The following is a 72,089-nucleotide window of genomic DNA, read 5'->3' as shown; positions in this document are numbered from 1 at the left end:
AGCTCGGGTACGAGCATTGTTTTGCAGAACACTAATACGGTCCGAAACACTCTGCAAGTTATACCAGTTCTGTCGTGCCCAATCCATACCTGATAAAGAGGGTCGAGCACCATGTTTTTCTAAAAGATCAAATAATACATCTTCACTTTTCATGGTGGCAATGCTGTCGCTCATTTTTTCAATACAATGAGAGACCTACACTAAGGGAGGAGGAGGTGCAGGTATTCAAAAGCTCAAGTGACTCCTTATCTCCCCAGGGAAACAGACACTTTTCAAATGCTAATGCTCAAAGCACTCTTCCCTTTCTCTGAGGGGAGCACACAAAAGCCCGTTAGTCCAAACCAGATAAGGAGTCTAATTTTAGAGCTGGAGATAGTGTAACACTGTTACTAGTTGATACTTGCTATTTCATTGCATTCCAGGATTGTGTACTAAGCAAAAGAACTGCCTCATAGAAGAGAATGACTTATGAATTAGAATGCAGTAGTGATCTTGTTCTTGGTGTTATTATTGCATATATATACCTGCCTTTGCATTGTTAGTTCTAGAAGATACTGTCTACAGGTATTGCTGACAATTTTCTTCCCCATCACTCTGTATCTCTCATTGTCTTTTTCATAGTTTCCATTGTGTGTTTCCCTTTTCTTGTTCTTCGTTTCTTTTTTCTTTCTTTCTTTCTTTTTTTTTTTTAAATTTTTGTTTGTCTATCTGTATTGCTGTTGCTTAAGTTTTTGTTTGTTTGTTTGTTTGTTTGTTTGTTTGTTGTTGGGGGTAGGGAGGACAGGGGGGCTTGGGAGGGCTGAGTTGGTTGTTTTAGCTTGGTTGTTCTGTTTGTGTGTCTGCTTCCAAGTGACTTCAGTATATGTCCATCTCAGAAATCTGTTTGTATTATGATCTTTAATGCAAATATGAAAAATATTTACTACAGACACCTTTTCACTGATATTCTGATACTTCACTCAACTAAGGAAACCTCATTATTCTTCAACAGTTCATCTACAAACTGATTAGTAGAGCAGAAGCCACTAGCAGTAACAAACAATTAAGAGGCCATGGCCACCTGATGGAAACCTCATGGTGTTTTGTTTTGGCCAAGGAAAACCAGTTGATTATTTTCAGAACTTGCATAAATAAACAAATAAATAAATAAAAATGATACAAATAAATAGTAATAATAAGTAAAGAAAAGTAAGAGAAGACCATTCAAGCTGCATGAAAATAAAATCAAGGATTCTCACTACCACTGTTGCTGTATTTGTTTATAAAGCCAAGATCATGGCCTCAACCTACTGTGTAAAATTGCATCACTTGACATGCTGTCTTCCTCTACAGAGGGATTAAAAACAGAAATGAAATCTTAGAATCCATTTGAAAATCAATTTTGCTTTATTTCCCTTAACTTCAATAATATAATGAAACCCAATCTTCAGATAAAAGGATGAGTAACATGAGCAAACGTGGATTAATAACTGGTATAACTAAGTGATATTATTCTATAGACTTCAAAGGTGTCTGCCTTCTGAATATCACCAGATTTTACAAAGATCATTCAGATCAACGCTTTAAACGTATGCTATCAAAATAAGCTCAACCAGCTTACAAAAATGACTAGGCATTTTCACTTTCAATAGACACGATTTAAAATGATACCTTTAAAGTAGTGACCAAGCTCGGTGTGGCTTCCATCATTTCTAGCCTCGCTATATTAACTACATCTCAAGAATAAGGATTGCGCTCTTATGGAAAAATTAGGTAGTGAATGTCAGTCTTACTGAGAAGACTAACGGTCATCACTTTATCTAAAAATAGTAAAACATGGATCACACAAATATACGTTTTCTTGTCTGGAAAAAAGCAAGAATTTTCAGAAGGAGCATGAAATCACAAGCAGCATGGATGTTCAGATTTTGTATATTCACAGGCAAAAAAAGAATTCTCATAGAAAATATCCATAGAAAATATGTAATCCTTTATCGCCTTTGGAGAAACTGCATGCATGCAAGAGCAGTTGGTGAATCAGATGCTAGGGGAGTACTGCTTTGTCTTATCCACAAGTCCGTTCTTTCCACTTAAACACAACAACTTCTAAACAGAATTAGGTCATGTTGGAGGAAGATCAAAGAACTGGATTGAGTACCAAAAAACATTCAATGCTGCCAAACTCTTTTAAAACAGCTAAAAGGAAAATATTTGATTTTACTGTACATCAGAAATACTTGAAGGAAAGATATCTTGATACTCTAGGTCATCAAAAGCCCAAAAGGTAAAGCTAAGTTCCAGTGCTACTGATGATACAAAAAATGAAAAATTGTCTTTTGATGCAAATATAAATTACATTACATAAATTACCAAGAAAGATACTGAGCAGGCTCCCCCTAGCATCTGCACTGTAAGCTACACAGTAAAAAGCCAATCAACATCTTCTTGCCACTGTCTGGTAAGAAGAATAACCTCCAAAACAACTTCATTGAAAATCTTTTAACTTTCACTAGATAAACCTTTTATTAAACTGTTTTGAGAGAAAGTGTGTGTGCTCATCCACTAGAAAAAGTGGCTTTTTGCATAAGGGGCTTCTCAAATAAAGCTTATGTACAGTTCAATGAGTGCTTTGAAAATTTAGGCTGTTTAAAATGATTCTGATTTTGTAAGAATCAATTATTATAGAGTCTACACCTCCTGAACAATCGAACTAACATTGTACTCCTAATAAACATCAATGTAATTTGAATCAATACACGTGTTGTACGTTTACACAATCCCAACTCAGCTTTCTGAAACCTTCTTTTGACCTTTCAGATCACAAGAGTATTGCCCTGAGTGCAGGTGTCCAGTTTGTGGAAAGGCCTGCCATAATGCTGATGTGTGGTATGAAACTGGGGTGCTAGACACAACTAGTTCCAGTCCACTGCTACTCACTCCTACTGCCCCACAGGACCCATTAGCCAATGAGCAGGCAGCTCAGAGGGAGTGGAGCTCAGAAGAAAGATCCCACAAAAGAGTGGGAACACCTTGTAAGAAGGTCATGGAGAAGGTGCTACGTGCCCCCAGCAACGCTCACCCTGCAGCTCCTGAAGAGCGTATGCTGGATCGGGGAGAGGTGTGAGGAGGAAGGGAAAGCGCAGAGGAGCTACTCTGCAACAGATGAAGGAGTCAGAAACAGAGGGGTGAGGAAGACCTGCTGAGCAGGGAATGGGAAGAATAAATGAAATTTATCTTCCCTAAGTGAAATATGTTTTACTTCTGAGGTAATATTCCCATGGGCTTTCCCCTCTCTCTCTGGCTTTCTGTGGAGGGGGAGTGAGAGAGAGGCTGAGTGAGTGTCTGGTGGCCATAAAATCAACACACCAAATGCACTGTGGCAAAAGCAATATAAAATCAATATACACTGATTAAGTTGACAAGGCACAGTCTCAGCACCTCGATTACTAGGAAGTCAGGTAGATCTTGGTGCATTATACAATAGATGTTCTTACTGATGGTGTCGATCGCCTAAGCAAATTATGCCTTTGAAGAGAAAGTTGTACAGCTGATTCAACGTGTATGTATGAGGTGTGCTTCAACAGTAACGTCTCCTATTTGATTATATTCGTCCACAATATCAGAGGCCGATGCTGGTGGTGTGACAATAGAGGATGTACCTTCTCAACAGTGTTCCACTACAGGTATATTACATACCTGTATATATACATACGTATATACAGGTGTGTTAGTGGTTTAGTGTACTTAGCTAACATTTTGACAGTTACCTGCTTTTTTTTCCTTTCCCCCCCCCAAAACTATTGTTATGATTTTCCAGGATCAAAGAACATCTATCACAATTAATTTTCCATAGATCATTTCTTCTTTTTTTCATCATTTTGCGTTCCCTTACTTTCGGGCTCTGAACCTTGCTTCTACAATGCAAAGGGATTCCAGCCACCACATGCATACAGCCAAGACATTTTAGTGTGAACTAGATACTCAGGCATACACAACCTGTAACGCACATGCTACGTGTATCCCAACTCAACTTGCACCCCCTACAGCTGTATCTATCATGGCAGCAGCTCTACCCTGATGAGTGGCCAGGCCTAGCCCAGAGTCACAGCAAGGTTTGCAGAGCAGCACTGAAAAATAAAGCAACAGAACTGAGAAAAGCCTGTCACCGGAAGAAAATATTTTCAACAAAGTCACATGGCAAAAGAAGGTAATGACAGTGCTTTCTAACGGGAGATAAGCGCCATAGCAGGTAACCATACAAGGCCATATGACCATACCTAACAGGTAACCATACATAACCTACAAGAACCATAGCAGCAGGTAACAAAGAAAAATTAGCTCACCCCTTCCAGAAACTAGTAACAACTCAAAAGAAGAGCAAACTCAGAGAGATACTGCTCCCTCTGCTGCTAACACTTAAATAAAAGCACCTTTTCCAATCATTGCTTGCACCTGAGCTCCCTGGGAGAGCCTTGACCTCTCCACTAATGTTCAATCATTGGTTCAGGCTGTGAAGGGATGGAGTGCAGCAGAGTTGCCAGGTCACCGCCTGAACCAAAGAGTGAGTAGGTCAGGGCTCAACTCCTGCTGTTTTGGAAACATGAAGTACAACGTGCATCGCGATGCAGGTACAGTACCTATCAATGATGTGATTGACAGGTGATTGTTGCAAGGTGATTGTTGACAGTCTTCTTATGGTTCTGTTGGAACAGTACTTGATGTTCCTTCTGGAGGCTTCTCTTCTTCAGTTTGGGTTTGGGTTCCCTGGTTCCCAGAATTTCAGCACTCCACCACCTGGTGTCATGACATACCCTCGTAGACACTGAAGCACGCTGAAGTGTTGATGCTCCTACCAGTGGTCCTGTGGACTTCACAGCCTCAAGGGGAGTAGTACAGATGTTTAAAAGGTATGAGGAGTGGTGGGTCTGCCTTCTGCTTTCACCTGTGCTCCCATGGCTGACTTATTGCTTGCCTCAGGTGGTCAATAAGAGGTCCAGGCTGTGATCAACAGTTCCCATACAACCATCACATTACTTGAGAGAGAAAACTCTCAGCTTCAAAATACTATTTTTTAACATAGACACCACCACTAGCTATGCATTTTTGATGTGATTTAGCAATGAACATGAGCCTGCATGCTGCATTTGTAAAAATCTGCACCAGCAGAGGTAAACTACTGCTGTTGTCACCACTGCTGAAGTCCAACATCTACCAGCTCCCTGAGCTCATGTCCATTGTCTGGACTCCATCCAGCAAGTGTCGGTGAATGTTGGTGGGTGCAATTTTTTCCATACGGACTTTACCAATGCAGAGCAGAGGGGCAGGATCATCTACCTTGACCTGCTGACAACACTTTTCGGGAAGAGAGGATAAAGTTAAGGAAGGAAGCAAGTCATTAATCTGAGCAAAAGTGGAAAAAAAAAAAAAAAAAAAATCAGGGGAGCAGAAAAATGAATAGATAGGGCAGGCACAAATCAATAGCAGGACTGTCATTGAACTCAACAGGAGGCAAGTTTTGTTCCCTAAAGAAGGACAATTTTTGCAATGACCCTCATTGTCCACTTTGCATCATATCTCTTTGAAATTCTAGGCCCCTTTCTTCCATCTTGAATGCAGGATTGCATATCTGCAATACTGTGAAACAAGAACATTCTGCCTCTAAAACAGTTTTGCTCACACTTCCGCCTGCTCACCCTGCCACATCATCTGCCTCCTGGAGCAGCCCAGCCTGGCCAAGGGATGGATGAGACTGATCAATTTCCTCAAATTATGAGCCACACTGATATTACTGATAAATACAGACGTTCAGATAATAGATGCAAAATATATTATATTGCATAAACATCATCTTTAAATGACATAAAAAATTAGTCTCACCATCTTGTTTGTCTGATAAATTGACAAATAATTTAGAAGGACATGGAAGAAGATGAATGGGCGAAACACATCCATCTGTTCCAATAACAAGTAAAGTGCTGTAAGTTTCCCTTGAATTTGTCGAATGACCTGCACAGATCTTCAAAAAACATTGTGAATTCTAACCAAAATGTATCTGTTACAGAGGGATTAAACCATTATAAGTATATATAGTATAAAGTACATACAGTACTAAACATTTTGAAAAAGGCAATGAAAAATGAAAATTGGTATAGAATTAAAATTGAGATTTTGAAGTAGTGAGTGAATGGTAATCAAAGAAATAAAGTGAAAATTTAGATTTTGTTGAATCCCAGGGAGTATACTCATGCAGGCAGTCCAGTTCGCTAATGTAGCTGTCTTTTCATATGGTCCTAAACTTCTACATTAGATTCAGTTGTTGCTTGCCTGCTTGTAGTCGTAACTCCAGAGAGATTTCCCTTTGGAATATTAAAAATTGAGTTCTCCTGAATCAGCTTCCACAAAACAAATGTTCCTCACACAAACTTCCTCACGCAGGGCTACTTTGTAAGAAGAAAAAGATTAAATACAAGGCAAAATATCTCCTGGCTCACTTAAATACTGTCCTTGCCCTGTACGTTTTAGCAAGTCACTTAAATTACTGGTTGTAACACAATGAAAAGCACGACAGTGATAGCAGAGTAGCAAGACCAAAGAATTTGCTCCAAAGCAAGACCAAAAATTTTCTTCCGGTGACAGGCTTTTCTCAGTTCTGTTGCTTTATTTTTCAGTGCTGCTCTGCAAACCTTGCTGTGACTCTGGGCTAGGCCTGGCCACTCATCAAGGTAGAGCTGCTGCCATGATAGATACAGCTGTAGGGGGTGCAAGTTGAGTTGGGATACACGTAGCATGTGCGTTACAGGTTGTGTATGCCTGAGTATCTAGTTCACACTAAAATGTCTTGGCTGTATGCATGTGGTGGCTGGAATCCCTTTGCATTGTAGAAGCAAAGTTCAGAGCCTGAAAGTAAGGGAACGCAAAATGATGAAAAAAAGAAGAAATGATCTATGGAAAATTAATTGTGACAGATGTTCTTTGATCCTGGAAAATCATAACAATAGTTTTGGGGGGGGGGGAAGGAAAAAAAAGCAGGTAACTGTCAAAATGTTAGCTAAGTACACTAACCACTAATACACTTGTATATACGTATGCATATATACAGGTATGTTATGTACCTTCTCAACAGTGTTCCACTACAAGTATATCATCTGTTGTCACACCACCAGCATCGCCTCTGATATTGTGGACGAATATAATCAAATAGGAGATGTTACTGTTGAAGCACACCTCATACATACACATTGAATCAGCTGTACAACTTTCTCTTCAAAGGCCTAATTTGCTTAGGCAATCGACACCATCAGTAAGAACATCTATTGTATAATGCACCAAGATTTACCTGACTTCCTAGTAATCAAGGTGCTGAGACTGTGCCTTGTCAACTTAATCAGTGTATATTGATTTTATATTGCTTTTGCCACAGTGCATTTGGTGTGTTGATTTTATAATTGTAATAATTGTAATAATTGACTCAAGACAAAAACGCAGCCTGTATCCTCCCACTGAAGGCAGACCCACCACTCCTCATACCTTTTAAACATCTGTACTACTCCCCTTGAGGCTGTGAAGTCCACAGGACCACTGGTAGGAGCATCAACACTTCAGCGTGCTTCAGTGTCTCCGAGGGTATGTCATGACACCAGGTGGTGGAGTGCTGAAATTCTGGGAACCAGGGAACCCAAACCCAAACTGAAGAAGAGAAGCCTCCAGAAGGAACATCAAGTACTGTTCCAACAGAACCATAAGAAGACTGTCAACAATCACCTTGCAACAATCACCTGTCAATCACATCATTGATAGGTACTGTACCTGCATCGCGATGCACGTTGTACTTCATGTTTCCAAAACAGCAGGAGTTGAGCCCTGACCTACTCACTCTTTGGTTCAGGCAGTGACCTGGCAACTCTGCTGCACTCCATCCCTTCACAGCCTGAACCAATGATTGAACATTAGTGGAGAGGTCAAGGCTCTCCCAGGGAGCTCAGGTGCAAGCAATGATTGGAAAAGGTGCTTTTATTTAAGTGTTAGCAGCAGAGGGAGCAGTATCTCTCTGAGTTTGCTCTTCTTTTGAGTTGTTACTAGTTTCTGGAAGGGGTGAGCTAATTTTTCTTTGTTACCTGCTGCTATGGTTCTTGTAGGTTATGTATGGTTACCTGTTAGGTATGGTCATATGGCCTTGTATGGTTACCTGCTATGGCGCTTATCTCCCGTTAGAAAGCACTGTCATTACCTTCTTTTGCCATGTGACTTTGTTGAAAATATTTTCTTCCGGTGACAGGCTTTTCTCAGTTCTGTTGCTTTATTTTTCAGTGCTGCTCTGCAAACCTTGCTGTGACTCTGGGCTAGGCCTGGCCACTCATCAGGGTAGAGCTGCTGCCATGATAGATACAGCTGTAGGGGGTGCAAGTTGAGTTGGGATACACGTAGCATGTGCGTTACAGGTTGTGTATGCCTGAGTATCTAGTTCACACTAAAATGTCTTGGCTGTATGCATGTGGTGGCTGGAATCCCTTTGCATTGTAGAAGCAAGGTTCAGAGCCCGAAAGTAAGGGAACGCAAAATGATGAAAAAAAGAAGAAATGATCTATGGAAAATTAATTGTGATAGATGTTCTTTGATCCTGGAAAATCATAACAATAGTTTTGGGGGGGGGAAAGGAAAAAAAAGCAGGTAACTGTCAAAATGTTAGCTAAGTACACTAAACACTAACACACCTGTATATACGTATGTATATATACAGGTATGTAATATACCTGTAGTGGAACACTGTTGAGAAGGTACATCCTCTATTGTCACACCACCAGCATCGGCCTCTGATATTGTGGACGAATATAATCAAATAGGAGACGTTACTGTTGAAGCACACCTCATACATACACGTTGAATCAGCTGTACAACTTTCTCTTCAAAGGCATAATTTGCTTAGGCGATCGACACCATCAGTAAGAACATCTATTGTATAATGCACCAAGATCTACCTGACTTCCTAGTAATCGAGGTGCTGAGACTGTGCCTTGTCAACTTAATCAGTGTATATTGATTTTATATTGCTTTTGCCACAGTGCATTTGGTGTGTTGATTTTATGGCCACCAGACACTCACTCAGCCTCTCTCTCACTCCCCCTCCACAGAAAGCCAGAGAGAGAGGGGAAAGCCCATGGGAATATTACCTCAGAAGTAAAACATATTTCACTTAGGGAAGATAAATTTCATTTATTCTTCCCATTCCCTGCTCAGCAGGTCTTCCTCACCCCTCCGTTTCTGACTCCTTCATCTGTTGCAGAGTAGCTCCTCTGCGCTTTCCCTTCCTCCTCACACCTCTCCCCGATCCAGCATACGCTCTTCAGGAGCTGCAGGGTGAGCGTTGCTGGGGGCACGTAGCACCTTCTCCATGACCTTCTTACAAGGTGTTCCCACTCTTTTGTGGGATCTTTCTTCTGAGCTCCACTCCCTCTGAGCTGCCTGCTCATTGGCTAATGGGTCCTGTGGGGCAGTAGGAGTGAGTAGCAGTGGACTGGAACTAGTTGTGTCTAGCACCCCAGTTTCATACCACACATCAGCATTATGGCAGGCCTTTCCACAACTGGACACCTGCACTCAGGGCAATACTCTTGTGATCTGAAAGGTCAAAAGAAGGTTTCAGAAAGCTGAGTTGGGATTGTGTAAACGTACAACACGTGTATTGATTCAAATTACATTGATGTTTATTAGGAGTACAATGTTAGTTCGATTGTTCAGGAGGTGTAGACTCTATAATAATTGATTCTTACAAAATCAGAATCATTTTAAACAGCCTAAATTTTCAAAGCACTCATTGAACTGTACATAAGCTTTATTTGAGAAGCCCCTTATGCAAAAAGCCACTTTTTCTAGTGGATGAGCACACACACTTTCTCTCAAAACAGTTTAATAAAAGGTTTATCTTAGTGAAAGTTAAAAGATTTTCAATGAAGTTGTTTTGGAGGTTATTCTTCTTACCAGACAGTGGCATGAAGATGTTGATTGGCTTTTTACTGTGTAGCTTACAGTGCAGATGCTAGGTGGGAGCCTGCTCAGTATCTTTCTTGGTAATTTATGTAATGTAATTTATATTTGCATCAAAAGACAATTTTTCATTTTTTGTATCATCAGTAGCACTGGAACTTAGCTTTACCTTTTGGGCTTTTGATGACCTAGAGTATCAAGATATCTTTCCTTCAAGTATTTCTGATGTACAGTAAAATCAAATATTTTCCTTTTAGCTGTTTTAAAAGAGTTTGGCAGCATTGAATGTTTTTTGGTACTCAATCCAGTTCTTTGATCTTCCTCCAACATGACCTAATTCTGTTTAGAAGTTGTTGTGTTTAAGTGGAAAGAACGGACTTGTGGATAAGACAAAGCAGTACTCCCCTAGCATCTGATTCACCAACTGCTCTTGCATGCATGCAGTTTCTCCAAAGGCGATAAAGGATTACATATTTTCTATGGATATTTTCTATGAGAATTCTTTTTTTGCCTGTGAATATACAAAATCTGAACATCCATGCTGCTTGTGATTTCATGCTCCTTCTGAAAATTCTTGCTTTTTTCCAGACAAGAAAACGTATATTTGTGTGATCCATGTTTTACTATTTTTAGATAAAGTGATGACCGTTAGTCTTCTCAGTAAGACTGACATTCACTACCTAATTTTTCCATAAGAGCGCAATCCTTATTCTTGAGATGTAGTTAATATAGCGAGGCTAGAAATGATGGAAGCCACACCGAGCTTGGTCACTACTTTAAAGGTATCATTTTAAATCGTGTCTATTGAAAGTGAAAATGCCTAGTCATTTTTGTAAGCTGGTTGAGCTTATTTTGATAGCATACGTTTAAAGCGTTGATCTGAATGATCTTTTGTAAAATCTGGTGATATTCAGAAGGCAGACACCTTTGAAGTCTATAGAATAATATCACTTAGTTATACCAGTTATTAATCCACGTTTGCTCATGTTACTCATCCTTTTATCTGAAGATTGGGTTTCATTATATTATTGAAGTTAAGGGAAATAAAGCAAAATTGATTTTCAAATGGATTCTAAGATTTCATTTCTGTTTTTAATCCCTCTGTAGAGGAAGACAGCATGTCAAGTGATGCAATTTTACACAGTAGGTTGAGGCCATGATCTTGGCTTTATAAACAAATACAGCAACAGTGGTAGTGAGAATCCTTGATTTTATTTTCATGCAGCTTGAATGGTCTTCTCTTACTTTTCTTTACTTATTATTACTATTTATTTGTATCATTTTTATTTATTTATTTGTTTATTTATGCAAGTTCTGAAAATAATCAACTGGTTTTCCTTGGCCAAAACAAAACACCATGAGGTTTCCATCAGGTGGCCATGGCCTCTTAATTGTTTGTTACTGCTAGTGGCTTCTGCTCTACTAATCAGTTTGTAGATGAACTGTTGAAGAATAATGAGGTTTCCTTAGTTGAGTGAAGTATCAGAATATCAGTGAAAAGGTGTCTGTAGTAAATATTTTTCATATTTGCATTAAAGATCATAATACAAACAGATTTCTGAGATGGACATATACTGAAGTCACTTGGAAGCAGACACACAAACAGAACAACCAAGCTAAAACAACCAACTCAGCCCTCCCAAGCCCCCCTGTCCTCCCTACCCCCAACAACAAACAAACAAACAAACAAACAAACAAACAAAAACTTAAGCAACAGCAATACAGATAGACAAACAAAAATTAAAAAAAAAAAAAAGAAAGAAAGAAAAAAGAAACGAAGAACAAGAAAAGGGAAACACACAATGGAAACTATGAAAAAGACAATGAGAGATACAGAGTGATGGGGAAGAAAATTGTCAGCAATACCTGTAGACAGTATCTTCTAGAACTAACAATGCAAAGGCAGGTATACATATGCAATAATAACACCAAGAACAAGATCACTACTGCATTCTAATTCATAAGTCATTCTCTTCTATGAGGCAGTTCTTTTGCTTAGTACACAATCCTGGAATGCAATGAAATAGCAAGTATCAACTAGTAACAGTGTTACACTATCTCCAGCTCTAAAATTAGACTCCTTATCTGGTTTGGACTAAGGGTGGCCTAGTGCAGAATGAGCAAATGTGAGAATTAGCAATATGCGCTTAGCTAGCAACAGTTCATCTTTAGCCAGTATCTGATTGTTCTGATGGCTGTAACACCTTTCCCACTATGTAATCTGCCAGTTAGTGGTGGTTTTTAGAGGTAGTAGCTCAGATACGATCAGTAAGGAGCTTCATTTTTGGATTGGCAGACTTTTTAGGAGCTCCTATCTCCTTAGTTCACTTGACAACTGGTGTCTTTAAAGACCTGGAAACGGCACTTATGTACTATCCTGTTGCAGGGACTTCAGAAGCTTGCTTCCTGTGACAAACCTAACTGCAGCTTTTCCATATTTGATTATGCATTGGGCATCTTTGCCAAGCCTTGTAGGGGTATGAAAGAACAACAAAGGAATTCCATGAATTGTTATGGGCTGTGGATATATCCAGTTCTGCTTACTAATTAAAAAATAAATAAATAAATAAATAAATAAAATTCTCTGCTTTGTGGAAAGCAGCCTCTTCTCTTGAAATCTTATCTGTCTTAGGAAAAAACACCCTTGTTTCTCAGCTGTGGTGCTGTCTTGTTCTTGATATGCTTTGTGAATTAACATGACAGTTTTCCAAAGACAGCTCTCTCCCACGATCGCTGCAGTGAATATCTCCTGCATGCAACACAGGAATCTTCCTGAATTTCATTTCTGTCTGTGCGCATTTCCAGAAGAGTGCAATGGAATGTATTTATTTTGTTGATCCATATTCCAAAAATATTATGGAGTAAATAAATATGAAGCTTGAATTTTGCTGAGTTTTGAACTTTGAATGGACTTTGTCCTGTTTAAAGAAAGAATGTTCCTGAGCCTTCTCAGCATCACCAATCATCCGGCTTGCCTGGGTGGCATGAGCTGAAGAGTCATTGTCTTGGGCTGAAGATAATATGTCCTCAGTCAGTATATATGAGTAACAAAGCTTCTTTGTAATGTATGACTAAAACATAAAATGAGAAAGCATAACACTAGTGGGAATGTGGACCTTGCTTTTGTGAAACGAATGCATCAGTGTCTGATTCAAGAGAAGCACTTGCAATTGTGAAGGAGTTCGCCAGGTGTCTGTGATGCATCTTTGAAAACAGGTTGCTCACATATGTACCTACTGCCAAAAAGGTAATGAGGCTAACTAGGTAAGCCCTGTCTCATCTTCACCTTGAGCAACTATATTTCTTTTTTGACTCCATAAATGATTTGATTTCATTTGGCAAATCATAACATCTTCTTCGCATTTTATCCCAACTTAGCAACTCCTCTGCCTGCTGGAGGCCCACTATTGCAATTGCAAATAAAATCTGCTTGATCAGAGCTACCGTCCCAGAAAATTATTTGGATATTTCCAACGCTTACCAAGATACCATTACAATTACCTGAGTATTTGAAGTTACAATGCAAGGAAATTTTGACAACGCATTTCAATATCTAGTGCTGCTGATCCCAGTTGAAGAGCCGGCAACTCGGAGAAAAGCTGCCGGCGACAGTCGCCCTTCTCGGCGACGGAGGAACACGACACCGCGGCTGGAGGCTGAAAGCGGCATTCGCCGATAAGCGCGACTTCTCGGGCAGCAACGGCAAACGCTCCGGAGCGCTTCAGCGCGAGTGCCACTTCCGAGCCGGCAGAGCGAAGTCGTGCCGTTCTGAAGCCGAGAACGTCCGAATTCAGCCTGCTGCCGTTCCTCCGGAGGGGGTTATTTTCTGCGCAGTGCAGAAAGGATCTCTCCCGACTTCTTCGAATGTGCTCCCTGGGAGCACAGCATCTGTCGCTCCTCGAATCTCCAGCTGCCTCTTTAAGAGAGGCTTTTCACTTCTACCCTTGTGTCACAGAACACAGAAGTGGACCAAAGGGAACCACACTGCAAAGAGTTGTGGCTTGAAATGAAGGTGCGGACTCAACATTCAGAGCCAGGCGTAGTGCATTCTGCGTATATGTACACTCGGCGACGTCCAAAGCGCTCCTTTCCGATGTGCGGAGAAGAGCCGGCAACTCGGAGAAAAGCTGCCGGCGACAGTCGCCCTTCTCGGCGACGGAGGAACACGACACCGCGGCTGGAGGTTGAAAGCGGCATTCGCCGATAAGCGCGACTTCTCGGGCAGCAACGGCAAACGCTCCGGAGCGCTTCAGCGCGAGTGCCACTTCCGAGCCGGCAGAGCGAAGTCGTGCCGTTCTGAAGCCGAGAACGTCCGAATTCAGCCTGCTGCCGTTCCTCCGGAGGGGGTTATTTTCTGCGCAGTGCAGAAAGGATCTCTCCCGACTTCTTCGAATGTGCTCCCTGGGAGCACAGCATCTGTCGCTCCTCGAATCTCCAGCTGCCTCTTTAAGAGAGGCTTTTCACTTCTACCCTTGTGTCACAGAACACAGAAGTGGAGCCACAGAGAACCACACTGCAAAGAGTTGTGGCTTGAAATGAAGGTGCGGACTCAACAATCAGAGCCAGGCGTAGTGCATTCTGCGTATATGTACACTTGGCGACGTCCAAAGCGCTCCTTTCCGATGTGCGGAGAAGAGCCGGCAACTCGGAGAAAAGCTGCCGGCGACAGTCGCCCTTCTCGGCGACGGAGGAACACGACACCGCGGCTGGAGGCTGAAAGCGGCATTCGCCGATAAGCGCGACTTCTCGGGCAGCAACGGCAAACGCTCCGGAGCGCTTCAGCGCGAGTGCCACTTCCGAGCCGGCAGAGCGAAGTCGTGCCGTTCTGAAGCCGAGAACGTCCGAATTCAGCCTGCTGCCGTTCCTCCGGAGGGGGTTATTTTCTGCGCTGTGCAGAAAGGATCTCTCCCGACTTCTTCGAATGTGCTCCCTGGGAGCACAGCATCTGTCGCTCCTCGAATCTCCAGCTGCCTCTTTAAGAGAGGCTTTTCACTTCTACCCTTGTGTCACAGAACACAGAAGTGGAGCCACAGAGAACCACACTGCAAAGAATTGTGGCTTGAAATGAAGGTGCGGACTCAACATTCAGAGCCAGGCGTAGTGCATTCTGCGTATATGTACACTCGGCGACGTCCAAAGCGCTCCTTTCCGATGTGCGGAGAAGAGCCGGCAACTCGGAGAAAAGCTGCCGGCGACAGTCGCCCTTCTCGGCGACGGAGAAACACGACACCGCGGCTGGAGGCTGAAAGCGGCATTCGCCGATAAGCGCGACTTCTCGGGCAGCAACGGCAAACGCTCCGGAGCGCTTCAGCGCGAGTGCCACTTCCGAGCCGGCAGAGCGAAGTCGTGCCGTTCTGAGGCCGAGAACGTCCGAATTCAGCCTGCTGCCGTTCCTCCGGAGGGGGTTATTTTCTGCGCTGTGCAGAAAGGATCTCTCCCGACTTCTTCGAATGTGCTCCCTGGGAGCACAGCATCTGTCGCTCCTCGAATCTCCAGCTGCCTCTTTAAGAGAGGCTTTTCACTTCTACCCTTGTGTCACAGAACACAGAAGTGGACCAAAGGGAACCACACTGCAAAGAATTGTGGCTCGAAATTCCATAGTTATTCGGTGTGGAGAGGTTGCTCTCACACCAGCAAAAAAACCAAACCAAACAAACAGAAAACCAAACCAAACACCTCTCAGGTGTATGTTGGCACATTGGAAGGATGTTGCAGGAGGGCCATCAAATAAGAAAAGGCCACTAAATGAGAAACTAGGAACAGAAATGGAATAAAGGGACCAGTTTTCTAATTGAGTACCCTAATCAGGAGAGACCAAGTGCTGGGTGTTTGTGGAAGTTGAAGACTTGCGCGGTTTGATCTGTGGATTTTGAAAGGAAGGAGAGAAACTGTTTTGGTGGTCTAAGAAAGGTAATTGTTACAAGGTATACAGAAGTAGAATGGAGGGTATGTGGAAGTGTAACTGAGGGTACGACAAAGGAAGAAGGGTTAAAGAGAAAGTGAGTTAATCTGTGCTGGTGTGAGAGCAACCCTCCACACCGTTTCCCCGCTAGCAGAACTTGGTGTGAGAGAGTGAGCTGCAGACGGAGACTTCTGCTGTAAACAACATTACTTGCAAAGGGGGAGGTGAGAGGACAGGGCACTGGAAGTGAGACTAGGCTCTGCAGAGAGAATCCCAGTGTTGGTACTGGGAGCCTCTGGAGAAGAGGAGGTAACCTGGGAATAACAGCGGCTGTTAGTGTCACGGCACTGGAGTAGGGCCGTAGGACACAGGGATCCACTCAGAGAGGCATGGGGAGTGGGGGGGTGGGGGGGGAGGAAGGGGGTGGGGGGAGGTGTGGAAGAGCCCAGAGAGGGCTCCGCCCCATCGGAATGAAAGTAATCTTAAATTACTGAGAAAGAGGGAGCAATTTCTGGTTGCATAGATGAAGGATGGGAATTTGGGAAGTCTACCCTAGCAGTTCTTTTGGTTAAATTACAGCTAGGGGAGCAGGATAAAGAAGTCTACCTTTCCTGGGTACGGGTGCCTCTTCCTGCCCGTAGATGATTTTGTAACAACAGAAGCAGCTAATCCCAATAAAAAAACTAACTAACTAACAAATACACAAACAAACAAATAAATGAATGGCTTACTTTTTGGGATTAATTGAATATGGCCTGAGAAAACAAGAAGGAATAAATACATGCTTGCACTTACCAGGTGACTCTGGCAAGAAATTAAATAGAACTGAAATTAAGGATCAAACAATATTAACTGAAGGAGAATTGTAAATCTGCCTTTAACACAAACAGGGAAAACCAAGTTTATAACCCCCAGAGACAGAAAGAGCAATATTTCATCAAAAACCTCTGGCAAACACCTGGAGAACACCTATACAATTGCAAGTGCTTCTCTTGAATCAGACACTGATGCATTGTTTCACAAAAGCAAGGTCCACATTCCCACTAGTGTTCTGCTTTCTCATTTTATGTTTTAGTCATACATTACAAAGAAGCTTTGTTACTCATATATACTGACTGAGGACATATTATCTTCAGCCCAAGACAATGACTCTTCAGCTCATGCCACCCAGGCAAGCCAGATGATTGGTGATGCTGAGAAGGATCAGGAACATTCTTTCTTTAAACAGGACAAAGTCCATTCAAACTTTGGCAAAATTCAAGCTTCGTATTTATTTACACAATGATATTTTTGGAATATGGATCAACGAAATAAATAAGTCCCATTCTTGCAAAACCTGTTGCTGGTTCCATTGCACTCTTCTGGAAATGCGCACAGACAGAAATGAAATTCAGGAAGATTCCTGTGTTGCATGCAGGAGATGTTCACTGCAGTGATCGTGGGAGAGAGCTGTCTTTGGAAAACTGTCATGTTAATTCACAAAGCATATCAAGAACAAGACAGCACCACAGCTGAGAAACAAGGGTGTTTTTTCCTAAGACAGATAAGATTTCAAGAGAAGAGGCTGCTTTCCACAAAGCAGAGAATTTTATTTATTTATTTATTTATTTATTTATTTATTTATTTATTTATTTATTTATTAACTAGTAAATAGAACTGGATATATCCACAGCCCATAACAATTCATGGAATTCCTTTGTTGTTCTTTCATACCCCTACAAGGCTTGGCAAAGATGCCCAATGCATAATCAAATATGGAAAAGCTGCAGTTAGGTTTGTCACAGGAAGCAAGCTTCTGAAGTCCCTGCAACAGGATAGTACATAAGTGCCGTTTCCAGTAATGAAGGGAATCCCAACAAGAGTTGTTAGTACCAATAAATGACAATAGATGGCACCAGAGACCATGAAATACTCATCTTGCTGCTTCTCACTGCAGAAACGGCATTTCATTCGCACGTAAGTCCGATACTTTGAGAGAACTGCTTAAAGAGACGATCGGCCTGTTGGATTCAGAATATGAGAATATAACTCCCCGAGCCTGGCCCTGTCTGCACTCCCATAGATATGGGCACTCTTCATGCATATTTATGATGAGCCAGAACTCACCTTCTCTTCACTCCTGCACTGCTGAGCTAATTGTAATCTTCATTGAGTGACGTATGTTGCAAAACACTAGGCAAATGTAACCTACCAAGCACCAGAAGAGAGCTAGACGAGTTTCTGTCCCCTTCAAAACTCCTTCGGCATGAACATATTGTCATAACATAGAACATATGTTATAACATATATGTTATGGAATATTGCTTTGGCCGGTTTCATTAGGATTACACGCTGCACTGAATTTGTGATTTCCACTCTCTTACACTGGTATCTCCAGAGCCCTTCTCTTGTGGTGTCTTTTTAATTTTCTCCAAGAATCACTGTTTGTGTATATACGCTCTAGTGAACTAGGGCTTCAACTGGGATCAGCAGCACTAGATATTGAAATGCGTTGTCAAAATTTCCTTGCATTGTAACTTCAAATACTCAGGTAATTGTAATGGTGTCTTGGTAAGCGTTGGAAATATCCAAATAATTTTCTGGGACGGTAGCTCTGATCAAGCAGATTTTATTTGCAATTGCAATAGTGGGCCTCCAGCAGGCAGAGGAGTTGCTAAGTTGGGATAAAATGCGAAGAAGATGTTATGATTTGCCAAATGAAATCAAATCATTTATGGAGTCAAAAAAGAAATATAGTTGCTCAAGGTGAAGATGAGACAGGGCTTACCTAGTTAGCCTCATTACCTTTTTGGCAGTAGGTACATATGTGAGCAACCTGTTTTCAAAGATGCATCACAGACACCTGGAGAACTCCTTCACAATTGCAAGTGCTTCTCTTGAATCAGACACTGATGCATTCGTTTCACAAAAGCAAGGTCCACATTCCCACTAGTGTTATGCTTTCTCATTTTATGTTTTAGTCATACATTACAAAGAAGCTTTGTTACTCATATATACTGACTGAGGACATATTATCTTCAGCCCAAGACAATGACTCTTCAGCTCATGCCACCCAGGCAAGCCGGATGATTGGTGATGCTGAGAAGGCTCAGGAACATTCTTTCTTTAAACAGGACAAAGTCCATTCAAAGTTCAAAACTCAGCAAAATTCAAGCTTCATATTTATTTACTCCATAATATTTTTGGAATATGGATCAACAAAATAAATACATTCCATTGCACTCTTCTGGAAATGCGCACAGACAGAAATGAAATTCAGGAAGATTCCTGTGTTGCATGCAGGAGATATTCACTGCAGCGATCGTGGGAGAGAGCTGTCTTTAGAAAACTGTCATGTTAATTCACAAAGCATATCAAGAACAAGACAGCACCACAGCTGAGAAACAAGGGTGTTTTTTCCTAAGACAGATAAGATTTCAAGAGAAGAGGCTGCTTTCCACAAAGCAGAGAATTTTATTTATTTATTTATTTATTTATTTTTTAATTAGTAAGCAGAACTGGATATATCCACAGCCCATAACAATTCATGGAATTCCTTTGTTGTTCTTTCATACCCCTACAAGGCTTGGCAAAGATGCCCAATGCATAATCAAATATGGAAAAGCTGCAGTTAGGTTTGTCACAGGAAGCAAGCTTCTGAAGTCCCTGCAACAGGATAGTACATAAGTGCCGTTTCCAGGTCTTTAAAGACACCAGTTGTCAAGTGAACTAAGGAGATAGGAGCTCCTAAAAAGTCTGCCAATCCAAAAATGAAGCTCCTTACTGATCGTATCTGAGCTACTACCTCTAAAAACCACCACTAACTGGCAGATTACATAGTGGGAAAGGTGTTACAGCCATCAGAACAATCAGATACTGGCTAAAGATGAACTGTTGCTAGCTAAGCGCATATTGCTAATTCTCACATTTGCTCATTCTGCACTAGGCCATTATTCCTGGACCCCTGCTGTCCTGGGATAGAGGTAAGTTGGATGAAAAAATGTAGGGGAGCATCACTTGCATTCCTCCTAATCCAAAAGAGGGACAGTTTGACCTCCTGTCAGAGGCCCCTTAAGTTGTTCTTTTGCTGAGGGCCTCTTGGCAAAACAAAATAGTCTATAATACAAAAGTTACCATTTTGGTACTTCTTAAGGATTTCATCTTATCTACTAAGTGTGCATAAATGTGGAATAAGAAGCCACTTTCTTCCAGAGAGGCTGTGCATGCCCCGTCCCTGGAGGTGTTCAAGGCCAGGTTGGATGGGGCCCTGCGCAGCCTGCTCTGGGATTAAATGTGGTGGTTAGTGGTGCTCTGGTATTAAATGTGGTTAGATTTGCATGTGGCAGGGGGTTTGGAGATTCATGAAGCTTGAGGTCCCTTCCAACCCTGGCCATTCTGTGATTCTGTGATTCCTCCGGCTGCTATTACTGGTGAGGAGAGCAGCTCTGTTTCCTGGGCTGATGGATGTGGTCCTGGCCCCAGAGGCATGCATTATATAGAGCGCAAGGTTCTGTTCTGTTCTATTTTGGGCCCAAACTTTTGTTACTTGCATTGTCTGTAAGTGTTGACATGGTGACAGTGTCAAGCTCTTTACCAATCTATTGGCCTTTCTGGTTTGAGCAAGAAATTGCACTTCAAGTTTGTGCACTTGTTTTTGTTTGTGTGATAATTCCCACTCCTAGAGTATCATATCCTTTTGATATTTTACAGTTGAACAACTAGAGAAATAAGGAGAGAGAGTTTTGCCAAATGCAGAAGCAATCAAAGCACAGAAAGCAAAGCTTTGTAAGTGTTCCACAGTTTGTATCATATCTGATCATAAATTGATAATCATAAATCAAATAAAATATCTCCATGGCTTTACCTTCTCCAATCAAAATGGAAAGGACTCATAGCCCCTTACAGTGAGGATTATCCAGTTAGGTTTTGTACACAAAGTGCTCTGGAAAACTGTAGCAATTAAAAACAGTACAAAAAAGAAATTTGAGATAATTATAGCTGGCTAATACATTGTAGCGAGGTAAAGAATGGAGGAGAGGCAGAATTCAGAAAGTTTTCAGAAATAGTTCAAAGACATTAAAAAAGGTTTCTTGCTAGGCTTCAACCCTTGACAGAGCTACAGACAATTTCTATGTATGTTTGGTGATTTCTGGCAGGTCGTTTTCTCACTTACACTCATAGAATCACTCAGGTTGGAAAAGACCTGAAAAATCATCGAATCCAACCATGACCTAACCATACTACTTTTGCTCTAACAACCCTCTGCTAAATCATGTTCCTGAGCACCGCATCCAAACGGATTTTAAAACATCCAGGGATGGTGACTCAACCACCTCCCTGGGGAGCCCAGTCCAGTGCTTCTCTCACTTCAGCTCTGAGAAAAGGACAAAAATTCATCTGGGATTCTTACTAAATTTACTACTGTAAATCTCTGAATTCTGTATGGATGGGGCCTTATAAATATTTCTATAATTAGTCAAAGCACAGTAAAGCATATACATTTTTTCCTACAGGTTAAATACTGCTGATTAGCTGCTTACTTTTTAGAAAGTTCTCTGTGCTTAGTATTCACACAAGTCTTTTTTTGACCTGCTGTAAGCCCGTTAGTCCAAACCAGATAAGGAGTCTAATTTTAGAGCTGGAGATAGTGTAACACTGTTACTAGTTGATACTTGCTATTTCATTGCATTCCAGGATTGTGTACTAAGCAAAAGAACTGCCTCATAGAAGAGAATGACTTATGAATTAGAATGCAGTAGTGATCTTGTTCTTGGTGTTATTATTGCATATGTATACCTGCCTTTGCATTGTTAGTTCTAGAAGATACTGTCTACAGGTATTGCTGACAATTTTCTTCCCCATCACTCTGTATCTCTCATTGTCTTTTTCATAGTTTCCATTGTGTGTTTCCCTTTTCTTGTTCTTCGTTTCTTTTTTCTTTCTTTCTTTCTTTTTTTTTTTTTTTAATTTTTGTTTGTCTATCTGTATTGCTGTTGCTTAAGTTTTTGTTTGTTTGTTTGTTTGTTTGTTTGTTGTTGGGGGTAGGGAGGACAGGGGGGCTTGGGAGGGCTGAGTTGGTTGTTTTAGCTTGGTTGTTCTGTTTGTGTGTCTGCTTCCAAGTGACTTCAGTATATGTCCATCTCAGAAATCTGTTTGTATTATGATCTTTAATGCAAATATGAAAAATATTTACTACAGACACCTTTTCACTGATATTCTGATACTTCACTCAACTAAGGAAACCTCATTATTCTTCAACAGTTCATCTACAAACTGATTAGTAGAGCAGAAGCCACTAGCAGTAACAAACAATTAAGAGGCCATGGCCACCTGATGGAAACCTCATGGTGTTTTGTTTTGGCCAAGGAAAACCAGTTGATTATTTTCAGAACTTGCATAAATAAACAAATAAATAAATAAAAATGATACAAATAAATAGTAATAATAAGTAAAGAAAAGTAAGAGAAGACCATTCAAGCTGCATGAAAATAAAATCAAGGATTCTCACTACCACTGTTGCTGTATTTGTTTATAAAGCCAAGATCATGGCCTCAACCTACTGTGTAAAATTGCATCACTTGACATGCTGTCTTCCTCTACAGAGGGATTAAAAACAGAAATGAAATCTTAGAATCCATTTGAAAATCAATTTTGCTTTATTTCCCTTAACTTCAATAATATAATGAAACCCAATCTTCAGATAAAAGGATGAGTAACATGAGCAAACGTGGATTAATAACTGGTATAACTAAGTGATATTATTCTATAGACTTCAAAGGTGTCTGCCTTCTGAATATCACCAGATTTTACAAAAGATCATTCAGATCAACGCTTTAAACGTATGCTATCAAAATAAGCTCAACCAGCTTACAAAAATGACTAGGCATTTTCACTTTCAATAGACACGATTTAAAATGATACCTTTAAAGTAGTGACCAAGCTCGGTGTGGCTTCCATCATTTCTAGCCTCGCTATATTAACTACATCTCAAGAATAAGGATTGCGCTCTTATGGAAAAATTAGGTAGTGAATGTCAGTCTTACTGAGAAGACTAACGGTCATCACTTTATCTAAAAATAGTAAAACATGGATCACACAAATATACGTTTTCTTGTCTGGAAAAAAGCAAGAATTTTCAGAAGGAGCATGAAATCACAAGCAGCATGGATGTTCAGATTTTGTATATTCACAGGCAAAAAAAGAATTCTCATAGAAAATATCCATAGAAAATATGTAATCCTTTATCGCCTTTGGAGAAACTGCATGCATGCAAGAGCAGTTGGTGAATCAGATGCTAGAGGAGTACTGCTTTGTCTTATCCACAAGTCCGTTCTTTCCACTTAAACACAACAACTTCTAAACAGAATTAGGTCATGTTGGAGGAAGATCAAAGAACTGGATTGAGTACCAAAAAACATTCAATGCTGCCAAACTCTTTTAAAACAGCTAAAAGGAAAATATTTGATTTTACTGTACATCAGAAATACTTGAAGGAAAGATATCTTGATACTCTAGGTCATCAAAAGCCCAAAAGGTAAAGCTAAGTTCCAGTGCTACTGATGATACAAAAAATGAAAAATTGTCTTTTGATGCAAATATAAATTACATTACATAAATTACCAAGAAAGATACTGAGCAGGCTCCCACCTAGCATCTGCACTGTAAGCTACACAGTAAAAAGCCAATCAACATCTTCATGCCACTGTCTGGTAAGAAGAATAACCTCCAAAACAACTTCATTGAAAATCTTTTAACTTTCACTAAGATAAACCTTTTATTAAACTGTTTTGAGAGAAAGTGTGTGTGCTCATCCACTAGAAAAAGTGGCTTTTTGCATAAGGGGCTTCTCAAATAAAGCTTATGTACAGTTCAATGAGTGCTTTGAAAATTTAGGCTGTTTAAAATGATTCTGATTTTGTAAGAATCAATTATTATAGAGTCTACACCTCCTGAACAATCGAACTAACATTGTACTCCTAATAAACATCAATGTAATTTGAATCAATACACGTGTTGTACGTTTACACAATCCCAACTCAGCTTTCTGAAACCTTCTTTTGACCTTTCAGATCACAAGAGTATTGCCCTGAGTGCAGGTGTCCAGTTGTGGAAAGGCCTGCCATAATGCTGATGTGTGGTATGAAACTGGGGTGCTAGACACAACTAGTTCCAGTCCACTGCTACTCACTCCTACTGCCCCACAGGACCCATTAGCCAATGAGCAGGCAGCTCAGAGGGAGTGGAGCTCAGAAGAAAGATCCCACAAAAGAGTGGGAACACCTTGTAAGAAGGTCATGGAGAAGGTGCTACGTGCCCCCAGCAACGCTCACCCTGCAGCTCCTGAAGAGCGTATGCTGGATCGGGGAGAGGTGTGAGGAGGAAGGGAAAGCGCAGAGGAGCTACTCTGCAACAGATGAAGGAGTCAGAAACAGAGGGGTGAGGAAGACCTGCTGAGCAGGGAATGGGAAGAATAAATGAAATTTATCTTCCCTAAGTGAAATATGTTTTACTTCTGAGGTAATATTCCCATGGGCTTTCCCCTCTCTCTCTGGCTTTCTGTGGAGGGGGAGTGAGAGAGAGGCTGAGTGAGTGTCTGGTGGCCATAAAATCAACACACCAAATGCACTGTGGCAAAAGCAATATAAAATCAATATACACTGATTAAGTTGACAAGGCACAGTCTCAGCACCTCGATTACTAGGAAGTCAGGTAGATCTTGGTGCATTATACAATAGATGTTCTTACTGATGGTGTCGATCGCCTAAGCAAATTATGCCTTTGAAGAGAAAGTTGTACAGCTGATTCAACGTGTATGTATGAGGTGTGCTTCAACAGTAACGTCTCCTATTTGATTATATTCGTCCACAATATCAGAGGCCGATGCTGGTGGTGTGACAATAGAGGATGTACCTTCTCAACAGTGTTCCACTACAGGTATATTACATACCTGTATATATACATACGTATATACAGGTGTGTTAGTGTTTAGTGTACTTAGCTAACATTTTGACAGTTACCTGCTTTTTTTTCCTTTCCCCCCCCCAAAACTATTGTTATGATTTTCCAGGATCAAAGAACATCTATCACAATTAATTTTCCATAGATCATTTCTTCTTTTTTTCATCATTTTGCGTTCCCTTACTTTCGGGCTCTGAACCTTGCTTCTACAATGCAAAGGGATTCCAGCCACCACATGCATACAGCCAAGACATTTTAGTGTGAACTAGATACTCAGGCATACACAACCTGTAACGCACATGCTACGTGTATCCCAACTCAACTTGCACCCCCTACAGCTGTATCTATCATGGCAGCAGCTCTACCCTGATGAGTGGCCAGGCCTAGCCCAGAGTCACAGCAAGGTTTGCAGAGCAGCACTGAAAAATAAAGCAACAGAACTGAGAAAAGCCTGTCACCGGAAGAAAATATTTTCAACAAAGTCACATGGCAAAAGAAGGTAATGACAGTGCTTTCTAACGGGAGATAAGCGCCATAGCAGGTAACCATACAAGGCCATATGACCATACCTAACAGGTAACCATACATAACCTACAAGAACCATAGCAGCAGGTAACAAAGAAAAATTAGCTCACCCCTTCCAGAAACTAGTAACAACTCAAAAGAAGAGCAAACTCAGAGAGATACTGCTCCCTCTGCTGCTAACACTTAAATAAAAGCACCTTTTCCAATCATTGCTTGCACCTGAGCTCCCTGGGAGAGCCTTGACCTCTCCACTAATGTTCAATCATTGGTTCAGGCTGTGAAGGGATGGAGTGCAGCAGAGTTGCCAGGTCACTGCCTGAACCAAAGAGTGAGTAGGTCAGGGCTCAACTCCTGCTGTTTTGGAAACATGAAGTACAACGTGCATCGCGATGCAGGTACAGTACCTATCAATGATGTGATTGACAGGTGATTGTTGCAAGGTGACTGTTGACAGTCTTCTTATGGTTCTGTTGGAACAGTACTTGATGTTCCTTCTGGAGGCTTCTCTTCTTCAGTTTGGGTTTGGGTTCCCTGGTTCCCAGAATTTCAGCACTCCACCACCTGGTGTCATGACATACCCTCGTAGACACTGAAGCACGCTGAAGTGTTGATGCTCCTACCAGTGGTCCTGTGGACTTCACAGCCTCAAGGGGAGTAGTACAGATGTTTAAAAGGTATGAGGAGTGGTGGGTCTGCCTTCAGTGGGAGGATACAGGCTGCGTTTTTGTCTTGAGTCAAACACCTCCACTTATGCTGGGGCATGTCCTGGCCTTTGGTACAACATCCTTTGTCCTGTATTTACCTTTGAAGGTCAATATTAATTATTCTGCCATACGTCCCCCATTTTGGAACTGCAAGCAGCTTTCGTGTCTTCTCTATGTGAGAAGTTAGTCCAGAACAAGGTTTTAACTCACCCTACAAATCCTGCCATGGGGCTGTTCTGCCAGTCGTACAAAGAAAATTGTCTTTCTGCTCTGCAGAGTACAATGAACTTTTCATCTTCTCACTTAACAGCTGTATCTTTTAAAGAATAAAAGTAAATATAAAATTAGCGAGGATTCAGTAACAGTAGGTCAGCTATAAATACTTGCAAATGGGAAACATACAGCGAGCATCTTTGGAATTATGACATTACAGCATTCTGATTTTAGGAAAGTTACAATTAAGCTCCGTTTCAATACAACCAACTCTATATTACAAACTCAACAAAAACGTACGGAGGAGCAGAAGTCCTGCTCAGTGCACTTAGTGCCTTTTACACGGTTATTCAGATACAGCATGGTCACAGCTCTGGCCCGGTTCGACCTGGATCCTTGACTAAATGGCACAGGGGGACCCATGGACCCACCCCCTGTGATGGTTCTGAACACAAAACAGCGGCAACGAGCTAAGGGAGAAAATTAATTTACTAGATATTATAGCACAGTGTGAGAGAATGCAATATAGCACAATACAATTGGAATTGTAGCCTAGCCTAGCCATGTTTGCCTAAAGATGAACTGTTGCTAGCTAAGCGCATATTGCTAATTCTCACATTTGCTCATTCTGCACTAGGCCATTATTCCTGGACCCCTGCTGTCCTGGGATAGAGGTAAGTTGGAAGAAAAAATGTAGGGGAGCATCACTTGCATTCCTCCTAATCCAAAAGAGGGACAGTTTGACCTCCTGTCAGAGGCCCCTTAAGTTGTTCTTTTGCTGAGGGCCTCTTGGCAGAACAGAATAGTCTATAATACAAAAGTTACCATTTTGGTACTTCTTGAGGATTTCATCTTATCTACTAAGTGTGCATAAATGTGGAATAAGAAGCCACTTTCTTCCCATGGGCTTTCCCCTCTCTCTCTGGTACGGCACAAATAAACGACTTTCCTTTTCCAGCTCGGGTACGAGCATTGTTTTGCAGAACACTAATACGGTCCGAAACACTCTGCAAGTTATACCAGTTCTGTCGTGCCCAATCCATACCTGATAAAGAGGGTCGAGCACCATGTTTTTCTAAAAGATCAAATAATACATCTTCACTTTTCATGGTGGCAATGCTGTCGCTCATTTTTTCAATACAATGAGAGACCTACACTAAGGGAGGAGGAGGTGCAGGTATTCAAAAGCTCAAGTGACTCCTTATCTCCCCAGGGAAACAGACACTTTTCAAATGCTAATGCTCAAAGCACTCTTCCCTTTCTCTGAGGGGAGCACACAAAAGCCCGTTAGTCCAAACCAGATAAGGAGTCTAATTTTAGAGCTGGAGATAGTGTAACACTGTTACTAGTTGATACTTGCTATTTCATTGCATTCCAGGATTGTGTACTAAGCAAAAGAACTGCCTCATAGAAGAGAATGACTTATGAATTAGAATGCAGTAGTGATCTTGTTCTTGGTGTTATTATTGCATATATATACCTGCCTTTGCATTGTTAGTTCTAGAAGATACTGTCTACAGGTATTGCTGACAATTTTCTTCCCCATCACTCTGTATCTCTCATTGTCTTTTTCATAGTTTCCATTGTGTGTTTCCCTTTTCTTGTTCTTCGTTTCTTTTTTCTTTCTTTCTTTCTTTTTTTTTTTTTTAATTTTTGTTTGTCTATCTGTATTGCTGTTGCTTAAGTTTTTGTTTGTTTGTTTGTTTGTTTGTTTGTTTGTTGTTGGGGGTAGGGAGGACAGGGGGGCTTGGGAGGGCTGAGTTGGTTGTTTTAGCTTGGTTGTTCTGTTTGTGTGTCTGCTTCCAAGTGACTTCAGTATATGTCCATCTCAGAAATCTGTTTGTATTATGATCTTTAATGCAAATATGAAAAATATTTACTACAGACACCTTTTCACTGATATTCTGATACTTCACTCAACTAAGGAAACCTCATTATTCTTCAACAGTTCATCTACAAACTGATTAGTAGAGCAGAAGCCACTAGCAGTAACAAACAATTAAGAGGCCATGGCCACCTGATGGAAACCTCATGGTGTTTTGTTTTGGCCAAGGAAAACCAGTTGATTATTTTCAGAACTTGCATAAATAAACAAATAAATAAATAAAAATGATACAAATAAATAGTAATAATAAGTAAAGAAAAGTAAGAGAAGACCATTCAAGCTGCATGAAAATAAAATCAAGGATTCTCACTACCACTGTTGCTGTATTTGTTTATAAAGCCAAGATCATGGCCTCAACCTACTGTGTAAAATTGCATCACTTGACATGCTGTCTTCCTCTACAGAGGGATTAAAAACAGAAATGAAATCTTAGAATCCATTTGAAAATCAATTTTGCTTTATTTCCCTTAACTTCAATAATATAATGAAACCCAATCTTCAGATAAAAGGATGAGTAACATGAGCAAACGTGGATTAATAACTGGTATAACTAAGTGATATTATTCTATAGACTTCAAAGGTGTCTGCCTTCTGAATATCACCAGATTTTACAAAAGATCATTCAGATCAACGCTTTAAACGTATGCTATCAAAATAAGCTCAACCAGCTTACAAAAATGACTAGGCATTTTCACTTTCAATAGACACGATTTAAAATGATACCTTTAAAGTAGTGACCAAGCTCGGTGTGGCTTCCATCATTTCTAGCCTCGCTATATTAACTACATCTCAAGAATAAGGATTGCGCTCTTATGGAAAAATTAGGTAGTGAATGTCAGTCTTACTGAGAAGACTAACGGTCATCACTTTATCTAAAAATAGTAAAACATGGATCACACAAATATACGTTTTCTTGTCTGGAAAAAAGCAAGAATTTTCAGAAGGAGCATGAAATCACAAGCAGCATGGATGTTCAGATTTTGTATATTCACAGGCAAAAAAAGAATTCTCATAGAAAATATCCATAGAAAATATGTAATCCTTTATCGCCTTTGGAGAAACTGCATGCATGCAAGAGCAGTTGGTGAATCAGATGCTAGGGGAGTACTGCTTTGTCTTATCCACAAGTCCGTTCTTTCCACTTAAACACAACAACTTCTAAACAGAATTAGGTCATGTTGGAGGAAGATCAAAGAACTGGATTGAGTACCAAAAAACATTCAATGCTGCCAAACTCTTTTAAAACAGCTAAAAGGAAAATATTTGATTTTACTGTACATCAGAAATACTTGAAGGAAAGATATCTTGATACTCTAGGTCATCAAAAGCCCAAAAGGTAAAGCTAAGTTCCAGTGCTACTGATGATACAAAAAATGAAAAATTGTCTTTTGATGCAAATATAAATTACATTACATAAATTACCAAGAAAGATACTGAGCAGGCTCCCACCTAGCATCTGCACTGTAAGCTACACAGTAAAAAGCCAATCAACATCTTCATGCCACTGTCTGGTAAGAAGAATAACCTCCAAAACAACTTCATTGAAAATCTTTTAACTTTCACTAAGATAAACCTTTTATTAAACTGTTTTGAGAGAAAGTGTGTGTGCTCATCCACTAGAAAAAGTGGCTTTTTGCATAAGGGGCTTCTCAAATAAAGCTTATGTACAGTTCAATGAGTGCTTTGAAAATTTAGGCTGTTTAAAATGATTCTGATTTTGTAAGAATCAATTATTATAGAGTCTACACCTCCTGAACAATCGAACTAACATTGTACTCCTAATAAACATCAATGTAATTTGAATCAATACACGTGTTGTACGTTTACACAATCCCAACTCAGCTTTCTGAAACCTTCTTTTGACCTTTCAGATCACAAGAGTATTGCCCTGAGTGCAGGTGTCCAGTTGTGGAAAGGCCTGCCATAATGCTGATGTGTGGTATGAAACTGGGGTGCTAGACACAACTAGTTCCAGTCCACTGCTACTCACTCCTACTGCCCCACAGGACCCATTAGCCAATGAGCAGGCAGCTCAGAGGGAGTGGAGCTCAGAAGAAAGATCCCACAAAAGAGTGGGAACACCTTGTAAGAAGGTCATGGAGAAGGTGCTACGTGCCCCCAGCAACGCTCACCCTGCAGCTCCTGAAGAGCGTATGCTGGATCGGGGAGAGGTGTGAGGAGGAAGGGAAAGCGCAGAGGAGCTACTCTGCAACAGATGAAGGAGTCAGAAACAGAGGGGTGAGGAAGACCTGCTGAGCAGGGAATGGGAAGAATAAATGAAATTTATCTTCCCTAAGTGAAATATGTTTTACTTCTGAGGTAATATTCCCATGGGCTTTCCCCTCTCTCTCTGGCTTTCTGTGGAGGGGGAGTGAGAGAGAGGCTGAGTGAGTGTCTGGTGGCCATAAAATCAACACACCAAATGCACTGTGGCAAAAGCAATATAAAATCAATATACACTGATTAAGTTGACAAGGCACAGTCTCAGCACCTCGATTACTAGGAAGTCAGGTAGATCTTGGTGCATTATACAATAGATGTTCTTACTGATGGTGTCGATCGCCTAAGCAAATTATGCCTTTGAAGAGAAAGTTGTACAGCTGATTCAACGTGTATGTATGAGGTGTGCTTCAACAGTAACGTCTCCTATTTGATTATATTCGTCCACAATATCAGAGGCCGATGCTGGTGGTGTGACAATAGAGGATGTACCTTCTCAACAGTGTTCCACTACAGGTATATTACATACCTGTATATATACATACGTATATACAGGTGTGTTAGTGTTTAGTGTACTTAGCTAACATTTTGACAGTTACCTGCTTTTTTTTCCTTTCCCCCCCCCAAAACTATTGTTATGATTTTCCAGGATCAAAGAACATCTATCACAATTAATTTTCCATAGATCATTTCTTCTTTTTTTCATCATTTTGCGTTCCCTTACTTTCGGGCTCTGAACCTTGCTTCTACAATGCAAAGGGATTCCAGCCACCACATGCATACAGCCAAGACATTTTAGTGTGAACTAGATACTCAGGCATACACAACCTGTAACGCACATGCTACGTGTATCCCAACTCAACTTGCACCCCCTACAGCTGTATCTATCATGGCAGCAGCTCTACCCTGATGAGTGGCCAGGCCTAGCCCAGAGTCACAGCAAGGTTTGCAGAGCAGCACTGAAAAATAAAGCAACAGAACTGAGAAAAGCCTGTCACCGGAAGAAAATATTTTCAACAAAGTCACATGGCAAAAGAAGGTAATGACAGTGCTTTCTAACGGGAGATAAGCGCCATAGCAGGTAACCATACAAGGCCATATGACCATACCTAACAGGTAACCATACATAACCTACAAGAACCATAGCAGCAGGTAACAAAGAAAAATTAGCTCACCCCTTCCAGAAACTAGTAACAACTCAAAAGAAGAGCAAACTCAGAGAGATACTGCTCCCTCTGCTGCTAACACTTAAATAAAAGCACCTTTTCCAATCATTGCTTGCACCTGAGCTCCCTGGGAGAGCCTTGACCTCTCCACTAATGTTCAATCATTGGTTCAGGCTGTGAAGGGATGGAGTGCAGCAGAGTTGCCAGGTCACTGCCTGAACCAAAGAGTGAGTAGGTCAGGGCTCAACTCCTGCTGTTTTGGAAACATGAAGTACAACGTGCATCGCGATGCAGGTACAGTACCTATCAATGGTGTGATTGACAGGTGATTGTTGCAAGGTGATTGTTGACAGTCTTCTTATGGTTCTGTTGGAACAGTACTTGATGTTCCTTCTGGAGGCTTCTCTTCTTCAGTTTGGGTTTGGGTTCCCTGGTTCCCAGAATTTCAGCACTCCACCACCTGGTGTCATGACATACCCTCGTAGACACTGAAGCACGCTGAAGTGTTGATGCTCCTACCAGTGGTCCTGTGGACTTCACAGCCTCAAGGGGAGTAGTACAGATGTTTAAAAGGTATGAGGAGTGGTGGGTCTGCCTTCAGTGGGAGGATACAGGCTGCGTTTTTGTCTTGAGTCAAACACCTCCACTTATGCTGGGGCATGTCCTGGCCTTTGGTACAACATCCTTTGTCCTGTATTTACCTTTGAAGGTCAATATTAATTATTCTGCCATACGTCCCCCATTTTGGAACTGCAAGCAGCTTTCGTGTCTTCTCTATGTGAGAAGTTAGTCCAGAACAAGGTTTTAACTCACCCTACAAATCCTGCCATGGGGCTGTTCTGCCAGTCGTACAAAGAAAATTGTCTTTCTGCTCTGCAGAGTACAATGAACTTTTCATCTTCTCACTTAACAGCTGTATCTTTTAAAGAATAAAAGTAAATATAAAATTAGCGAGGATTCAGTAACAGTAGGTCAGCTATAAATACTTGCAAATGGGAAACATACAGCGAGCATCTTTGGAATTATGACATTACAGCATTCTGATTTTAGGAAAGTTACAATTAAGCTCCGTTTCAATACAACCAACTCTATATTACAAACTCAACAAAAACGTACGGAGGAGCAGAAGTCCTGCTCAGTGCACTTAGTGCCTTTTACACGGTTATTCAGATACAGCATGGTCACAGCTCTGGCCCGGTTCGACCTGGATCCTTGACTAAATGGCACAGGGGGACCCATGGACCCACCCCCTGTGATGGTTCTGAACACAAAACAGCGGCAACGAGCTAAGGGAGAAAATTAATTTACTAGATATTATAGCACAGTGTGAGAGAATGCAATATAGCACAATACAATTGGAATTGTAGCCTAGCCTAGCCATGTTTGCCTAAAGATGAACTGTTGCTAGCTAAGCGCATATTGCTAATTCTCACATTTGCTCATTCTGCACTAGGCCATTATTCCTGGACCCCTGCTGTCCTGGGATAGAGGTAAGTTGGAAGAAAAAATGTAGGGGAGCATCACTTGCATTCCTCCTAATCCAAAAGAGGGACAGTTTGACCTCCTGTCAGAGGCCCCTTAAGTTGTTCTTTTGCTGAGGGCCTCTTGGCAGAACAGAATAGTCTATAATACAAAAGTTACCATTTTGGTACTTCTTGAGGATTTCATCTTATCTACTAAGTGTGCATAAATGTGGAATAAGAAGCCACTTTCTTCCCATGGGCTTTCCCCTCTCTCTCTGGTACGGCACAAATAAACGACTTTCCTTTTCCAGCTCGGGTACGAGCATTGTTTTGCAGAACACTAATACGGTCCGAAACACTCTGCAAGTTATACCAGTTCTGTCGTGCCCAATCCATACCTGATAAAGAGGGTCGAGCACCATGTGTTTCTAAAAGATCAAATAATACATCTTCACTTTTCATGGTGGCAATGCTGTCGCTCATTTTTTCAATACAATGAGAGACCTACACTAAGGGAGGAGGAGGTGCAGGTATTCAAAAGCTCAAGTGACTCCTTATCTCCCCAGGGAAACAGACACTTTTCAAATGCTAATGCTCAAAGCACTCTTCCCTTTCTCTGAGGGGAGCACACAAAAGCCCGTTAGTCCAAACCAGATAAGGAGTCTAATTTTAGAGCTGGAGATAGTGTAACACTGTTACTAGTTGATACTTGCTATTTCATTGCATTCCAGGATTGTGTACTAAGCAAAAGAACTGCCTCATAGAAGAGAATGACTTATGAATTAGAATGCAGTAGTGATCTTGTTCTTGGTGTTATTATTGCATATATATACCTGCCTTTGCATTGTTAGTTCTAGAAGATACTGTCTACAGGTATTGCTGACAATTTTCTTCCCCATCACTCTGTATCTCTCATTGTCTTTTTCATAGTTTCCATTGTGTGTTTCCCTTTTCTTGTTCTTCGTTTCTTTTTTCTTTCTTTCTTTCTTTTTTTTTTTTTTTAATTTTTGTTTGTCTATCTGTATTGCTGTTGCTTAAGTTTTTGTTTGTTTGTTTGTTTGTTTGTTTGTTGTTGGGGGTAGGGAGGACAGGGGGGCTTGGGAGGGCTGAGTTGGTTGTTTTAGCTTGGTTGTTCTGTTTGTGTGTCTGCTTCCAAGTGACTTCAGTATATGTCCATCTCAGAAATCTGTTTGTATTATGATCTTTAATGCAAATATGAAAAATATTTACTACAGACACCTTTTCACTGATATTCTGATACTTCACTCAACTAAGGAAACCTCATTATTCTTCAACAGTTCATCTACAAACTGATTAGTAGAGCAGAAGCCACTAGCAGTAACAAACAATTAAGAGGCCATGGCCACCTGATGGAAACCTCATGGTGTTTTGTTTTGGCCAAGGAAAACCAGTTGATTATTTTCAGAACTTGCATAAATAAACAAATAAATAAATAAAAATGATACAAATAAATAGTAATAATAAGTAAAGAAAAGTAAGAGAAGACCATTCAAGCTGCATGAAAATAAAATCAAGGATTCTCACTACCACTGTTGCTGTATTTGTTTATAAAGCCAAGATCATGGCCTCAACCTACTGTGTAAAATTGCATCACTTGACATGCTGTCTTCCTCTACAGAGGGATTAAAAACAGAAATGAAATCTTAGAATCCATTTGAAAATCAATTTTGCTTTATTTCCCTTAACTTCAATAATATAATGAAACCCAATCTTCAGATAAAAGGATGAGTAACATGAGCAAACGTGGATTAATAACTGGTATAACTAAGTGATATTATTCTATAGACTTCAAAGGTGTCTGCCTTCTGAATATCACCAGATTTTACAAAAGATCATTCAGATCAACGCTTTAAACGTATGCTATCAAAATAAGCTCAACCAGCTTACAAAAATGACTAGGCATTTTCACTTTCAATAGACACGATTTAAAATGATACCTTTAAAGTAGTGACCAAGCTCGGTGTGGCTTCCATCATTTCTAGCCTCGCTATATTAACTACATCTCAAGAATAAGGATTGCGCTCTTATGGAAAAATTAGGTAGTGAATGTCAGTCTTACTGAGAAGACTAACGGTCATCACTTTATCTAAAAATAGTAAAACATGGATCACACAAATATACGTTTTCTTGTCTGGAAAAAAGCAAGAATTTTCAGAAGGAGCATGAAATCACAAGCAGCATGGATGTTCAGATTTTGTATATTCACAGGCAAAAAAAGAATTCTCATAGAAAATATCCATAGAAAATATGTAATCCTTTATCGCCTTTGGAGAAACTGCATGCATGCAAGAGCAGTTGGTGAATCAGATGCTAGGGGAGTACTGCTTTGTCTTATCCACAAGTCCGTTCTTTCCACTTAAACACAACAACTTCTAAACAGAATTAGGTCATGTTGGAGGAAGATCAAAGAACTGGATTGAGTACCAAAAAACATTCAATGCTGCCAAACTCTTTTAAAACAGCTAAAAGGAAAATATTTGATTTTACTGTACATCAGAAATACTTGAAGGAAAGATATCTTGATACTCTAGGTCATCAAAAGCCCAAAAGGTAAAGCTAAGTTCCAGTGCTACTGATGATACAAAAAATGAAAAATTGTCTTTTGATGCAAATATAAATTACATTACATAAATTACCAAGAAAGATACTGAGCAGGCTCCCACCTAGCATCTGCACTGTAAGCTACACAGTAAAAAGCCAATCAACATCTTCATGCCACTGTCTGGTAAGAAGAATAACCTCCAAAACAACTTCATTGAAAATCTTTTAACTTTCACTAAGATAAACCTTTTATTAAACTGTTTTGAGAGAAAGTGTGTGTGCTCATCCACTAGAAAAAGTGGCTTTTTGCATAAGGGGCTTCTCAAATAAAGCTTATGTACAGTTCAATGAGTGCTTTGAAAATTTAGGCTGTTTAAAATGATTCTGATTTTGTAAGAATCAATTATTATAGAGTCTACACCTCCTGAACAATCGAACTAACATTGTACTCCTAATAAACATCAATGTAATTTGAATCAATACACGTGTTGTACGTTTACACAATCCCAACTCAGCTTTCTGAAACCTTCTTTTGACCTTTCAGATCACAAGAGTATTGCCCTGAGTGCAGGTGTCCAGTTGTGGAAAGGCCTGCCATAATGCTGATGTGTGGTATGAAACTGGGGTGCTAGACACAACTAGTTCCAGTCCACTGCTACTCACTCCTACTGCCCCACAGGACCCATTAGCCAATGAGCAGGCAGCTCAGAGGGAGTGGAGCTCAGAAGAAAGATCCCACAAAAGAGTGGGAACACCTTGTAAGAAGGTCATGGAGAAGGTGCTACGTGCCCCCAGCAACGCTCACCCTGCAGCTCCTGAAGAGCGTATGCTGGATCGGGGAGAGGTGTGAGGAGGAAGGGAAAGCGCAGAGGAGCTACTCTGCAACAGATGAAGGAGTCAGAAACGGAGGGGTGAGGAAGACCTGCTGAGCAGGGAATGGGAAGAATAAATGAAATTTATCTTCCCTAAGTGAAATATGTTTTACTTCTGAGGTAATATTCCCATGGGCTTTCCCCTCTCTCTCTGGCTTTCTGTGGAGGGGGAGTGAGAGAGAGGCTGAGTGAGTGTCTGGTGGCCATAAAATCAACACACCAAATGCACTGTGGCAAAAGCAATATAAAATCAATATACACTGATTAAGTTGACAAGGCACAGTCTCAGCACCTCGATTACTAGGAAGTCAGGTAGATCTTGGTGCATTATACAATAGATGTTCTTACTGATGGTGTCGATCGCCTAAGCAAATTATGCCTTTGAAGAGAAAGTTGTACAGCTGATTCAACGTGTATGTATGAGGTGTGCTTCAACAGTAACGTCTCCTATTTGATTATATTCGTCCACAATATCAGAGGCCGATGCTGGTGGTGTGACAATAGAGGATGTACCTTCTCAACAGTGTTCCACTACAGGTATATTACATACCTGTATATATACATACGTATATACAGGTGTGTTAGTGTTTAGTGTACTTAGCTAACATTTTGACAGTTACCTGCTTTTTTTTCCTTTCCCCCCCCCAAAACTATTGTTATGATTTTCCAGGATCAAAGAACATCTATCACAATTAATTTTCCATAGATCATTTCTTCTTTTTTTCATCATTTTGCGTTCCCTTACTTTCGGGCTCTGAACCTTGCTTCTACAATGCAAAGGGATTCCAGCCACCACATGCATACAGCCAAGACATTTTAGTGTGAACTAGATACTCAGGCATACACAACCTGTAACGCACATGCTACGTGTATCCCAACTCAACTTGCACCCCCTACAGCTGTATCTATCATGGCAGCAGCTCTACCCTGATGAGTGGCCAGGCCTAGCCCAGAGTCACAGCAAGGTTTGCAGAGCAGCACTGAAAAATAAAGCAACAGAACTGAGAAAAGCCTGTCACCGGAAGAAAATATTTTCAACAAAGTCACATGGCAAAAGAAGGTAATGACAGTGCTTTCTAACGGGAGATAAGCGCCATAGCAGGTAACCATACAAGGCCATATGACCATACCTAACAGGTAACCATACATAACCTACAAGAACCATAGCAGCAGGTAACAAAGAAAAATTAGCTCACCCCTTCCAGAAACTAGTAACAACTCAAAAGAAGAGCAAACTCAGAGAGATACTGCTCCCTCTGCTGCTAACACTTAAATAAAAGCACCTTTTCCAATCATTGCTTGCACCTGAGCTCCCTGGGAGAGCCTTGACCTCTCCACTAATGTTCAATCATTGGTTCAGGCTGTGAAGGGATGGAGTGCAGCAGAGTTGCCAGGTCACTGCCTGAACCAAAGAGTGAGTAGGTCAGGGCTCAACTCCTGCTGTTTTGGAAACATGAAGTACAACGTGCATCGCGATGCAGGTACAGTACCTATCAATGATGTGATTGACAGGTGATTGTTGCAAGGTGATTGTTGACAGTCTTCTTATGGTTCTGTTGGAACAGTACTTGATGTTCCTTCTGGAGGCTTCTCTTCTTCAGTTTGGGTTTGGGTTCCCTGGTTCCCAGAATTTCAGCACTCCACCACCTGGTGTCATGACATACCCTCGTAGACACTGAAGCACGCTGAAGTGTTGATGCTCCTACCAGTGGTCCTGTGGACTTCACAGCCTCAAGGGGAGTAGTACAGATGTTTAAAAGGTATGAGGAGTGGTGGGTCTGCCTTCAGTGGGAGGATACAGGCTGCGTTTTTGTCTTGAGTCAAACACCTCCACTTATGCTGGGGCATGTCCTGGCCTTTGGTACAACATCCTTTGTCCTGTATTTACCTTTGAAGGTCAATATTAATTATTCTGCCATACGTCCCCCATTTTGGAACTGCAAGCAGCTTTCGTGTCTTCTCTATGTGAGAAGTTAGTCCAGAACAAGGTTTTAACTCACCCTACAAATCCTGCCATGGGGCTGTTCTGCCAGTCGTACAAAGAAAATTGTCTTTCTGCTCTGCAGAGTACAATGAACTTTTCATCTTCTCACTTAACAGCTGTATCTTTTAAAGAATAAAAGTAAATATAAAATTAGCGAGGATTCAGTAACAGTAGGTCAGCTATAAATACTTGCAAATGGGAAACATACAGCGAGCATCTTTGGAATTATGACATTACAGCATTCTGATTTTAGGAAAGTTACAATTAAGCTCCGTTTCAATACAACCAACTCTATATTACAAACTCAACAAAAACGTACGGAGGAGCAGAAGTCCTGCTCAGTGCACTTAGTGCCTTTTACACGGTTATTCAGATACAGCATGGTCACAGCTCTGGCCCGGTTCGACCTGGATCCTTGACTAAATGGCACAGGGGGACCCATGGACCCACCCCCTGTGATGGTTCTGAACACAAAACAGCGGCAACGAGCTAAGGGAGAAAATTAATTTACTAGATATTATAGCACAGTGTGAGAGAATGCAATATAGCACAATACAATTGGAATTGTAGCCTAGCCTAGCCATGTTTGCCTAAAGATGAACTGTTGCTAGCTAAGCGCATATTGCTAATTCTCACATTTGCTCATTCTGCACTAGGCCATTATTCCTGGACCCCTGCTGTCCTGGGATAGAGGTAAGTTGGAAGAAAAAATGTAGGGGAGCATCACTTGCATTCCTCCTAATCCAAAAGAGGGACAGTTTGACCTCCTGTCAGAGGCCCCTTAAGTTGTTCTTTTGCTGAGGGCCTCTTGGCAGAACAGAATAGTCTATAATACAAAAGTTACCATTTTGGTACTTCTTGAGGATTTCATCTTATCTACTAAGTGTGCATAAATGTGGAATAAGAAGCCACTTTCTTCCCATGGGCTTTCCCCTCTCTCTCTGGCTTTCTGTGGAGGGGGAGTGAGAGAGAGGCTGAGTGAGTGTCTGGTGGCCATAAAATCAACACACCAAATGCACTGTGGCAAAAGCAATATAAAATCAATATACACTGATTAAGTTGACAAGGTACAGTCTCAGCACCTTGATTACTAGGAAGTCAGGTAAATCTTGGTGCATTATACAATAGATGTTCTTACTGATGGTGTCGATTGCCTAAGCAAATTAGGCCTTTGAAGAGAAAGTTGTACAGCTGATTCAATGTGTATGTATGAGGTGTGCTTCAACAGTAACATCTCCTATTTGATTATATTCGTCCACAATATCAGAGGCCGATGCTGGTGGTGTGACAACAGATGATATACTTGTAGTGGAACACTGTTGAGAAGGTACATAACATACCTGTATATATGCATACGTATATACAAGTGTATTAGTGTTTAGTGTACTTAGCTAACATTTTGACAGTTACCTGCTTTTTTTTCCTTCCCCCCCCCCCCAAAACTATTGTTATGATTTTCCAGGATCAAAGAACATCTATCACAATTAATTTTCCATAGATCATTTCTTCTTTTTTTCATCATTTTGCGTTCCCTTACTTTCGGGCTCTGAACCTTGCTTCTACAATGCAAAGGGATTCCAGCCACCACATGCATACAGCCAAGACATTTTAGTGTGAACTAGATACTCAGGCATACACAACCTGTAACGCACATGCTACGTGTATCCCAACTCAACTTGCACCCCCTACAGCTGTATCTATCATGGCAGCAGCTCTACCTTGATGAGTGGCCAGGCCTAGCCCAGAGTCACAGCAAGGTTTGCAGAGCAGCACTGAAAAATAAAGCAACAGAACTGAGAAAAGCCTGTCACCGGAAGAAAATTTTTGGTCTTGCTTTGGAGCAAATTCTTTGGTCTTGCTACTCTGCTATCACTGTCGTGCTTTTCATTGTGTTACAACCAGTAATTTAAGTGACTTGCTAAAACGTACAGGGCAAGGACAGTATTTAAGTGAGCCAGGAGATATTTTGCCTTGTATTTAATCTTTTTCTTCTTACAAAGTAGCCCTGCGTGAGGAAGTTTGTGTGAGGAACATTTGTTTTGTGGAAGCTGATTCAGGAGAACTCAATTTTTAATATTCCAAAGGGAAATCTCTCTGGAGTTACGACTACAAGCAGGCAAGCAACAACTGAATCTAATGTAGAAGTTTAGGACCATATGAAAAGACAGCTACATTAGCGAACTGGACTGCCTGCATGAGTATACTCCCTGGGATTCAACAAAATCTAAATTTTCACTTTATTTCTTTGATTACCATTCACTCACTACTTCAAAATCTCAATTTTAATTCTATACCAATTTTCATTTTTCATTGCCTTTTTCAAAATGTTTAGTACTGTATGTACTTTATACTATATATACTTATAATGGTTTAATCCCTCTGTAACAGATACATTTTGGTTAGAATTCACAATGTTTTTTGAAGATCTGTGCAGGTCATTCGACAAATTCAAGGGAAACTTACAGCACTTTACTTGTTATTGGAACAGATGGATGTGTTTCGCCCATTCATCTTCTTCCATGTCCTTCTAAATTATTTGTCAATTTATCAGACAAACAAGATGGTGAGACTAATTTTTTATGTCATTTAAAGATGATGTTTATGCAATATAATATATTTTGCATCTATTATCTGAACGTCTGTATTTATCAGTAATATCAGTGTGGCTCATAATTTGAGGAAATTGATCAGTCTCATCCATCCCTTGGCCAGGCTGGGCTGCTCCAGGAGGCAGATGATGTGGCAGGGTGAGCAGGCGGAAGTGTGAGCAAAACTGTTTTAGAGGCAGAATGTTCTTGTTTCACAGTATTGCAGATATGCAATCCTGCATTCAAGATGGAAGAAAGGGGCCTAGAATTTCAAAGAGATATGATGCAAAGTGGACAATGAGGGTCATTGCAAAAATTGTCCTTCTTTAGGGAACAAAACTTGCCTCCTGTTGAGTTCAATGACAGTCCTGCTATTGATTTGTGCCTGCCCTATCTATTCATTTTTCTGCTCCCCTGATTTTTTTTTTTTTTTTTTTTTCCACTTTTGCTCAGATTAATGACTTGCTTCCTTCCTTAACTTTATCCTCTCTTCCCGAAAAGTGTTGTCAGCAGGTCAAGGTAGATGATCCTGCCCCTCTGCTCTGCATTGGTAAAGTCCGTATGGAAAAAATTGCACCCACCAACATTCACCGACACTTGCTGGATGGAGTCCAGACAATGGACATGAGCTCAGGGAGCTGGTAGATGTTGGACTTCAGCAGTGGTGACAACAGCAGTAGTTTACCTCTGCTGGTGCAGATTTTTACAAATGCAGCATGCAGGCTCATGTTCATTGCTAAATCACATCAAAAATGCATAGCTAGTGGTGGTGTCTATGTTAAAAAATAGTATTTTGAAGCTGAGAGTTTTCTCTCTCAAGTAATGTGATGGTTGTATGGGAACTGTTGATCACAGCCTGGACCTCTTATTGACCACCTGAGGCAAGCAATAAGTCAGCCATGGGAGCACAGGTGAAAGCAATTTGCCAGTGCTACCAGGAAGGGGTGGAGATCCCATTTAAGGGCTGACTCCCACTGAGGAGGGATCTCTTTCTGGAGGTTGCTCTCTGGGGTGTTTACTGTGAGCCTGTGAGTCCAGTTAGCATTTCCTTTTTTTTTTTTTTTCCTTTTTTTTTTTTTTCTTTTTAAATGTATATATCTTTTCATCATGGTTATCTTATGAAGCCTAACCTTTGTGCATCTGTTGATTGTAGAAGCCCCTAGCCTACAATATTACCATAGTAGTAAGAATGTTACAGTTTTCTGAGAAAGTAATAAAAAGGAGTAAAGAAATTTCTCTTGTTTTGAGAAATATTGCTTTCTCCAGCCTTTTTGAAGAAAGGTTAGACTAGAGAAGCTGCAATTACGTGGTAAAGTCATTCTTAATGCTTCTTATCTGCAACATCCTTTTTTTTTTTTTTAACTTCTTTTTATAATGAATACATGGCAGAATACCTTACCCATGAGCAGGTAACTTTTCTTAAAAGCATAACTTTTGACGCTCTTGACAGCAATACCTGAAATGCAGTTTGTGAGTCTTGGAAAAGGAAGGCAGACAGAAAAAAGACACCACGTAGTCTGGATTTGATGAACATTAGTCTGTTGCTCTCAGTTTGTTGCAGAACTGAACTTCTACAATGGCATACAGTGCAGATCACACAAAGGCTTTGGCAGAAGTTTTTCGTTATTAAAGACTGGGACAAATTTTCTGCCTTTAAAATAATGTTCAGATCCAAGTGTATGAGAGATTTTGGCCACATGAACAGGCATGACCACTGTGGTGGAAATGCTAAGTCAGGGCTTGAAACAGTGATTGAGCACCTAGTAGTAAGGCAGGGCCAAGCCAGGGGAGCTGAAGTGTATGCAGTGCACATGAATGACCAGTATGGGTATTGACAGGATCTTCCTCTTCCCAGACCTCATTTAAGTGTTGGCAGTGGAGGTGAGGGTATCTCATCTGGAGATCCCTGCATAGCTGAGGCCTTCCAAGGATAAGCAGGTTTTTGTTCCTTCTTTCTGTCTCCATGACTGCTCTGTTTAGCAAGTTTTCATTCACTGCAGCCTGGGGTCTTGCTACTCTGCTTCTTATCTGCAACATCCTTTTTTTTTTTTTAACTTCTTTTTATAATGAATACATGGCAGAATACGTTACCCATGAGCGGATAACTTTTCTTAAAAGCATAACTTTTGACGCTCTTGACAGCAATACCTGAAATGCAGTTTGTGAGTCTTGGAAAAGGAAGGCAGACAGAAAAAAGACACCACGTAGTCTGGATTTGATGAACATTAGTCTGTTGCTCTGTTTGTTGCAGAACTGAACTTCTACAATGGCATACAGTGCAGATCACACAAAGGCTTTGGCAGAAGTTTTTCGTTATTAATGACCGGGATAATTTTTCTGCCTTTAAAATAATGTTCAGATCCAAGTGTATGAGAGATTTTGGCCACATGAACAGGCATGACCACTGTGGTGGAAATGCTAAGTCAGGGCTTGAAACAGTGATTGAGCACCTAGTAGTAAGGCAGGGCCAAGCTTTAAATGACATAAAAAATTAGTCTCACCATCTTGTTTGTCTGATAAATTGACAAATAATTTAGAAGGACATGGAAGAAGATGAATGGGCGAAACACATCCATCTGTTCCAATAACAAGTAAAGTGCTGTAAGTTTCCCTTGAATTTGTCGAATGACCTGCACAGATCTTCAAAAAACATTGTGAATTCTAACCAAAATGTATCTGTTACAGAGGGATTAAACCATTATAAGTATATATAGTATAAAGTACATACAGTACTAAACATTTTGAAAAAGGCAGTGAAAAATGAAAATTGGTATAGAATTAAAATTGAGATTTTGAAGTAGTGAGTGAATGGTAATCAAAGAAATAAAGTGAAAATTTAGATTTTGTTGAATCCCAGGGAGTATACTCATGCAGGCAGTCCAGTTCGCTAATGTAGCTGTCTTTTCATATGGTCCTAAACTTCTACATTAGATTCAGTTGTTGCTTGCCTGCTTGTAGTCGTAACTCCAGAGAGATTTCCCTTTGGAATATTAAAAATTGAGTTCTCCTGAATCAGCTTCCACAAAACAAATGTTCCTCACACAAACTTCCTCACGCAGGGCTACTTTGTAAGAAGAAAAAGATTAAATACAAGGCAAAATATCTCCTGGCTCACTTAAATACTGTCCTTGCCCTGTACGTTTTAGCAAGTCACTTAAATTACTGGTTGTAACACAATGAAAAGCACGACAGTGATAGCAGAGTAGCAAGACCAAAGAATTTGCTCCAAAGCAAGACCAAAAATTTTCTTCCGGTGACAGGCTTTTCTCAGTTCTGTTGCTTTATTTTTCAGTGCTGCTCTGCAAACCTTGCTGTGACTCTGGGCTAGGCCTGGCCACTCATCAAGGTAGAGCTGCTGCCATGATAGATACAGCTGTAGGGGGTGCAAGTTGAGTTGGGATACACGTAGCATGTGCGTTACAGGTTGTGTATGCCTGAGTATCTAGTTCACACTAAAATGTCTTGGCTGTATGCATGTGGTGGCTGGAATCCCTTTGCATTGTAGAAGCAAAGTTCAGAGCCCGAAAGTAAGGGAACGCAAAATGATGAAAAAAAGAAGAAATGATCTATGGAAAATTAATTGTGATAGATGTTCTTTGATCCTGGAAAATCATAACAATAGTTTTGGGGGGGGGGGAAGGAAAAAAAAGCAGGTAACTGTCAAAATGTTAGCTAAGTACACTAAACACTAATACACTTGTATATACGTATGCATATATACAGGTATGTTATGTACCTTCTCAACAGTGTTCCACTACAAGTATATCATCTGTTGTCACACCACCAGCATCGGCCTCTGATATTGTGGACGAATATAATCAAATAGGAGATGTTACTGTTGAAGCACACCTCATACATACACATTGAATCAGCTGTACAACTTTCTCTTCAAAGGCCTAATTTGCTTAGGCAATCGACACCATCAGTAAGAACATCTATTGTATAATGCACCAAGATTTACCTGACTTCCTAGTAATCAAGGTGCTGAGACTGTACCTTGTCAACTTAATCAGTGTATATTGATTTTATATTGCTTTTGCCACAGTGCATTTGGTGTGTTGATTTTATGGCCACCAGACACTCACTCAGCCTCTCTCTCACTCCCCCTCCACAGAAAGCCAGAGAGAGAGGGGAAAGCCCATGGGAAGAAAGTGGCTTCTTATTCCACATTTATGCACACTTAGTAGATAAGATGAAATCCTCAAGAAGTACCAAAATGGTAACTTTTGTATTATAGACTATTCTGTTCTGCCAAGAGGCCCTCAGCAAAAGAACAACTTAAGGGGCCTCTGACAGGAGGTCAAACTGTCCCTCTTTTGGATTAGGAGGAATGCAAGTGATGCTCCCCTACATTTTTTCTTCCAACTTACCTCTATCCCAGGACAGCAGGGGTCCAGGAATAATGGCCTAGTGCAGAATGAGCAAATGTGAGAATTAGCAATATGCGCTTAGCTAGCAACAGTTCATCTTTAGGCAAACATGGCTAGGCTAGGCTACAATTCCAATTGTATTGTGCTATATTGCATTCTCTCACACTGTGCTATAATATCTAGTAAATTAATTTTCTCCCTTAGCTCGTTGCCGCTGTTTTGTGTTCAGAACCATCACAGGGGGTGGGTCCATGGGTCCCCCTGTGCCATTTAGTCAAGGATCCAGGTCGAACCGGGCCAGAGCTGTGACCATGCTGTATCTGAATAACCGTGTAAAAGGCACTAAGTGCACTGAGCAGGACTTCTGCTCCTCCGTACGTTTTTGTTGAGTTTGTAATATAGAGTTGGTTGTATTGAAACGGAGCTTAATTGTAACTTTCCTAAAATCAGAATGCTGTAATGTCATAATTCCAAAGATGCTCGCTGTATGTTTCCCATTTGCAAGTATTTATAGCTGACCTACTGTTACTGAATCCTCGCTAATTTTATATTTACTTTTATTCTTTAAAAGATACAGCTGTTAAGTGAGAAGATGAAAAGTTCATTGTACTCTGCAGAGCAGAAAGACAATTTTCTTTGTACGACTGGCAGAACAGCCCCATGGCAGGATTTGTAGGGTGAGTTAAAACCTTGTTCTGGACTAACTTCTCACATAGAGAAGACACGAAAGCTGCTTGCAGTTCCAAAATGGGGGACGTATGGCAGAATAATTAATATTGACCTTCAAAGGTAAATACAGGACAAAGGATGTTGTACCAAAGGCCAGGACATGCCCCAGCATAAGTGGAGGTGTTTGACTCAAGACAAAAACGCAGCCTGTATCCTCCCACTGAAGGCAGACCCACCACTCCTCATACCTTTTAAACATCTGTACTACTCCCCTTGAGGCTGTGAAGTCCACAGGACCACTGGTAGGAGCATCAACACTTCAGCGTGCTTCAGTGTCTACGAGGGTATGTCATGACACCAGGTGGTGGAGTGCTGAAATTCTGGGAACCAGGGAACCCAAACCCAAACTGAAGAAGAGAAGCCTCCAGAAGGAACATCAAGTACTGTTCCAACAGAACCATAAGAAGACTGTCAACAATCACCTTGCAACAATCACCTGTCAATCACATCATTGATAGGTACTGTACCTGCATCGCGATGCACGTTGTACTTCATGTTTCCAAAACAGCAGGAGTTGAGCCCTGACCTACTCACTCTTTGGTTCAGGCAGTGACCTGGCAACTCTGCTGCACTCCATCCCTTCACAGCCTGAACCAATGATTGAACATTAGTGGAGAGGTCAAGGCTCTCCCAGGGAGCTCAGGTGCAAGCAATGATTGGAAAAGGTGCTTTTATTTAAGTGTTAGCAGCAGAGGGAGCAGTATCTCTCTGAGTTTGCTCTTCTTTTGAGTTGTTACTAGTTTCTGGAAGGGGTGAGCTAATTTTTCTTTGTTACCTGCTGCTATGGTTCTTGTAGGTTATGTATGGTTACCTGTTAGGTATGGTCATATGGCCTTGTATGGTTACCTGCTATGGCGCTTATCTCCCGTTAGAAAGCACTGTCATTACCTTCTTTTGCCATGTGACTTTGTTGAAAATATTTTCTTCCGGTGACAGGCTTTTCTCAGTTCTGTTGCTTTATTTTTCAGTGCTGCTCTGCAAACCTTGCTGTGACTCTGGGCTAGGCCTGGCCACTCATCAGGGTAGAGCTGCTGCCATGATAGATACAGCTGTAGGGGGTGCAAGTTGAGTTGGGATACACGTAGCATGTGCGTTACAGGTTGTGTATGCCTGAGTATCTAGTTCACACTAAAATGTCTTGGCTGTATGCATGTGGTGGCTGGAATCCCTTTGCATTGTAGAAGCAAGGTTCAGAGCCCGAAAGTAAGGGAACGCAAAATGATGAAAAAAAGAAGAAATGATCTATGGAAAATTAATTGTGATAGATGTTCTTTGATCCTGGAAAATCATAACAATAGTTTTGGGGGGGGGAAAGGAAAAAAAAGCAGGTAACTGTCAAAATGTTAGCTAAGTACACTAAACACTAACACACCTGTATATACGTATGTATATATACAGGTATGTAATATACCTGTAGTGGAACACTGTTGAGAAGGTACATCCTCTATTGTCACACCACCAGCATCGGCCTCTGATATTGTGGACGAATATAATCAAATAGGAGACGTTACTGTTGAAGCACACCTCATACATACACGTTGAATCAGCTGTACAACTTTCTCTTCAAAGGCATAATTTGCTTAGGCGATCGACACCATCAGTAAGAACATCTATTGTATAATGCACCAAGATCTACCTGACTTCCTAGTAATCGAGGTGCTGAGACTGTGCCTTGTCAACTTAATCAGTGTATATTGATTTTATATTGCTTTTGCCACAGTGCATTTGGTGTGTTGATTTTATGGCCACCAGACACTCACTCAGCCTCTCTCTCACTCCCCCTCCACAGAAAGCCAGAGAGAGAGGGGAAAGCCCATGGGAATATTACCTCAGAAGTAAAACATATTTCACTTAGGGAAGATAAATTTCATTTATTCTTCCCATTCCCTGCTCAGCAGGTCTTCCTCACCCCTCTGTTTCTGACTCCTTCATCTGTTGCAGAGTAGCTCCTCTGCGCTTTCCCTTCCTCCTCACACCTCTCCCCGATCCAGCATACGCTCTTCAGGAGCTGCAGGGTGAGCGTTGCTGGGGGCACGTAGCACCTTCTCCATGACCTTCTTACAAGGTGTTCCCACTCTTTTGTGGGATCTTTCTTCTGAGCTCCACTCCCTCTGAGCTGCCTGCTCATTGGCTAATGGGTCCTGTGGGGCAGTAGGAGTGAGTAGCAGTGGACTGGAACTAGTTGTGTCTAGCACCCCAGTTTCATACCACACATCAGCATTATGGCAGGCCTTTCCACAACTGGACACCTGCACTCAGGGCAATACTCTTGTGATCTGAAAGGTCAAAAGAAGGTTTCAGAAAGCTGAGTTGGGATTGTGTAAACGTACAACACGTGTATTGATTCAAATTACATTGATGTTTATTAGGAGTACAATGTTAGTTCGATTGTTCAGGAGGTGTAGACTCTATAATAATTGATTCTTACAAAATCAGAATCATTTTAAACAGCCTAAATTTTCAAAGCACTCATTGAACTGTACATAAGCTTTATTTGAGAAGCCCCTTATGCAAAAAGCCACTTTTTCTAGTGGATGAGCACACACACTTTCTCTCAAAACAGTTTAATAAAAGGTTTATCTTAGTGAAAGTTAAAAGATTTTCAATGAAGTTGTTTTGGAGGTTATTCTTCTTACCAGACAGTGGCATGAAGATGTTGATTGGCTTTTTACTGTGTAGCTTACAGTGCAGATGCTAGGTGGGAGCCTGCTCAGTATCTTTCTTGGTAATTTATGTAATGTAATTTATATTTGCATCAAAAGACAATTTTTCATTTTTTGTATCATCAGTAGCACTGGAACTTAGCTTTACCTTTTGGGCTTTTGATGACCTAGAGTATCAAGATATCTTTCCTTCAAGTATTTCTGATGTACAGTAAAATCAAATATTTTCCTTTTAGCTGTTTTAAAAGAGTTTGGCAGCATTGAATGTTTTTTGGTACTCAATCCAGTTCTTTGATCTTCCTCCAACATGACCTAATTCTGTTTAGAAGTTGTTGTGTTTAAGTGGAAAGAACGGACTTGTGGATAAGACAAAGCAGTACTCCCCTAGCATCTGATTCACCAACTGCTCTTGCATGCATGCAGTTTCTCCAAAGGCGATAAAGGATTACATATTTTCTATGGATATTTTCTATGAGAATTCTTTTTTTGCCTGTGAATATACAAAATCTGAACATCCATGCTGCTTGTGATTTCATGCTCCTTCTGAAAATTCTTGCTTTTTTCCAGACAAGAAAACGTATATTTGTGTGATCCATGTTTTACTATTTTTAGATAAAGTGATGACCGTTAGTCTTCTCAGTAAGACTGACATTCACTACCTAATTTTTCCATAAGAGCGCAATCCTTATTCTTGAGATGTAGTTAATATAGCGAGGCTAGAAATGATGGAAGCCACACTACAAGCAGGCAAGCAACAACTGAATCTAATGTAGAAGTTTAGGACCATATGAAAAGACAGCTACATTAGCGAACTGGACTGCCTGCATGAGTATACTCCCTGGGATTCAACAAAATCTAAATTTTCACTTTATTTCTTTGATTACCATTCACTCACTACTTCAAAATCTCAATTTTAATTCTATACCAATTTTCATTTTTCATTGCCTTTTTCAAAATGTTTAGTACTGTATGTACTTTATACTATATATACTTATAATGGTTTAATCCCTCTGTAACAGATACATTTTGGTTAGAATTCACAATGTTTTTTGAAGATCTGTGCAGGTCATTCGACAAATTCAAGGGAAACTTACAGCACTTTACTTGTTATTGGAACAGATGGATGTGTTTCGCCCATTCATCTTCTTCCATGTCCTTCTAAATTATTTGTCAATTTATCAGACAAACAAGATGGTGAGACTAATTTTTTATGTCATTTAAAGCTTGGCCCTGCCTTACTACTAGGTGCTCAATCACTGTTTCAAGCCCTGACTTAGCATTTCCACCACAGTGGTCATGCCTGTTCATGTGGCCAAAATCTCTCATACACTTGGATCTGAACATTATTTTAAAGGCAGAAAAATTATCCCGGTCATTAATAACGAAAAACTTCTGCCAAAGCCTTTGTGTGATCTGCACTGTATGCCATTGTAGAAGTTCAGTTCTGCAACAAACTGAGAGCAACAGACTAATGTTCATCAAATCCAGACTACGTGGTGTCTTTTTTCTGTCTGCCTTCCTTTTCCAAGACTCACAAACTGCATTTCAGGTATTGCTGTCAAGAGCGTCAAAAGTTATGCTTTTAAGAAAAGTTATCCGCTCATGGGTAACGTATTCTGCCATGTATTCATTATAAAAAGAAGTTAAAAAAAAAAAAAGGATGTTGCAGATAAGAAGCAGAGTAGCAAGACCCCAGGCTGCAGTGAATGAAAACTTGCTAAACAGAGCAGTCATGGAGACAGAAAGAAGGAACAAAAACCTGCTTATCCTTGGAAGGCCTCAGCTATGCAGGGATCTCCAGATGAGATACCCTCACCTCCACTGCCAACACTTAAATGAGGTCTGGGAAGAGGAAGATCCTGTCAATACCCATACTGGTCATTCATGTGCACTGCATACACTTGAGCTCCCCTGGCTTGGCCCTGCCTTACTACTAGGTGCTCAATCACTGTTTCAAGCCCTGACTTAGCATTTCCACCACAGTGGTCATGCCTGTTCATGTGGCCAAAATCTCTCATACACTTGGATCTGAACATTATTTTAAAGGCAGAAAATTTGTCCCAGTCTTTAATAACGAAAAACTTCTGCCAAAGCCTTTGTGTGATCTGCACTGTATGCCATTGTAGAAGTTCAGTTCTGCAACAAACTGAGAGCAACAGACTAATGTTCATCAAATCCAGACTACGTGGTGTCTTTTTTCTGTCTGCCTTCCTTTTCCAAGACTCACAAACTGCATTTCAGGTATTGCTGTCAAGAGCGTCAAAAGTTATGCTTTTAAGAAAAGTTACCTGCTCATGGGTAAGGTATTCTGCCATGTATTCATTATAAAAAGAAGTTAAAAAAAAAAAAAAGGATGTTGCAGATAAGAAGCATTAAGAATGACTTTACCACGTAATTGCAGCTTCTCTAGTCTAACCTTTCTTCAAAAAGGCTGGAGAAAGCAATATTTCTCAAAACAAGAGAAATTTCTTTACTCCTTTTTATTACTTTCTCAGAAAACTGTAACATTCTTACTACTATGGTAATATTGTAGGCTAGGGGCTTCTACAATCAACAGATGCACAAAGGTTAGGCTTCATAAGATAACCATGATGAAAAGATATATACATTTAAAAAGAAAAAAAAAAAAAAGGAAAAAAAAAAAAAAAGGAAATGCTAACTGGACTCACAGGCTCACAGTAAACACCCCAGAGAGCAACCTCCAGAAAGAGATCCCTCCTCAGTGGGAGTCAGCCCTTAAATGGGATCTCCACCCCTTCCTGGTAGCACTGGCAAATTGCTTTCACCTGTGCTCCCATGGCTGACTTATTGCTTGCCTCAGGTGGTCAATAAGAGGTCCAGGCTGTGATCAACAGTTCCCATACAACCATCACATTACTTGAGAGAGAAAACTCTCAGCTTCAAAATACTATTTTTTAACATAGACACCACCACTAGCTATGCATTTTTGATGTGATTTAGCAATGAACATGAGCCTGCATGCTGCATTTGTAAAAATCTGCACCAGCAGAGGTAAACTACTGCTGTTGTCACCACTGCTGAAGTCCAACATCTACCAGCTCCCTGAGCTCATGTCCATTGTCTGGACTCCATCCAGCAAGTGTCGGTGAATGTTGGTGGGTGCAATTTTTTCCATACGGACTTTACCAATGCAGAGCAGAGGGGCAGGATCATCTACCTTGACCTGCTGACAACACTTTTCGGGAAGAGAGGATAAAGTTAAGGAAGGAAGCAAGTCATTAATCTGAGCAAAAGTGGAAAAAAAAAAAAAAAAAAAATCAGGGGAGCAGAAAAATGAATAGATAGGGCAGGCACAAATCAATAGCAGGACTGTCATTGAACTCAACAGGAGGCAAGTTTTGTTCCCTAAAGAAGGACAATTTTTGCAATGACCCTCATTGTCCACTTTGCATCATATCTCTTTGAAATTCTAGGCCCCTTTCTTCCATCTTGAATGCAGGATTGCATATCTGCAATACTGTGAAACAAGAACATTCTGCCTCTAAAACAGTTTTGCTCACACTTCCGCCTGCTCACCCTGCCACATCATCTGCCTCCTGGAGCAGCCCAGCCTGGCCAAGGGATGGATGAGACTGATCAATTTCCTCAAATTATGAGCCACACTGATATTACTGATAAATACAGACGTTCAGATAATAGATGCAAAATATATTATATTGCATAAACATCATCTTTAAATGACATAAAAAATTAGTCTCACCATCTTGTTTGTCTGATAAATTGACAAATAATTTAGAAGGACATGGAAGAAGATGAATGGGCGAAACACATCCATCTGTTCCAATAACAAGTAAAGTGCTGTAAGTTTCCCTTGAATTTGTCGAATGACCTGCACAGATCTTCAAAAAACATTGTGAATTCTAACCAAAATGTATCTGTTACAGAGGGATTAAACCATTATAAGTATATATAGTATAAAGTACATACAGTACTAAACATTTTGAAAAAGGCAATGAAAAATGAAAATTGGTATAGAATTAAAATTGAGATTTTGAAGTAGTGAGTGAATGGTAATCAAAGAAATAAAGTGAAAATTTAGATTTTGTTGAATCCCAGGGAGTATACTCATGCAGGCAGTCCAGTTCGCTAATGTAGCTGTCTTTTCATATGGTCCTAAACTTCTACATTAGATTCAGTTGTTGCTTGCCTGCTTGTAGTCGTAACTCCAGAGAGATTTCCCTTTGGAATATTAAAAATTGAGTTCTCCTGAATCAGCTTCCACAAAACAAATGTTCCTCACACAAACTTCCTCACGCAGGGCTACTTTGTAAGAAGAAAAAGATTAAATACAAGGCAAAATATCTCCTGGCTCACTTAAATACTGTCCTTGCCCTGTACGTTTTAGCAAGTCACTTAAATTACTGGTTGTAACACAATGAAAAGCACGACAGTGATAGCAGAGTAGCAAGACCAAAGAATTTGCTCCAAAGCAAGACCAAAAATTTTCTTCCGGTGACAGGCTTTTCTCAGTTCTGTTGCTTTATTTTTCAGTGCTGCTCTGCAAACCTTGCTGTGACTCTGGGCTAGGCCTGGCCACTCATCAAGGTAGAGCTGCTGCCATGATAGATACAGCTGTAGGGGGTGCAAGTTGAGTTGGGATACACGTAGCATGTGCGTTACAGGTTGTGTATGCCTGAGTATCTAGTTCACACTAAAATGTCTTGGCTGTATGCATGTGGTGGCTGGAATCCCTTTGCATTGTAGAAGCAAAGTTCAGAGCCCGAAAGTAAGGGAACGCAAAATGATGAAAAAAAGAAGAAATGATCTATGGAAAATTAATTGTGATAGATGTTCTTTGATCCTGGAAAATCATAACAATAGTTTTGGGGGGGGGGGAAGGAAAAAAAAGCAGGTAACTGTCAAAATGTTAGCTAAGTACACTAAACACTAATACACTTGTATATACGTATGCATATATACAGGTATGTTATGTACCTTCTCAACAGTGTTCCACTACAAGTATATCATCTGTTGTCACACCACCAGCATCGGCCTCTGATATTGTGGACGAATATAATCAAATAGGAGATGTTACTGTTGAAGCACACCTCATACATACACATTGAATCAGCTGTACAACTTTCTCTTCAAAGGCCTAATTTGCTTAGGCAATCGACACCATCAGTAAGAACATCTATTGTATAATGCACCAAGATTTACCTGACTTCCTAGTAATCAAGGTGCTGAGACTGTACCTTGTCAACTTAATCAGTGTATATTGATTTTATATTGCTTTTGCCACAGTGCATTTGGTGTGTTGATTTTATGGCCACCAGACACTCACTCAGCCTCTCTCTCACTCCCCCTCCACAGAAAGCCAGAGAGAGAGGGGAAAGCCCATGGGAAGAAAGTGGCTTCTTATTCCACATTTATGCACACTTAGTAGATAAGATGAAATCCTCAAGAAGTACCAAAATGGTAACTTTTGTATTATAGACTATTCTGTTCTGCCAAGAGGCCCTCAGCAAAAGAACAACTTAAGGGGCCTCTGACAGGAGGTCAAACTGTCCCTCTTTTGGATTAGGAGGAATGCAAGTGATGCTCCCCTACATTTTTTCTTCCAACTTACCTCTATCCCAGGACAGCAGGGGTCCAGGAATAATGGCCTAGTGCAGAATGAGCAAATGTGAGAATTAGCAATATGCGCTTAGCTAGCAACAGTTCATCTTTAGGCAAACATGGCTAGGCTAGGCTACAATTCCAATTGTATTGTGCTATATTGCATTCTCTCACACTGTGCTATAATATCTAGTAAATTAATTTTCTCCCTTAGCTCGTTGCCGCTGTTTTGTGTTCAGAACCATCACAGGGGGTGGGTCCATGGGTCCCCCTGTGCCATTTAGTCAAGGATCCAGGTCGAACCGGGCCAGAGCTGTGACCATGCTGTATCTGAATAACCGTGTAAAAGGCACTAAGTGCACTGAGCAGGACTTCTGCTCCTCCGTACGTTTTTGTTGAGTTTGTAATATAGAGTTGGTTGTATTGAAACGGAGCTTAATTGTAACTTTCCTAAAATCAGAATGCTGTAATGTCATAATTCCAAAGATGCTCGCTGTATGTTTCCCATTTGCAAGTATTTATAGCTGACCTACTGTTACTGAATCCTCGCTAATTTTATATTTACTTTTATTCTTTAAAAGATACAGCTGTTAAGTGAGAAGATGAAAAGTTCATTGTACTCTGCAGAGCAGAAAGACAATTTTCTTTGTACGACTGGCAGAACAGCCCCATGGCAGGATTTGTAGGGTGAGTTAAAACCTTGTTCTGGACTAACTTCTCACATAGAGAAGACACGAAAGCTGCTTGCAGTTCCAAAATGGGGGACGTATGGCAGAATAATTAATATTGACCTTCAAAGGTAAATACAGGACAAAGGATGTTGTACCAAAGGCCAGGACATGCCCCAGCATAAGTGGAGGTGTTTGACTCAAGACAAAAACGCAGCCTGTATCCTCCCACTGAAGGCAGACCCACCACTCCTCATACCTTTTAAACATCTGTACTACTCCCCTTGAGGCTGTGAAGTCCACAGGACCACTGGTAGGAGCATCAACACTTCAGCGTGCTTCAGTGTCTACGAGGGTATGTCATGACACCAGGTGGTGGAGTGCTGAAATTCTGGGAACCAGGGAACCCAAACCCAAACTGAAGAAGAGAAGCCTCCAGAAGGAACATCAAGTACTGTTCCAACAGAACCATAAGAAGACTGTCAACAATCACCTTGCAACAATCACCTGTCAATCACACCATTGATAGGTACTGTACCTGCATCGCGATGCACGTTGTACTTCATGTTTCCAAAACAGCAGGAGTTGAGCCCTGACCTCCTCACTCTTTGGTTCAGGCAGTGACCTGGCAACTCTGCTGCACTCCATCCCTTCACAGCCTGAACCAATGATTGAACATTAGTGGAGAGGTCAAGGCTCTCCCAGGGAGCTCAGGTGCAAGCAATGATTGGAAAAGGTGCTTTTATTTAAGTGTTAGCAGCAGAGGGAGCAGTATCTCTCTGAGTTTGCTCTTCTTTTGAGTTGTTACTAGTTTCTGGAAGGGGTGAGCTAATTTTTCTTTGTTACCTGCTGCTATGGTTCTTGTAGGTTATGTATGGTTACCTGTTAGGTATGGTCATATGGCCTTGTATGGTTACCTGCTATGGCGCTTATCTCCCGTTAGAAAGCACTGTCATTACCTTCTTTTGCCATGTGACTTTGTTGAAAATATTTTCTTCCGGTGACAGGCTTTTCTCAGTTCTGTTGCTTTATTTTTCAGTGCTGCTCTGCAAACCTTGCTGTGACTCTGGGCTAGGCCTGGCCACTCATCAGGGTAGAGCTGCTGCCATGATAGATACAGCTGTAGGGGGTGCAAGTTGAGTTGGGATACACGTAGCATGTGCGTTACAGGTTGTGTATGCCTGAGTATCTAGTTCACACTAAAATGTCTTGGCTGTATGCATGTGGTGGCTGGAATCCCTTTGCATTGTAGAAGCAAGGTTCAGAGCCCGAAAGTAAGGGAACGCAAAATGATGAAAAAAAGAAGAAATGATCTATGGAAAATTAATTGTGATAGATGTTCTTTGATCCTGGAAAATCATAACAATAGTTTTGGGGGGGGGAAAGGAAAAAAAAGCAGGTAACTGTCAAAATGTTAGCTAAGTACACTAAACACTAACACACCTGTATATACGTATGTATATATACAGGTATGTAATATACCTGTAGTGGAACACTGTTGAGAAGGTACATCCTCTATTGTCACACCACCAGCATCGGCCTCTGATATTGTGGACGAATATAATCAAATAGGAGACGTTACTGTTGAAGCACACCTCATACATACACGTTGAATCAGCTGTACAACTTTCTCTTCAAAGGCATAATTTGCTTAGGCGATCGACACCATCAGTAAGAACATCTATTGTATAATGCACCAAGATCTACCTGACTTCCTAGTAATCGAGGTGCTGAGACTGTGCCTTGTCAACTTAATCAGTGTATATTGATTTTATATTGCTTTTGCCACAGTGCATTTGGTGTGTTGATTTTATGGCCACCAGACACTCACTCAGCCTCTCTCTCACTCCCCCTCCACAGAAAGCCAGAGAGAGAGGGGAAAGCCCATGGGAATATTACCTCAGAAGTAAAACATATTTCACTTAGGGAAGATAAATTTCATTTATTCTTCCCATTCCCTGCTCAGCAGGTCTTCCTCACCCCTCCGTTTCTGACTCCTTCATCTGTTGCAGAGTAGCTCCTCTGCGCTTTCCCTTCCTCCTCACACCTCTCCCCGATCCAGCATACGCTCTTCAGGAGCTGCAGGGTGAGCGTTGCTGGGGGCACGTAGCACCTTCTCCATGACCTTCTTACAAGGTGTTCCCACTCTTTTGTGGGATCTTTCTTCTGAGCTCCACTCCCTCTGAGCTGCCTGCTCATTGGCTAATGGGTCCTGTGGGGCAGTAGGAGTGAGTAGCAGTGGACTGGAACTAGTTGTGTCTAGCACCCCAGTTTCATACCACACATCAGCATTATGGCAGGCCTTTCCACAACTGGACACCTGCACTCAGGGCAATACTCTTGTGATCTGAAAGGTCAAAAGAAGGTTTCAGAAAGCTGAGTTGGGATTGTGTAAACGTACAACACGTGTATTGATTCAAATTACATTGATGTTTATTAGGAGTACAATGTTAGTTCGATTGTTCAGGAGGTGTAGACTCTATAATAATTGATTCTTACAAAATCAGAATCATTTTAAACAGCCTAAATTTTCAAAGCACTCATTGAACTGTACATAAGCTTTATTTGAGAAGCCCCTTATGCAAAAAGCCACTTTTTCTAGTGGATGAGCACACACACTTTCTCTCAAAACAGTTTAATAAAAGGTTTATCTTAGTGAAAGTTAAAAGATTTTCAATGAAGTTGTTTTGGAGGTTATTCTTCTTACCAGACAGTGGCATGAAGATGTTGATTGGCTTTTTACTGTGTAGCTTACAGTGCAGATGCTAGGTGGGAGCCTGCTCAGTATCTTTCTTGGTAATTTATGTAATGTAATTTATATTTGCATCAAAAGACAATTTTTCATTTTTTGTATCATCAGTAGCACTGGAACTTAGCTTTACCTTTTGGGCTTTTGATGACCTAGAGTATCAAGATATCTTTCCTTCAAGTATTTCTGATGTACAGTAAAATCAAATATTTTCCTTTTAGCTGTTTTAAAAGAGTTTGGCAGCATTGAATGTTTTTTGGTACTCAATCCAGTTCTTTGATCTTCCTCCAACATGACCTAATTCTGTTTAGAAGTTGTTGTGTTTAAGTGGAAAGAACGGACTTGTGGATAAGACAAAGCAGTACTCCCCTAGCATCTGATTCACCAACTGCTCTTGCATGCATGCAGTTTCTCCAAAGGCGATAAAGGATTACATATTTTCTATGGATATTTTCTATGAGAATTCTTTTTTTGCCTGTGAATATACAAAATCTGAACATCCATGCTGCTTGTGATTTCATGCTCCTTCTGAAAATTCTTGCTTTTTTCCAGACAAGAAAACGTATATTTGTGTGATCCATGTTTTACTATTTTTAGATAAAGTGATGACCGTTAGTCTTCTCAGTAAGACTGACATTCACTACCTAATTTTTCCATAAGAGCGCAATCCTTATTCTTGAGATGTAGTTAATATAGCGAGGCTAGAAATGATGGAAGCCACACCGAGCTTGGTCACTACTTTAAAGGTATCATTTTAAATCGTGTCTATTGAAAGTGAAAATGCCTAGTCATTTTTGTAAGCTGGTTGAGCTTATTTTGATAGCATACGTTTAAAGCGTTGATCTGAATGATCTTTTGTAAAATCTGGTGATATTCAGAAGGCAGACACCTTTGAAGTCTATAGAATAATATCACTTAGTTATACCAGTTATTAATCCACGTTTGCTCATGTTACTCATCCTTTTATCTGAAGATTGGGTTTCATTATATTATTGAAGTTAAGGGAAATAAAGCAAAATTGATTTTCAAATGGATTCTAAGATTTCATTTCTGTTTTTAATCCCTCTGTAGAGGAAGACAGCATGTCAAGTGATGCAATTTTACACAGTAGATTGAGGCCATGATCTTGGCTTTATAAACAAATACAGCAACAGTGGTAGTGAGAATCCTTGATTTTATTTTCATGCAGCTTGAATGGTCTTCTCTTACTTTTCTTTACTTATTATTACTATTTATTTGTATCATTTTTATTTATTTATTTGTTTATTTATGCAAGTTCTGAAAATAATCAACTGGTTTTCCTTGGCCAAAACAAAACACCATGAGGTTTCCATCAGGTGGCCATGGCCTCTTAATTGTTTGTTACTGCTAGTGGCTTCTGCTCTACTAATCAGTTTGTAGATGAACTGTTGAAGAATAATGAGGTTTCCTTAGTTGAGTGAAGTATCAGAATATCAGTGAAAAGGTGTCTGTAGTAAATATTTTTCATATTTGCATTAAAGATCATAATAAAAAACAGATTTCTGAGATGGACATATACTGAAGTCACTTGGAAGCAGACACACAAACAGAACAACCAAGCTAAAACAACCAACTCAGCCCTCCCAAGCCCCCCTGTCCTCCCTACCCCCAACAACAAACAAACAAACAAACAAACAAACAAAAACTTAAGCAACAGCAATACAGATAGACAAACAAAAATTAAAAAAAAAAAAAAGAAAGAAAGAAAGAAAAAAGAAACGAAGAACAAGAAAAGGGAAACACACAATGGAAACTATGAAAAAGACAATGAGAGATACAGAGTGATGGGGAAGAAAATTGTCAGCAATACCTGTAGACAGTATCTTCTAGAACTAACAATGCAAAGGCAGGTATATATATGCAATAATAACACCAAGAACAAGATCACTACTGCATTCTAATTCATAAGTCATTCTCTTCTATGAGGCAGTTCTTTTGCTTAGTACACAATCCTGGAATGCAATGAAATAGCAAGTATCAACTAGTAACAGTGTTACACTATCTCCAGCTCTAAAATTAGACTCCTTATCTGGTTTGGACTAACGGGCTTTTGTGTGCTCCCCTCAGAGAAAGGGAAGAGTGCTTTGAGCATTAGCATTTGAAAAGTGTCTGTTTCCCTGGGGAGATAAGGAGTCACTTGAGCTTTTGAATACCTGCACCTCCTCCTCCCTTAGTGTAGGTCTCTCATTGTATTGAAAAAATGAGCGACAGCATTGCCACCATGAAAAGTGAAGATGTATTATTTGATCTTTTAGAAAAACATGGTGCTCGACCCTCTTTATCAGGTATGGATTGGGCACGACAGAACTGGTATAACTTGCAGAGTGTTTCGGACCGTATTAGTGTTCTGCAAAACAATGCTCGTACCCGAGCTGGAAAAGGAAAGTCGTTTATTTGTGCCGTACCAGAGAGAGAGGGGAAAGCCCATGGGAAGAAAGTGGCTTCTTATTCCACATTTATGCACACTTAGTAGATAAGATGAAATCCTCAAGAAGTACCAAAATGGTAACTTTTGTATTATAGACTATTCTGTTCTGCCAAGAGGCCCTCAGCAAAAGAACAACTTAAGGGGCCTCTGACAGGAGGTCAAACTGTCCCTCTTTTGGATTAGGAGGAATGCAAGTGATGCTCCCCTACATTTTTTCTTCCAACTTACCTCTATCCCAGGACAGCAGGGGTCCACTTCCCCATCACTCTGTATCTCTCATTGTCTTTTTCATAGTTTCCATTGTGTGTTTCCCTTTTCTTGTTCTTCGTTTCTTTTTTCTTTCTTTCTTTTTTTTTTTTTAAATTTTTGTTTGTCTATCTGTATTGCTGTTGCTTAAGTTTTTGTTTGTTTGTTTGTTTGTTTGTTTGTTTGTTTTTGGGGGTAGGGAGGACAGGGGGGCTTGGGAGGGCTGAGTTGGTTGTTTTAGCTTGGTTGTTCTGTTTGTGTGTCTGCTTCCAAGTGACTTCAGTATATGTCCATCTCAGAAATCTGTTTGTATTATGATCTTTAATGCAAATATGAAAAATATTTACTACAGACACCTTTTCACTGATGTTCTGATACTTCACTCAACTAAGGAAACCTCATTATTCTTCAACAGTTCATCTACAAACTGATTAGTAGAGCAGAAGCCACTAGCAGTAACAAACAATTAAGAGGCCATGGCCACCTGATGGAAACCTCATGGTGTTTTGTTTTGGCCAAGGAAAACCAGTTGATTATTTTCAGAACTTGCATAAATAAACAAATAAATAAATAAAAATGATACAAATAAATAGTAATAATAAGTAAAGAAAAGTAAGAGAAGACCATTCAAGCTGCATGAAAATAAAATCAAGGATTCTCACTACCACTGTTGCTGTATTTGTTTATAAAGCCAAGATCATGGCCTCAACCTACTGTGTAAAATTGCATCACTTGACATGCTGTCTTCCTCTACAGAGGGATTAAAAACAGAAATGAAATCTTAGAATCCATTTGAAAATCAATTTTGCTTTATTTCCCTTAACTTCAATAATATAATGAAACCCAATCTTCAGATAAAAGGATGAGTAACATGAGCAAACGTGGATTAATAACTGGTATAACTAAGTGATATTATTCTATAGACTTCAAAGGTGTCTGCCTTCTGAATATCACCAGATTTTACAAAAGATCATTCAGATCAACGCTTTAAACGTATGCTATCAAAATAAGCTCAACCAGCTTACAAAAATGACTAGGCATTTTCACTTTCAATAGACACGATTTAAAATGATACCTTTAAAGTAGTGACCAAGCTCGGTGTGGCTTCCATCATTTCTAGCCTCGCTATATTAACTACATCTCAAGAATAAGGATTGCGCTCTTATGGAAAAATTAGGTAGTGAATGTCAGTCTTACTGAGAAGACTAACGGTCATCACTTTATCTAAAAATAGTAAAACATGGATCACACAAATATACGTTTTCTTGTCTGGAAAAAAGCAAGAATTTTCAGAAGGAGCATGAAATCACAAGCAGCATGGATGTTCAGATTTTGTATATTCACAGGCAAAAAAAGAATTCTCATAGAAAATATCCATAGAAAATATGTAATCCTTTATCGCCTTTGGAGAAACTGCATGCATGCAAGAGCAGTTGGTGAATCAGATGCTAGGGGAGTACTGCTTTGTCTTATCCACAAGTCCGTTCTTTCCACTTAAACACAACAACTTCTAAACAGAATTAGGTCATGTTGGAGGAAGATCAAAGAACTGGATTGAGTACCAAAAAACATTCAATGCTGCCAAACTCTTTTAAAACAGCTAAAAGGAAAATATTTGATTTTACTGTACATCAGAAATACTTGAAGGAAAGATATCTTGATACTCTAGGTCATCAAAAGCCCAAAAGGTAAAGCTAAGTTCCAGTGCTACTGATGATACAAAAAATGAAAAATTGTCTTTTGATGCAAATATAAATTACATTACATAAATTACCAAGAAAGATACTGAGCAGGCTCCCACCTAGCATCTGCACTGTAAGCTACACAGTAAAAAGCCAATCAACATCTTCATGCCACTGTCTGGTAAGAAGAATAACCTCCAAAACAACTTCATTGAAAATCTTTTAACTTTCACTAAGATAAACCTTTTATTAAACTGTTTTGAGAGAAAGTGTGTGTGCTCATCCACTAGAAAAAGTGGCTTTTTGCATAAGGGGCTTCTCAAATAAAGCTTATGTACAGTTCAATGAGTGCTTTGAAAATTTAGGCTGTTTAAAATGATTCTGATTTTGTAAGAATCAATTATTATAGAGTCTACACCTCCTGAACAATCGAACTAACATTGTACTCCTAATAAACATCAATGTAATTTGAATCAATACACGTGTTGTACGTTTACACAATCCCAACTCAGCTTTCTGAAACCTTCTTTTGACCTTTCAGATCACAAGAGTATTGCCCTGAGTGCAGGTGTCCAGTTGTGGAAAGGCCTGCCATAATGCTGATGTGTGGTATGAAACTGGGGTGCTAGACACAACTAGTTCCAGTCCACTGCTACTCACTCCTACTGCCCCACAGGACCCATTAGCCAATGAGCAGGCAGCTCAGAGGGAGTGGAGCTCAGAAGAAAGATCCCACAAAAGAGTGGGAACACCTTGTAAGAAGGTCATGGAGAAGGTGCTACGTGCCCCCAGCAACGCTCACCCTGCAGCTCCTGAAGAGCGTATGCTGGATCGGGGAGAGGTGTGAGGAGGAAGGGAAAGCGCAGAGGAGCTACTCTGCAACAGATGAAGGAGTCAGAAACAGAGGGGTGAGGAAGACCTGCTGAGCAGGGAATGGGAAGAATAAATGAAATTTATCTTCCCTAAGTGAAGTATGTTTTACTTCTGAGGTAATATTCCCATGGGCTTTCCCCTCTCTCTCTGGCTTTCTGTGGAGGGGGAGTGAGAGAGAGGCTGAGTGAGTGTCTGGTGGCCATAAAATCAACACACCAAATGCACTGTGGCAAAAGCAATATAAAATCAATATACACTGATTAAGTTGACAAGGCACAGTCTCAGCACCTCGATTACTAGGAAGTCAGGTAGATCTTGGTGCATTATACAATAGATGTTCTTACTGATGGTGTCGATCGCCTAAGCAAATTATGCCTTTGAAGAGAAAGTTGTACAGCTGATTCAACGTGTATGTATGAGGTGTGCTTCAACAGTAACGTCTCCTATTTGATTATATTCGTCCACAATATCAGAGGCCGATGCTGGTGGTGTGACAATAGAGGATGTACCTTCTCAACAGTGTTCCACTACAGGTATATTACATACCTGTATATATACATACGTATATACAGGTGTGTTAGTGTTTAGTGTACTTAGCTAACATTTTGACAGTTACCTGCTTTTTTTTCCTTTCCCCCCCCCAAAACTATTGTTATGATTTTCCAGGATCAAAGAACATCTATCACAATTAATTTTCCATAGATCATTTCTTCTTTTTTTCATCATTTTGCGTTCCCTTACTTTCGGGCTCTGAACCTTGCTTCTACAATGCAAAGGGATTCCAGCCACCACATGCATACAGCCAAGACATTTTAGTGTGAACTAGATACTCAGGCATACACAACCTGTAACGCACATGCTACGTGTATCCCAACTCAACTTGCACCCCCTACAGCTGTATCTATCATGGCAGCAGCTCTACCCTGATGAGTGGCCAGGCCTAGCCCAGAGTCACAGCAAGGTTTGCAGAGCAGCACTGAAAAATAAAGCAACAGAACTGAGAAAAGCCTGTCACCGGAAGAAAATATTTTCAACAAAGTCACATGGCAAAAGAAGGTAATGACAGTGCTTTCTAACGGGAGATAAGCGCCATAGCAGGTAACCGTACAAGGCCATATGACCATACCTAACAGGTAACCATACATAACCTACAAGAACCATAGCAGCAGGTAACAAAGAAAAATTAGCTCACCCCTTCCAGAAACTAGTAACAACTCAAAAGAAGAGCAAACTCAGAGAGATACTGCTCCCTCTGCTGCTAACACTTAAATAAAAGCACCTTTTCCAATCATTGCTTGCACCTGAGCTCCCTGGGAGAGCCTTGACCTCTCCACTAATGTTCAATCATTGGTTCAGGCTGTGAAGGGATGGAGTGCAGCAGAGTTGCCAGGTCACCGCCTGAACCAAAGAGTGAGTAGGTCAGGGCTCAACTCCTGCTGTTTTGGAAACATGAAGTACAACGTGCATCGCGATGCAGGTACAGTACCTATCAATGATGTGATTGACAGGTGATTGTTGCAAGGTGATTGTTGACAGTCTTCTTATGGTTCTGTTGGAACAGTACTTGATGTTCCTTCTGGAGGCTTCTCTTCTTCAGTTTGGGTTTGGGTTCCCTGGTTCCCAGAATTTCAGCACTCCACCACCTGGTGTCATGACATACCCTCGTAGACACTGAAGCACGCTGAAGTGTTGATGCTCCTACCAGTGGTCCTGTGGACTTCACAGCCTCAAGGGGAGTAGTACAGATGTTTAAAAGGTATGAGGAGTGGTGGGTCTGCCTTCAGTGGGAGGATACAGGCTGCGTTTTTGTCTTGAGTCAAACACCTCCACTTATGCTGGGGCATGTCCTGGCCTTTGGTACAACATCCTTTGTCCTGTATTTACCTTTGAAGGTCAATATTAATTATTCTGCCATACGTCCCCCATTTTGGAACTGCAAGCAGCTTTCGTGTCTTCTCTATGTGAGAAGTTAGTCCAGAACAAGGTTTTAACTCACCCTACAAATCCTGCCATGGGGCTGTTCTGCCAGTCGTACAAAGAAAATTGTCTTTCTGCTCTGCAGAGTACAATGAACTTTTCATCTTCTCACTTAACAGCTGTATCTTTTAAAGAATAAAAGTAAATATAAAATTAGCGAGGATTCAATAACAGTAGGTCAGCTATAAATACTTGCAAATGGGAAACATACAGCGAGCATCTTTGGAATTATGACATTACAGCATTCTGATTTTAGGAAAGTTACAATTAAGCTCCGTTTCAATACAACCAACTCTATATTACAAACTCAACAAAAACGTACGGAGGAGCAGAAGTCCTGCTCAGTGCACTTAGTGCCTTTTACACGGTTATTCAGATACAGCATGGTCACAGCTCTGGCCCGGTTCGACCTGGATCCTTGACTAAATGGCACAGGGGGACCCATGGACCCACCCCCTGTGATGGTTCTGAACACAAAACAGCGGCAACGAGCTAAGGGAGAAAATTAATTTACTAGATATTATAGCACAGTGTGAGAGAATGCAATATAGCACAATACAATTGGAATTGTAGCCTAGCCTAGCCATGTTTGCCTAAAGATGAACTGTTGCTAGCTAAGCGCATATTGCTAATTCTCACATTTGCTCATTCTGCACTAGGCCATTATTCCTGGACCCCTGCTGTCCTGGGATAGAGGTAAGTTGGAAGAAAAAATGTAGGGGAGCATCACTTGCATTCCTCCTAATCCAAAAGAGGGACAGTTTGACCTCCTGTCAGAGGCCCCTTAAGTTGTTCTTTTGCTGAGGGCCTCTTGGCAGAACAGAATAGTCTATAATACAAAAGTTACCATTTTGGTACTTCTTGAGGATTTCATCTTATCTACTAAGTGTGCATAAATGTGGAATAAGAAGCCACTTTCTTCCCATGGGCTTTCCCCTCTCTCTCTGGTACGGCACAAATAAACGACTTTCCTTTTCCAGCTCGGGTACGAGCATTGTTTTGCAGAACACTAATACGGTCCGAAACACTCTGCAAGTTATACCAGTTCTGTCGTGCCCAATCCATACCTGATAAAGAGGGTCGAGCACCATGTTTTTCTAAAAGATCAAATAATACATCTTCACTTTTCATGGTGGCAATGCTGTCGCTCATTTTTTCAATACAATGAGAGACCTACACTAAGGGAGGAGGAGGTGCAGGTATTCAAAAGCTCAAGTGACTCCTTATCTCCCCAGGGAAACAGACACTTTTCAAATGCTAATGCTCAAAGCACTCTTCCCTTTCTCTGAGGGGAGCACACAAAAGCCCGTTAGTCCAAACCAGATAAGGAGTCTAATTTTAGAGCTGGAGATAGTGTAACACTGTTACTAGTTGATACTTGCTATTTCATTGCATTCCAGGATTGTGTACTAAGCAAAAGAACTGCCTCATAGAAGAGAATGACTTATGAATTAGAATGCAGTAGTGATCTTGTTCTTGGTGTTATTATTGCATATATATACCTGCCTTTGCATTGTTAGTTCTAGAAGATACTGTCTACAGGTATTGCTGACAATTTTCTTCCCCATCACTCTGTATCTCTCATTGTCTTTTTCATAGTTTCCATTGTGTGTTTCCCTTTTCTTGTTCTTCGTTTCTTTTTTCTTTCTTTCTTTCTTTTTTTTTTTTTTAATTTTTGTTTGTCTATCTGTATTGCTGTTGCTTAAGTTTTTGTTTGTTTGTTTGTTTGTTTGTTTGTTGTTGGGGGTAGGGAGGACAGGGGGGCTTGGGAGGGCTGAGTTGGTTGTTTTAGCTTGGTTGTTCTGTTTGTGTGTCTGCTTCCAAGTGACTTCAGTATATGTCCATCTCAGAAATCTGTTTTTTATTATGATCTTTAATGCAAATATGAAAAATATTTACTACAGACACCTTTTCACTGATATTCTGATACTTCACTCAACTAAGGAAACCTCATTATTCTTCAACAGTTCATCTACAAACTGATTAGTAGAGCAGAAGCCACTAGCAGTAACAAACAATTAAGAGGCCATGGCCACCTGATGGAAACCTCATGGTGTTTTGTTTTGGCCAAGGAAAACCAGTTGATTATTTTCAGAACTTGCATAAATAAACAAATAAATAAATAAAAATGATACAAATAAATAGTAATAATAAGTAAAGAAAAGTAAGAGAAGACCATTCAAGCTGCATGAAAATAAAATCAAGGATTCTCACTACCACTGTTGCTGTATTTGTTTATAAAGCCAAGATCATGGCCTCAATCTACTGTGTAAAATTGCATCACTTGACATGCTGTCTTCCTCTACAGAGGGATTAAAAACAGAAATGAAATCTTAGAATCCATTTGAAAATCAATTTTGCTTTATTTCCCTTAACTTCAATAATATAATGAAACCCAATCTTCAGATAAAAGGATGAGTAACATGAGCAAACGTGGATTAATAACTGGTATAACTAAGTGATATTATTCTATAGACTTCAAAGGTGTCTGCCTTCTGAATATCACCAGATTTTACAAAAGATCATTCAGATCAACGCTTTAAACGTATGCTATCAAAATAAGCTCAACCAGCTTACAAAAATGACTAGGCATTTTCACTTTCAATAGACACGATTTAAAATGATACCTTTAAAGTAGTGACCAAGCTCGGTGTGGCTTCCATCATTTCTAGCCTCGCTATATTAACTACATCTCAAGAATAAGGATTGCGCTCTTATGGAAAAATTAGGTAGTGAATGTCAGTCTTACTGAGAAGACTAACGGTCATCACTTTATCTAAAAATAGTAAAACATGGATCACACAAATATACGTTTTCTTGTCTGGAAAAAAGCAAGAATTTTCAGAAGGAGCATGAAATCACAAGCAGCATGGATGTTCAGATTTTGTATATTCACAGGCAAAAAAAGAATTCTCATAGAAAATATCCATAGAAAATATGTAATCCTTTATCGCCTTTGGAGAAACTGCATGCATGCAAGAGCAGTTGGTGAATCAGATGCTAGGGGAGTACTGCTTTGTCTTATCCACAAGTCCGTTCTTTCCACTTAAACACAACAACTTCTAAACAGAATTAGGTCATGTTGGAGGAAGATCAAAGAACTGGATTGAGTACCAAAAAACATTCAATGCTGCCAAACTCTTTTAAAACAGCTAAAAGGAAAATATTTGATTTTACTGTACATCAGAAATACTTGAAGGAAAGATATCTTGATACTCTAGGTCATCAAAAGCCCAAAAGGTAAAGCTAAGTTCCAGTGCTACTGATGATACAAAAAATGAAAAATTGTCTTTTGATGCAAATATAAATTACATTACATAAATTACCAAGAAAGATACTGAGCAGGCTCCCACCTAGCATCTGCACTGTAAGCTACACAGTAAAAAGCCAATCAACATCTTCATGCCACTGTCTGGTAAGAAGAATAACCTCCAAAACAACTTCATTGAAAATCTTTTAACTTTCACTAAGATAAACCTTTTATTAAACTGTTTTGAGAGAAAGTGTGTGTGCTCATCCACTAGAAAAAGTGGCTTTTTGCATAAGGGGCTTCTCAAATAAAGCTTATGTACAGTTCAATGAGTGCTTTGAAAATTTAGGCTGTTTAAAATGATTCTGATTTTGTAAGAATCAATTATTATAGAGTCTACACCTCCTGAACAATCGAACTAACATTGTACTCCTAATAAACATCAATGTAATTTGAATCAATACACGTGTTGTACGTTTACACAATCCCAACTCAGCTTTCTGAAACCTTCTTTTGACCTTTCAGATCACAAGAGTATTGCCCTGAGTGCAGGTGTCCAGTTGTGGAAAGGCCTGCCATAATGCTGATGTGTGGTATGAAACTGGGGTGCTAGACACAACTAGTTCCAGTCCACTGCTACTCACTCCTACTGCCCCACAGGACCCATTAGCCAATGAGCAGGCAGCTCAGAGGGAGTGGAGCTCAGAAGAAAGATCCCACAAAAGAGTGGGAACACCTTGTAAGAAGGTCATGGAGAAGGTGCTACGTGCCCCCAGCAACGCTCACCCTGCAGCTCCTGAAGAGCGTATGCTGGATCGGGGAGAGGTGTGAGGAGGAAGGGAAAGCGCAGAGGAGCTACTCTGCAACAGATGAAGGAGTCAGAAACGGAGGGGTGAGGAAGACCTGCTGAGCAGGGAATGGGAAGAATAAATGAAATTTATCTTCCCTAAGTGAAATATGTTTTACTTCTGAGGTAATATTCCCATGGGCTTTCCCCTCTCTCTCTGGCTTTCTGTGGAGGGGGAGTGAGAGAGAGGCTGAGTGAGTGTCTGGTGGCCATAAAATCAACACACCAAATGCACTGTGGCAAAAGCAATATAAAATCAATATACACTGATTAAGTTGACAAGGCACAGTCTCAGCACCTCGATTACTAGGAAGTCAGGTAGATCTTGGTGCATTATACAATAGATGTTCTTACTGATGGTGTCGATCGCCTAAGCAAATTATGCCTTTGAAGAGAAAGTTGTACAGCTGATTCAACGTGTATGTATGAGGTGTGCTTCAACAGTAACGTCTCCTATTTGATTATATTCGTCCACAATATCAGAGGCCGATGCTGGTGGTGTGACAATAGAGGATGTACCTTCTCAACAGTGTTCCACTACAGGTATATTACATACCTGTATATATACATACGTATATACAGGTGTGTTAGTGTTTAGTGTACTTAGCTAACATTTTGACAGTTACCTGCTTTTTTTTCCTTTCCCCCCCCCAAAACTATTGTTATGATTTTCCAGGATCAAAGAACATCTATCACAATTAATTTTCCATAGATCATTTCTTCTTTTTTTCATCATTTTGCGTTCCCTTACTTTCGGGCTCTGAACCTTGCTTCTACAATGCAAAGGGATTCCAGCCACCACATGCATACAGCCAAGACATTTTAGTGTGAACTAGATACTCAGGCATACACAACCTGTAATGCACATGCTACGTGTATCCCAACTCAACTTGCACCCCCTACAGCTGTATCTATCATGGCAGCAGCTCTACCCTGATGAGTGGCCAGGCCTAGCCCAGAGTCACAGCAAGGTTTGCAGAGCAGCACTGAAAAATAAAGCAACAGAACTGAGAAAAGCCTGTCACCGGAAGAAAATATTTTCAACAAAGTCACATGGCAAAAGAAGGTAATGACAGTGCTTTCTAACGGGAGATAAGCGCCATAGCAGGTAACCATACAAGGCCATATGACCATACCTAACAGGTAACCATACATAACCTACAAGAACCATAGCAGCAGGTAACAAAGAAAAATTAGCTCACCCCTTCCAGAAACTAGTAACAACTCAAAAGAAGAGCAAACTCAGAGAGATACTGCTCCCTCTGCTGCTAACACTTAAATAAAAGCACCTTTTCCAATCATTGCTTGCACCTGAGCTCCCTGGGAGAGCCTTGACCTCTCCACTAATGTTCAATCATTGGTTCAGGCTGTGAAGGGATGGAGTGCAGCAGAGTTGCCAGGTCACTGCCTGAACCAAAGAGTGAGTAGGTCAGGGCTCAACTCCTGCTGTTTTGGAAACATGAAGTACAACGTGCATCGCGATGCAGGTACAGTACCTATCAATGATGTGATTGACAGGTGATTGTTGCAAGGTGATTGTTGACAGTCTTCTTATGGTTCTGTTGGAACAGTACTTGATGTTCCTTCTGGAGGCTTCTCTTCTTCAGTTTGGGTTTGGGTTCCCTGGTTCCCAGAATTTCAGCACTCCACCACCTGGTGTCATGACATACCCTCGTAGACACTGAAGCACGCTGAAGTGTTGATGCTCCTACCAGTGGTCCTGTGGACTTCACAGCCTCAAGGGGAGTAGTACAGATGTTTAAAAGGTATGAGGAGTGGTGGGTCTGCCTTCAGTGGGAGGATACAGGCTGCGTTTTTGTCTTGAGTCAAACACCTCCACTTATGCTGGGGCATGTCCTGGCCTTTGGTACAACATCCTTTGTCCTGTATTTACCTTTGAAGGTCAATATTAATTATTCTGCCATACGTCCCCCATTTTGGAACTGCAAGCAGCTTTCGTGTCTTCTCTATGTGAGAAGTTAGTCCAGAACAAGGTTTTAACTCACCCTACAAATCCTGCCATGGGGCTGTTCTGCCAGTCGTACAAAGAAAATTGTCTTTCTGCTCTGCAGAGTACAATGAACTTTTCATCTTCTCACTTAACAGCTGTATCTTTTAAAGAATAAAAGTAAATATAAAATTAGCGAGGATTCAGTAACAGTAGGTCAGCTATAAATACTTGCAAATGGGAAACATACAGCGAGCATCTTTGGAATTATGACATTACAGCATTCTGATTTTAGGAAAGTTACAATTAAGCTCCGTTTCAATACAACCAACTCTATATTACAAACTCAACAAAAACGTACGGAGGAGCAGAAGTCCTGCTCAGTGCACTTAGTGCCTTTTACACGGTTATTCAGATACAGCATGGTCACAGCTCTGGCCCGGTTCGACCTGGATCCTTGACTAAATGGCACAGGGGGACCCATGGACCCACCCCCTGTGATGGTTCTGAACACAAAACAGCGGCAACGAGCTAAGGGAGAAAATTAATTTACTAGATATTATAGCACAGTGTGAGAGAATGCAATATAGCACAATACAATTGGAATTGTAGCCTAGCCTAGCCATGTTTGCCTAAAGATGAACTGTTGCTAGCTAAGCGCATATTGCTAATTCTCACATTTGCTCATTCTGCACTAGGCCATTATTCCTGGACCCCTGCTGTCCTGGGATAGAGGTAAGTTGGAAGAAAAAATGTAGGGGAGCATCACTTGCATTCCTCCTAATCCAAAAGAGGGACAGTTTGACCTCCTGTCAGAGGCCCCTTAAGTTGTTCTTTTGCTGAGGGCCTCTTGGCAGAACAGAATAGTCTATAATACAAAAGTTACCATTTTGGTACTTCTTGAGGATTTCATCTTATCTACTAAGTGTGCATAAATGTGGAATAAGAAGCCACTTTCTTCCCATGGGCTTTCCCCTCTCTCTCTGGCTTTCTGTGGAGGGGGAGTGAGAGAGAGGCTGAGTGAGTGTCTGGTGGCCATAAAATCAACACACCAAATGCACTGTGGCAAAAGCAATA

Source organism: Lagopus muta, chromosome 1 (genome assembly GCF_023343835.1).
Source record: "Lagopus muta isolate bLagMut1 chromosome 1, bLagMut1 primary, whole genome shotgun sequence".
Lineage (NCBI taxonomy): Eukaryota > Metazoa > Chordata > Aves > Galliformes > Phasianidae > Lagopus > Lagopus muta.
This window is presented reverse-complemented; position numbering follows the sequence as displayed.